The 55,706-nt window shown below is 36.2% G+C and overlaps 1 protein-coding gene and 1 non-coding gene across 2 annotated transcripts; both read right to left on the bottom strand.

Annotated features, from left to right (window-relative positions):
* Positions 1 to 3,716: 3,716 nt before the first annotated feature.
* NCK1 (NCK adaptor protein 1) lies at positions 3,717 to 52,506 on the bottom strand. The gene is given in 5 exon segments (XM_027584042.2): positions 3,717 to 4,625; positions 7,093 to 7,403; positions 7,406 to 7,804; positions 22,881 to 23,127; positions 52,446 to 52,506. Coding segments are annotated over 4 exon segments (1,131 nt in total). The 5' UTR covers positions 23,107 to 23,127; positions 52,446 to 52,506; the 3' UTR covers positions 3,717 to 4,430.
* On the bottom strand, positions 34,581 to 34,734 carry LOC113919087. Its single transcript, XR_003518820.1, has one exon. It is a non-coding gene; the product is annotated as a small nucleolar RNA SNORA62/SNORA6 family (small nucleolar RNA).
* Positions 52,507 to 55,706: the final 3,200 nt, after the last annotated feature.

Here is a 55,706-nt window from a genome sequence, read left to right as displayed (position 1 = left end):
GCATGTGTTTAGAAGATGAGAGTTGAGTCATATAAACTTGCTAAACCAAAAGAACCAGCTTATCAGAAGAGCTTCCTACCTTGCTTCACAGTAGAATCAATTAATGGTTTTCCCCAGCAATGCTGCTCTTAAAAAGTCCACTGGATGCTGTTCAGAACATAAAATGAAGATGTCATCTCTATCCAATGTCCTTTAAAGAAGTGACTACAGTTGTGAAGCCATTTGGAAACAGTTAAAAGATCTGTCTAATCTATATATACAATACAAAGGGTCCCCTTATCGTGGAGCAGAATATTAAAGTGGAAAGATTAAATCATGTTGTAATGCTACATTCCTAATTTGTTGATTTGGACATTGCATCTGAGGTGATTCTGAAAAATAAGTTTCCAGATTCTAAACCAAAAACTCCATGTTACAGGAAAGATAGGGACTAACGACGACTGCACTTAGGGATGTGAACTAGGGAGATAAGGGTTGGAAAGGAGACTTTTACCTTTTTTTTTTAACCATGTACATTAATAAACATAAAAGGACCATTCACATTAGGTTCCATCCAATAGTCACCTTGTGGGAATTCAACTCCAGCACTGTCAGCTTATTACTCAGGGGAAACCAAAACTAAATTTTATATTAAATTCCCCAATTTTTAAGTGTGAACAATTCCTTTTTTTGTACTGTGTGGGCTGAACTGTATTCCTATTTGGTTGTACCCTGAACAGGGCACCTGGCCAAGATGTGGGAAGGGGCAGTGGTGAAATCTGGACTTTTCTACAAGGAAAAAGGTTGGTCGTGCATTTGGGCAGGGGGTGAAGGGTAAGAGGTGCCTTTTCTTAATTCTCACAAGTCACACTGACAGTAGTGCCCCTGCTTCTTTGCAATCTCTGGAGTAGAAGACAGAATGGGAGCATTAAAACTGGAGATAATTTATGTACCTGTATCTGTAAGGATGGCCTTTTTCTACCAACCCAAGTTGCTCATCTGCCAGCAATAGCAATGGATTAATTAGCCTTCCTGTTTTTAGTGATGTATCTGTGACAGTCTTTTATTGTGCTAGGCACCTGTTACTGTGTACAGTAAAAGATACATTGTATGTGTTCATACACATTCAGCTGAATCCTAAGTACCTATGACCAATTAACAAGATACTGCAACAATAGCCTTTCATTACTGAACTTATATAAAGTTCTCAAATAACTTCTTCCAAGATTTTGGAGAAGGTATTTATAGAAGTGGGTTAGGCAGGGTTAAGTGTGTTATCTGTGTTTAAATTGATAGCTAAGTGTCTCCTTGTATGTAGAAGAAAATTTCTGTAAATCTGGTCTTCCCAGAACTCTTTACCTGTTTTTTTTTTTTAATGTAAGACTTAATTTATTTTAGAGAGAGAGAGAAAGAATGAGAGCACAAGGGGGAGAGAATCTCAAGCAGAATCCCCCGCTGAGCAGAGCCCAATGCAAGGCTTGAGCCCATGACCCTGAGCTCATGACCTGAGCCAAAACCAAGAGTTGGACACTCAACTGAGCCACCCAGGCTACCCCCAGAACTCTGAGGCTAAAGGAAGCAGACAGATGGCAGTGTCACCAAACAGAATGTATCAGGCTGGCAATAAGGAAACCTGGTTTCTAACACAAGCCCTGCTACTCGCTAGCTATACAGATGTTTTCTAAGGCTGTTCTAGTTCTTAAGAAAATTGCTTCAAGTAAAATTTGGGTTTTTAAAAAGTCATTGATATAAGGGTTGGTTTAAGACTTTTTAAAAATTGATAAAACGTTTAAGTACAAAATTCCGTAGGTTCCCAGTGAGGTTTTCTTTTTTTTTCTTTTTTATTTTTTTTTAAAGATTTTTATTTTTTATTTATTCATTCATTTGAGAGAGCGAGAATGAGAGAGAGAGAGAGTGCACATGAGAGGGGGGAGGGTCAGAGGGAGAAGCAGACTCCCCGCTGAGCAGGGAGCCCGATGCGGGACTCGATCCCAGAACTCCAGGATCATGACCTGAGCCGAAGGCAGTCGCTTAACCAACTGAGCCACCCAGGTGCCCCATCCCAGTGAGGTTTTCATCCCAGTATAGTAAGAGCACACAATAGGTATTATTGGCTCATCAACTCCCTGGCATTTTGCAGCCCACCTGGAGAGGGACTAAAGAAGGACTTGAGAAACTACAGGATACCTGAAAGAAGAAAAATGTGGCCACAGAAAAAGAAAAGATGAGTGATGACACCTTTTATATCTGTGTGGAATACATTTTCTCTTGCCTGATTTAACAAATGGAAAAGTTCTACAGCCTGGTTTGCCTGCCTCAGGTCCTGGATGCTGTTCAAGCTTTGTTTTGTTGAACAACCAGATGCCCAACTCTTTTGCCTTGTGGAAGATGAGTAAATGCAGTGTTTGTTAAAATGGTCATGTGGGCTATCTGGGAACTCTCTAGTTATTATAAATCTAATTATGGCACAGAAATGTACAATCTACTTCCAGTGCTACTCCATTCCTAACTGCTTTCTCAAAATCCTTAACATAAGCTTAGTGGGGTTTGCTATAAATACAGTTGTCTGTGATACAAAAGATTAATTGCTTTTTTTTTTTTAAACCTCTTTAAAAAAAAAAAGGAAGACTGGGGGAAAAAAAGGAGAAAAAGAAAGCATCATCAAATATTTGTTTAAATAAAAAGATGTTTACTACCTAGTCATATTTTAACACTTTGAAACTATTTTCTTTAACTTATATTCAAGTGATTTTACAGCAAAAAAGGTAAGCACACGACTTTTATTTCTATTACACTGTCTACTAATAATCATCTCAATAAACAAAGGGAGATTGACAAAGATAATGAAATATGAACTAAAAGGCTTTAAAAGCAGATGTAATGAAAATGAAAAATTGTACATCAAAGTCTTAATTATATTTGCTAACTCCTGTTGCTTAGTGGGAGAAGCCAGGGCTGCCACCCAGTGGCAATGTCAGTCTTAAATGATTTTAAGATTTAAAGAACTAAATATTTAAAATAATAATAATGAAAAAAAAAACCCAAACCAAAAACCTCAGGAATTAGACAACTTCAATTTTAACATCAGTAATTTTGGTATATTAAATACTAATCTATAACATATTAAAGAACAGAAAACATTCATTTGCTTAGGCAGCACTGGGGAAATTCTTGAAAATACCATCTGATTTCCTGCTAAGTTATATGGTTTTAGTAAGTATTTTAATTAAAATATTGAAGGTTACTTTGCTTAAATTTAAATTCCAGAATTAATAATGGGGGGGCTTCACAAAATAGTTATTTTCTTCTATGACTTGCAGAAGTAGATTCAATACTCCATAAAAGCCTCTCATTCATACACCCAAACGTCTGCTTAGTAAACAAAAACCTAAAAGAAACCCTCCAAAAGAAAGATTTAAAAAAAATAACTTTCTCTAACCATTTGGCATATCCCATCTTTTCCTCAGGTATAATCAATTTTAGTGTCTTAGTCAACAAAACTCAAAGCTGAAAGGAGGAAATGAAAATAGTAGAAATACTATGCCTGATAATTACTGATGTTTAGAGGTGGAAGGAAAACCAAGTATCTCACTGCCTCCTATTTCCCCAGTATCTGGCCACAGCTTTTTTCACACTGACACAGATATACCCCAATACAAGATGCTTTGGTAAAATAACACTAGGAGAAAAAGTAATATATAACACTAGAGCATCCATTTATAGTTTGAAAAGCTAAGTATCTCAGAGACTGCTTTATTCTTTTGAATAACCAGATAAGAAGCAACCCCCCCCAAAATCCTAGAAATTTAGAGATTTTTGTTTCCAACAGCTGTAAATTAAAAGTGTACAAGATACGTTTTCAAACGTATGTCCCATTTGTTTTGCTTTACAATGAAGACAATGAATAAATTTTTAAAAATGGCAGACACAACATACTTGATATTTACAATGGCTTGCAACAAATACCTGAAAATAATTTCTAATTTTCCATTTATTATTGCTATTTAGTCACAGAAAAAAACATTGTCCGAGAAATTTATTTTAGCATATGCCATATACTGATATAATAATTTTATATGAAGAGAAACCACTGCAGAAGTGACTAATATGGTGCCCATACATAAAGAAAATAAACCAATAAATTCTTCCAGGTAAAGACTTGATCTGCATTATTTTTTCAAAATATAAAACCTTAGTATTAGAAGCAAAGAGAAAAACAGCAAAGAAAACAATAAAACAGAAGACCAAGGATAAGGAACTGCTTTGTGCAGATGCTTTGCATATGTAGTATATATGTATGCGCTGAGTTATAATAAAAATACTTATGTATTATAGTCAATTCTCATGTAGGGTCAGAAAGCGATTTCCAGTCAAACATGACTGGACTGACATTTTCTCAGTCTTTAATTGACGAATTATAGCTGTGAGGCAGTCAGTTCTGGTCAGCATTATCATGACAAATGCTTGATAAGATACAGTTTTTCTCCTTGTTCACTTGTAAAAATTGGTGCCTTTTTGTAATGCTCTACAAGTTCTTCCATGGTGCTGAATTTACGCTGCCCAATGCAGTAGACAGTCTCTTTTAGTTGGACTTTAAAATGCTTGTTTTTCCCTTGTGCTTTTAGTGATACAGAGAAATCATTTGGCTAAAAGAGAAAAAAGACACATAGGGTAAACATTTTGAAAGACATCCATTTTATATTAGACTAATAACAGTAAGTGCTGAAATTTTAGCTAAGTACTAGGCACTATACTAAATTATTTACATAGATTATCTCCTTTATACCTCCAACCAACCCCTTTCAGAGATGAGAAAATCCAGGCCAAGAGAAGCTAAGTTGCTCAAAATCAACCATCTAGTTAACAAGAGAGCCAGGATTCAAACTCAAGCAGTCAGACTCCAAAGTCTCTCTCTTTTTTTTAAAAGATTTTATTTATTTATTTGACAGAGAAACACAGCGAGAGAGGGAACACAAGCAGGGTGAGTGGGAGAGGGAGAAGCAGGCTTCCCGCTGAGCAGGGAGCCCAGTGGGGCTTGATCCCAGGACCCTGGGATCATGCCTGGGCCGAAGGCAGATGCTTAACGGCTGAGCCACCCAGGCACCCCAACTCCAAAGTCTCTTAAATAATATGCTCTAACACCTACAGCAAATCCTTTAGTTTAAAGTTTAACATCTGAAGCATAACAGCTATCTTCTCTCCTGCCAGACAACTGGAGAAACACATGAGAAAACATGAGCTAATGTGAGCTAATAGTAGCTATCTTACAGACTAGCTGAGATAATGTTCTGAATTCTCAAAGATGATAGACACTAATGAGAGGTCATAAACTCAAATGCCTACAAGGGTAAAAAGACACGTAAACAAGTGACAGGGTGGATACAGAGAAGGAACAGTGCATGGCCAATCTAAAGGAGGTGGCCACTTAGCTGTGACTGTTGCCTTGTAGGAATAAGGGCAATGCTGGCAGGCCTTCCAATTTTAAAAGGAAGTCTGTCATCTGAATTTTTATAGTAAATCTCTCAGTATTTAAATACTGTTAACAAATTCGAATGTTTAAAAAAACATTGCTCAGGTCAAACACAATATGCCTGTTTGAGACCTTTACTTCTACTGCTAAAAATAATGGTGTATTTTGGATAATATCTAGGCTCAATTACCCACCACAAGAAAATACAGTGTTCTGTAATCAAGCTACTTTCTTCGGTATTTTGTTTTATTTTAACCTAATACTTTTCTGAACAGTCTAAAAGTCTGCTTTTATATAATTATTGACAAAGTTTCAAACATTGGGCTTCCTGGAAACATCCTATACCTATGGTTACTCTTACCACCTGCTCTGAGGTCACTCACTACCTAACCCCTCTTGCCCATTGCTTGTCCTGGAAAGCAGGGCTAAGTCAGGCATCTAACAGAAAACAAATCCCACCACTCTTCCCTATCATCAATCCTGCTCTTCCTTAGGGGTTATATATAGGCCCCATTTCTTGAACTTCATATCAAGCAGTTCAATTAGCCTCGGTTTCTCCTTCTCTACTTTCTTCCCTCCCTCTTATAAACATATATACACCATATGCATGTGCGTGCGTACACACACACACACACACAACCAGATAGGTTTTCTTCCAACTTTCAACCTTTTACACAATCACACATTCACTTTTGTACAACTCCATACAGAGAAACAAAACCAATACTGTTTTGAAAAGTGGAAAAGTAGTGGTATCCTTTTAAAAGGAAAAATAAAGACCATTTTAAAGGGAAATAAATATCATCAAATTCTAATATCCTAAACATTAACCAAAAGAGCCCATATAACTTTTACTCAATTTTTATGTTTTATACTTTTACTGTTTTACTAGTATTGGAAAAAATGTATCTTTTATTGCAAATGCATTTCAAATATAGTGAGTATTAAAATAGGTTTTTGAGGTAAATAATTTAAGGGTTTCCAACTTCCAAACAACAAATCTATGAAGAAAGTTAAAACTTAATTTTTTTAATTTAGGGATTTCCTTTACTAAGGATGACAGCACACCCAATATGCAATTTAAGAAATGTTTTCCCAGGTGTGCCTGGGTGGCTCAGTCAGTTAAGCATCTGACTCATGATTTCATCTCAGGTCATGATCTCGTCTCAGGTCATGATCTCAGGGTTGTGAGACTGAGCCCCACATTATGCTCTGCACTGAGCGTGAAGCCTGCTTGAGATTCTCTCTCTCTCTCCCTCTGCCCTTCCCCCCAATTCATGCTCTCTCTCTCTCAAAAAAAAAAAAAAGCATTTTCCCAGTTTAGTTCATTGTGTTTACTCTGAAGCAGCCATGGTTCAATTTTCTCCATTTTTCAGTTTAACGCAAGAGAAGATATTTCAGAAAGGCAAGACAAACAGAATTAAACAAGGCCAAATAATCCAGTGTAGTTGTCACTGCTAGGGCTATATTTTATTCAAAATAAATACAACTGTAAAGAACACTGATTTTAAGTTCAGAACATCTAAATTTATGTCCCAACTTATCACCTGGTTAATTTTAGGGAAGAAACTTAACCTTCCAATCTTCTATTTATTTTTTTAATACTCAGAGCTCTATTTCCATTTATTTGAAAACCAACTTACCGAAGATTCACTATCACGAATGAGGAAATCACCTTCATGCCCTCTTTCATTTAATGCCATTTCTGCTTGATGCCTGGTGACTTTCCCATAATACCATGGATTGCCAGCAAACTTTCCAGTGAGTGAAGGCCTAATGTAATCACACTGAGGAGGTGATGGTTCCAAACCTGAGGTTAATGGATTATTCTGCATAATGGTAACATAGTTTTTTGGCACCAGACCAACCATTCCATTGATCTTCCTGCATTTCCACCATTCAGGGTCATTTTCAGGCTTTTCAATAACATCCATTACATCTCCTTTCTCAAATTAAGTTCTTCATCATTGGACGAACTGAATGGGTAAAGAGCCTGTACCACATGCAACACTTGCCCAGTATTTAGGTTATTGACAACTGCTGCTAATTTCTCTGACAGAGAACCCACATGGTCACCCAAAGGACTGTCACCTTCCTCAGTTACATAGTTTGAAGGGAACCATCCAACTTGTCCATTGTAGCTACCCCGCCACCACCCATCACTGCATTTCTCCATGACGATCACCTTTGTCCCTTTTATCAATGATAATTCATCCTCTCTCTCTGCCATGTAGTTAAATTTCACATAAGCAGGCATGTTGAGGTCATAGAGACGTTCCCCTGGGTCAACAAAGCTATCATCAGCAGGAGATGCAGAATCTGGCACACTATGTTTTCTTTTCACTTTTCCAATACCTGTTCACATAAAAAAAGAGTAATAAGAAGAGAATATAAGATAATGAAAACCAAAAACCCAATTTACTCATTCTTTAAAAAGGATCTTCACCTCTGTAGCTCTTTCAGCCTTTAAACTTGTAGATAACAAATTTCTTTTTTTCCTTTATTTTACATCTTCATGACTTATTTTATAATTGGAAGTTGTACCTTTTGACTTCCTTCACAAATTCTTTTCATAACGAAACATGTAAATGCAGTAATTATATGACAGTTTACCTTCTCACTTTTCTCTCAAAGGTGTTGAAATAATTGTATAACATAATGACAGTTTTCCTAAATTTAACAAAATTTCTTCCAAATGTAAATATAGATTATTTCTCTCATATCTACAATCTTAAGTACATATTCTTGTCTTACTTTTATCAACCTAATTTTGCAATTAGCTGTATGGAAATAAAACAATAAATTACAACTTGATATGCAATATAAGATTGTAGTTATGTCTGGGTAATCCTTCCATTTGCTTTCTTAGTTCCCAGATCCATGTTGCTCTATTTTCCTCATTATGTTTATTTTAAAATAATACATTATTTCCTTGTTTGTCTACCCTCACCCTGTTCACATGCAAGCTACAGAAGAGCAGGGATTTTTGTTTACTTTGTTCACAGATATAACACCAAAGATCTCAGACAGTGCTTAGTATACAGTAGATGCTTAATACATATTTGTTGAAAGAAATGAGAAAAGCACCACATGGTACTACCATCATAAATGTATGCTACGTCAATTTTTGTCATGTGTTTTCACTACTGATCATTTCTTAGCACATGATTTTGTGTTCTGCTTTTACTGAGAAAACAGAGGCATTCCTAGATAAAATTTCTCGTACCTTCCCACAATCTCAAAACTCTTTCTTATTACCCTCACTCTTCTTCTTCATGCAAGTTTCCAATCTCTGATCCTCCTGGGTTTTTAAATATCACCTTTCCTGCCTCTTTTGGGACGCTTGGCCACCCTTGTTTCCCTCCTACTCAGTCCCTTCTACTGTCTAAAAACATACTCACAGATCACTTCTATTCCAAAATAAAGTTACTTCAAATCTGCTACTCCTTTTGAACTATACCATTCTTTAAAAAGTTGCCTCTTTTTCTTCCTTCAACTTCTTCACCATTCACTCACTCCTAACTCCTTATGATCTGGTCCTTTAATCTCTACCATTCTACCAAACTACTCAATTAAACCATTCTTATAAAAACTGTGTCATCTCTTTACTGCCAGATCAGTACCTTTAGAGCCCTCATTCTTTTTAAACTCTCTATGCAGCAACCAAGATCACAGATTATTCTATTGTTTTCTCCTTTAACTCCCCTGAGAGTCTCCTGTCTTACCTGTTTAGATATTCTTGTGTATCTCTGTCTGGGCTCCTCTAAACCTTGTCATAAAATTGTATTGTACTTAATGGGGCGCCTGGGTGGCTCAGTCGGTTAAGCAGCTGCTTTCGGCTCAGGTCATGATCCTGGGATCCTGGAATCGAATCCCGTGCTGGACTCCTTGCTCAGCTGGGAGCCTGCTTTCCCCTCTGCCTGCCACTCCCCCTGCTTGTGCATGTTTGTTCTCTCTCTCTGGCAAATAAAGAAATAAAACCTTTAAAAAAAGGTTAAGTGAATTAAAATACTGGATTAAAGGGGCAGAGACTGGCAGAATGGATTTAAAAACAAGATCCAACTCTATGCTATCTATAAGCACTCACTTTAGATCCAGAGATACAAACAGGTTTGAAAGTGAAAGGATGGAAAAAGATATTCCATGAAAATGGTAACCAAAAGAGAGCTGGGGTGGTTGTATTAGTATCAGACAACATAGTCTTTTTTTTTTTTTTTAAGATTTTATTTATTTATTTGACAGAGAGAGATATAGTGAGATAGGGAACACCAGGGGGAGTGGGAGAGGGAGAAGCTGACTTCCCGCGGAGCAGGGAGCCCGATGCGCGGGGTTTGATCCCAGGACCCTGGCATCATGACCTGAGCCGAAGGCAGACATTTAACGACTGAGCCATCCAGGCGCCCCCAACATAGTCTTTAAGATACAAGTTGTTACAGGAGATGGGGAAGGACGTTATAGATTGATAAAAGGGTCAATCCATCAAGAAGATAGCACAATTAGAAATATTATACAAACCTAACAAGAGAGCCCCAAGACATATAAAGCAAAACCTGACAGAATTAAAGGGAGAAACTGAAAGTTCTACAATATAGTTAGACTTTAATACTTTCCAAAAATGAGAACTAGACAAAAATTTATTAAGGAAATAGAAGACTTGAAAAATACTATAAGCCAATTAGACCTAATAGACATATAGAACACTGGTAAACAACAGTAGAACATATAGTTTTCTCCAGTGCACATGGAACACTCTCCAAGATAAACCACATGTTAGACCACAAGACAAGTCTAAATACATTTAAAGAGACTGAAATCATATGAAGTATTTTCCCTGACCATAGTGGAATGAAACTAAAAATTAACAGAAAGGAAAACGGGAGAATTCACAAATATATGTAAATTAATTAACACGTTCAAACAACTGGTAGGGCAAAGAAAAAAATTACAGGTGAGATTAAAAAATACTCTTGAGACACATGACAATGAAAACACAACATACCAAAACCTACAGGCTGCAGCAAAAGCAGTACTCAGAAGGAAGTTTATAGCTCTAAAAGCCTATAACAAAAAGGAATTTTTTTAAAAAAGGAACTTGATCTCACTCAAATCAATAACCTAACTTTACTCTTTAGGGAACTAGAGAAAGATCAAGTTAAACCCAAAGCTAGCAGAAGAAAGGAAATAATGAAGATCAGAGCAGAGATAAACACAAGGAGAACACAAAAACAACAAAGAATCAATGAAACTAAAAGTTGGTTTTTGAAAATATCAGCATAATTGACAAAAGACACAAATTACTAAAATCAGAAATAAAGTGGGATGTTATTGGGACCTAACAGAAATACAATAAGAAAAAAAGAGAACACTATGAACACTTGTACAGTAATAAATTAAATAACCTGGATGAAAAGAACAAATTGCTAAAAAGACACAAACCCAAGAATAGAAAATTTGGACAGACCTATAACAAGTAAAAGAATGAATCAGTAACCAAAAACTTCGCAATAAGGAAAAGTCCAGAACCGGGTAACTTAACTCATGAATTCTAACATATTTTCTTCTCAAATTTCTACAAAAAGAGTAGGGAGGAAACATTTTGTAACTCATTCTATGAGGTAGCATTATCCTGATATCAAAGCCAGATAAAAATATCACAGGAAAAGTATTGACCAATATCCCTTATGAATACAGATTAAAAAATTCCTCAACAAAAGAGTCAATTCTTGCTATTTATGGTAGTTACATTCAATAAATGTAACTAACCTGAAATACCAGGTTAGGTCATGCAAGCCTCCATGCACAACATTTTTGTCAAGGAAGCAATACATAATCTTGTTTCATGTGTGTCTCGCTTTAAAGATACTTTAGTATAAAATATTTATTAACAATGAACTCACGGGCAACAACACTGTAACTCATGCCTAAATGAAGCTAACCTAACATATTTTTTCCATGAGGCAAATCACACCTTTATTGCACTTAGGAATACAAGACAATACTTCAGGACTACGCTTAGGGGGGCATTTTATTTTTTTTTTTTTTTTATTTTTTTTTTTTTAAATTTTATTTATTTATTTGAGACAGAGAGAACACATGAGAGGGGGGAGGGTCAGAGGGAGAAGCAGACTCCCTGCTGAGCAGGGAGCCCGATGCGGGACTCGATCCAGGGACTCCAGGATCATGACCTGAGCCGAAGGCAGTTGCTTAACCAACTGAGCCACCCAGGCGCCCTTAGGGGGGGCATTTTAAACAGCAAAAATCATAAACCAAAAAAAGCACATCAATGAGAAAAGCATGGCACTAAACAGACTGCATAAAGGACATTTATTTACAATGAGAGAGCTGAAACAAAAAGGCAGAGCATCACCCTTGCTCAACATCAGCTGGCAACATGTGCATCAGGCAACTCAAAATTTTTGCCACTCTGTACATGTCAACAAAAGCACCACAATTATCAATTTGGGCTTACAAATAAATTTTAGCAAATAGGCAAATTCACAAATATGGAACCTGCAAAAAACAGGGATCATCTAAACATTTTTTTTTAAAGATTTTATTTATTTATTTGACAGAGAGAGAGAGAGAGAGAGAGAGAGAAAGCAAGAGCAGGAACACAAGCAGGGGGAGTGGGAGAAGGAGAAGCAGGCTTCCCGCTGAGCAGGGAGCCCGATGTGGGGCTTGATCCCAAGACCCTGGGATCATGACCTGAGCTGAAGGCAGACACTTAATGACTGAGTCACCCAGGTGCCCCAAAATAGGGATCATCTATACTAACAAACAATATAGCAGCATATTCATAGGAATGTATATCATGACAAAGGGATATTTGTCCTGGGAATGGAAAAGTAGTTCATCTGTTCAACAATATGAAAATCAGTATTATATACCACATTAATATAAGGAAGGAAAAAAACCACACGTGACCATTTCAACTGATGTACAAAAGCACCGGATAAAATCTAACATCCTTTCATGATAAAAAGTATCAGCCAACTAGGAATACAAGGGAATTTCCTCAACATCATAAAGGGCATTTATTTAAAAAACAAAACAAACCCTGAAGTTACCATCACACTCAATAGTAAAAGACTGAAAGCTAAGATCAGAAATAAGTCATGGATACCCTTTCAGCCACTTCTATTCAACAGTGCACTGGAAGTGCTAGCCAGGGCAAGTAAGCAAGAAAAAGAAATAAAAGAGATCCAAACAAGAAAGAAAGGAGTAAAATAATTTTTATTTGCAGATGACATGATCATATATACAGAAAATCCTAAAAAACCCACACCAAAAGAATGTTAGAGGAAACAAATTTATCAAGGTTGCAAGATACAAAATCAACACACAAAAAACAGTTGCATTTCTATACACTTAGCAGTGAACAATTTGAAGAGGAACTGAGAAAACAATTCCATTTATAATAGCATTAATAATAAAAAACATAGGTTAAGTTTTTTAATCAAGGAGGTACAAGACCAGTATACTGAACACTACAAAATATTGCTGAAATTAAAGTATACCTAAATAAATGAAAAGACACTCTGTGTTTATGGATTTGAGGGTTCAATATTTTTAGATGGCAATACTACCCAAAGTGATCCATAGATTCCATGTAATCCTTATCAAAGTTCCAATACTCTTTTTTTGCAGAAATGGAAATGCTGATTCTAAAATTCATATGGAATTGCAAGGCACACCAAATAACCAAAACAATCCTAAGAAATGAAAACAATGGGGCACCTGGGTGCCCTAGTTGGTTAAGCAACGACTCTCGATTTCAGCTCAGGTCACGATCTTAGGGTTGTGAGATCGAGTCTCGTGTTGGGCTCCTACTGGGCATGGAGCCTGCTTAAGATTCTCTTTCTCTCCCTCTCCCTTTGCCCCCAACCCCCGAAAATGAAAAAAATGAAAACAAACTGGAGGATTCACACTTCCCAATTTCAAAACTCACTTCTAAGCCACAAAGTAATCAAAACAGTATGGTACGAGCACAAAAGGACAGACATATAGACCAAAAGAACAGAGCTGAGAGTCCTGAGATAAACTCATACATCCATGGTCAATTGATTTCAACAAGGGTGCCAAGACCATTTAATGGAGGAAGAACAGGCTCTTCAACAAATGGTGCTAGAAGAAATGGATATCCATGTACAAAAGAATGAAGCTATACTCCTACCTCGTATGACAAAAAAAAATTAACTCAAATGGATCAATTACTCAAATATAAGAGTTAAAATTTTAAAACTATCGGAAGAAAACACAGGGGAAATCTTTATGACCTGGGAGTTAGCAATGAATTCTTGTGACCCCCAAAAGCACAAGCAATAATAATTTAAAAAAGATTACAGTCTAAGGTCTATATCCAGAACATATAAAGAACTCTTAGAACCCAGAAGCAAAAAGAACCTACTTCAAACAACGGGCAAAGGACTTGAACAAACATTTCCCCAACAAAGTTTACACCAATGCCCCCAAAACACATGAAAGATGTTCACCATCTTTGTTGAAATGCAAATCAAAACACAATGAATACCACTTTACACCTATTAGGATAGCTATAACAAAACCAAACCAAACTAAAAAAAAAAAAAGAAAAGAAAAGAAAATAACAAGTGTTGATGGGGATATGGAAAAAAATTGGAACCCTTCCTACACTGTTGATCAAAATGTAAAATGGTACAACTGCTGTGGAAAACAATTTAATGATCCCTTCAAAATGTTAAAAACGTAATTACCATATGATCCATTAATTCCACTCCTAGGTATATACTCAAAAGAACCAAAAATACATATTCAAACACTTGTACACAAATGTTCATAGCTTTCACTATACACAATAACAAAAACGTAGAAACAACCAAATGTCCATCAACAGATTAATGGATAAATAAAATGTGGTATATATCCATATAATGGAATATATTCAGCCATAAAAGGGATGAAGTACTGACACATGCTACAACACAGATGAACCTCAAAAACAGGATGCCGACTAAAAGAAACCTGACACAAGAGATCATATATTGTATAATTCCATTTACATGAAATAGCCAGAATAAGTAAATTCATATAGACAGAGGGCAGATTAGCAATTGCCAGGGGATGAAGGAAGGGTATAATGGGGAGTGACTGCTTAATTGGAATGGGGTTTTCTTGGGTGATGAAAATGGTTTGGAATTAGACAGATGTGATGGTTGTACAACACTGTTAGTATACTAAATACCACTGAAATGTACACTTTAAAATGATTTTGTTATATGAATTTTACCTTATAAAAATTTCTTCTTACAAGATTCCCACATCAAATCCGTATTTCTTTTCTGCCAGCACTTTCCATTCCCACTATTCCCATGCTATTTCAGGCCCATTTTGTTGTGTCTGAGTCTTCAACAACCCTCTAAACTAGTTTCCTTACTAATCCAATCCATCCCACTCCAACCCATCATCCATAAATACAGTTGCAATCACATGACATTACTGCTCAGAAGTCAACAGTAGCTCTTTACTATCAAATTAAGAGAAATACTCTTCCTAGAATCTATAGCCCTCTCCAGAATGTCCTCACTCTTCCTTTCTAGGCTTATGGTACTGAAAAGAGCAAAGACTTTGTAATTTTTTTTAAAAGATTTTATTTATTTGACAGAGAGAGAGAGCGCGCGCACAAGCAGGGGGAGCGGCAGGCAGAGGGAAAAGCGGGCTCCCTGCTGAGCAGGGAGCATGATGCAGGACTTGATCCCAGGACCCCAGGATCAAAACCCAAGCCAAAGGCAGACACTTAACCAAATGAGCTGCCCAGGCATCCCAAAAAAGAGCATAGACTTTGACCCTTTGGGTTCAAATCCCAGCTATACCACTTACTGTGGAAACCTGAGCAAACTATTTCACTTTTCTGAGCTTAGAAATGGAACAAACACCACTTACTGTCATCACAGTGTTGTAAGAAGTGAATAAATTTTTAAAGAGCAAAATAATGTAAAATAATAGCATAGTACATACAGTAATTATTAAATAAAATATTCTTTCCGTAATAACCTGCAATGAAACTATCCTAAATCTCAATAAAAATGGGCCACTTAAAAAAACCCAGGAATAAATTAGTATTTTAACCCTCAGGATTTTGTTTGCCTTGTTTGCTAGTTTCTTTCCAAAACCTTATTAAAACTTTTGCCTATTGGGGTACCTGGGTGGCTTGGTCAGGTAAGCATCTGCCTTAGGCTCAGGTCATGACCCCCAGGTCCTGGGATTGACCCCCCGCATCAGGCTCCCTGCTCAAAAGGGAGCCTGCTTCTCCCTCTCCCTCCCCTCTGTTGCTCCCCCTGCTTGTGTTCTCTCTGTCACATACATACATACATACATAAAATCTAAAAAAAAAAAAAAAACAAAAAAACTTCTGCCTATCAAAAATCTTACCCATTCAAGAAGCGCCATTTCAAATAACAATTTTATTTTATTCACTTCCCATTTTGTGTTTTCCAACATCCTTCATTTCCCACCATCATCCCCCATTTCCCACCATCATCCCCCAATAATGTAAGCTCTCCTTTTTAAAGCACTCTAGTACTTTGTACTTCTGAGGTACTTGTATCATAACATTTCTTGTGTTTGTCTTTTAAGCTTATCTACTATAGCCAGCAGCTTCCAGAAAGGAAGAGCATTCCATGTCTCACTGATCTTTTGCATTTCCTCTACTTTAGAACTGTGCATATACCAGATGCTCAATAAATGTTAGGTTGATTAAAAGTGAAGAGTGATATAAGCAAATACAAATTTAAACTTGAAGCTAACGGCTAGTTCCAAAATGTTTTTTTTTTTTAATTCTGAAAAAGATGCCTAAGACTAATTATATATTGTCAAAAAAAAGAATGAAGAATTTTTGGACAGACCCATCCATTAAACTTCCAAGTGGAAAAAACACCAAAACAACCTATTTTAATTGCAGAGGCCAGAAATATTTCAGGGAAAAAAACATAAGCTTAGAATATTTGTTTTCTATGCCAGCACAAAGCCCTCTGTGATCTCATGAGCATTTCTTTAACCTCATACTAATGCTAAGGCATATAAACTCCTCAGTATCCCAAAGCCCCAGACCTTTTCAAGACTCTGAGTCTTTGCCTATGACATTTTTTTTTTCACCTCAAACACATGCCACCCTCATTCTTCAAGAGTCAAACAAGGTATCTTGAGATTTCCCTCTCTCCCCAAACAGAACAGATGTATTTCTCTTTTGTGCCATTACTATTCTTTGTAAATATTTTTAATGTAATGTTTGACCCTCTGTATATCAGTATTTACTTCTTTGAGAACAAACACGTTTTTAATCACTGCTCTATCCCCAATGCCTAGCCCATATTAAGCGTTCCATTAGTGTTTATCACGTGAATGACTGACAAATACATGCATAATCAATAGCCTGCTTTTCTCTCCCCTACTTACAATTCTTTGAGAAGAACCTGTTTATTGCCCTTTTGTCTCTACTGCTAAAAAATGGTCTTTCCAATTTCCTGTTACCAATGAGAGAATACATGGAAAAGTACTTTACAAAATTATACAAATGTAAAATATCAGTATCTCTTAATTTCTCAATCAGCAACAATGAGATCATCTACAACAAGCAGGCACCCCCCACCCCAAATCAAGGTATTAACTTTTCTAAATTCTTCTCAACTTCATAGTTCACAATCCTCCTAATCTTAGTCCCTTTTGCATCAAATCTTTCTAATCCATTGCTTATCTGATTCTAATTCTTTCTCTACTCTTTAGTCCATAATGGGTACACAAGGAAAACTCTAACAAAATTTTAGTCTGCTAATTACTGGTTAATCTGTTCTTCGTTGAGTTATTTAGTCTTCATTAAACTCCAGTTTCCAGGTTTGTGAAATGGTGGTATGTAGGAAGTACCTACCTTCTAACATTTGTTTAAAGAAGTTTATACGTAAAGCCCCCAGCACAGTACATAGCACATAGCAGGCACTCCGTTAATCAATGGTAGTTATTACTCTTAGTGCTTCTGGCATTTAGTTTTTCAAAATACTTAGAATCTTTATTATTGTATTTTACAGCTAGACTTGGCCAGGGTTGGGAGGGAATGCTCAGGTCTGAGCACTGAAGATGTGCTCACTCAACAATGAGGTAGTCATTTTTATCATTAGCTTTGTTCAAAGAAAAACCAAGTGTTAGTATAGCTTCCAATCTGCCCCTCACTCCTACCCACTGATCTTACTTCTCTCCTCCTATAGCACTGTTTCTTGACCAAAACAATGTATTATTAACTCCTCCAAGTTTTTAAGAATCTGGTTAAGCATTGTGAATATTCCACTCACATGACAGTTGTCTTTTTCCTAAGGCAAATCTTTTTACACATAACTACTTTTACATAACCTGGTTTCCAAATCCTTGATATGCTGGATGCCAGTATTTGGAAGCATCCAAGTTTCTCAATACCACTGTTAAAGTATACCTATCCAAAGTGGATAAACTATGTCATGTTTCATTTGGCCAGCACACACATAAAGTAGCTATTTGCATCCTTTCACTTGAACGACATAGATTTGTCATGCACTGCACTGAAATTCTTTAGCACCCACAGTATCATAGTAGTCTTTCTTTTTTTTAAATTTTTAGGAGGGGGGGAAGGGCAGAGGGAGAGAGAATCTTAAGCAGGCTCCACACCCAGTGTGGCACCCAATGCAGGGCTCAATCCCACAACCCCAAGATCAGGACCTCACAGCAGCTCTTACTCATATAAAATCCTGCCAGGCCAGGTTCTCAGTAATCTTTTCAATTCCCTTTAAAAACTTAACGTAGAGGGGCACCTGGGTGGCTCAGTCATTAAGCATCTGCCTTCAGTTCAGGTCATGATCCCAAGGTCCTGGGATCGAACCCCACAACAGGCTCCCTGCTCCGTGGGAAAACTGCTTCTCCCTCTCCCACTCCCCCTGCTTGTGTTCCCTCTCTCGCTGTGTCTCTCTCTGTCAAATAAATAAATAAAATCTTTAAAAAAGAAAAAAACCTTAATGTAGAATTTTACATTACAATGTCTGTCCCTATTCACTTTATTTATTTCTATCTCAGTTTTTATCTTTCAAATATATATCTGAACTAAATTTATTAGTTATTCTTTTGGCCTTAGTCTTCTTTTCTTTAAGCATGTCATCTTCCCTCCATCTAAATCACTGACTAAATAAATGTTCAACAGAATGAGGCCAAAGAAAGTATTACTGATTCTAATTCTTTAAGGAACTGTAGTTCTGGTTTTTACATTCCTACTTCTTCAAAACCAGCTTCTCCCTCAGGGATTTTCCCTTGATTTCTATCACATGTAAGACTGATCAGTTGTTTTACCAGGACTATAACACTTTTAGAGTTAGAAGGGACATTCCAGGATCATCTAGTCTTGCCCAACTCTCCTTCACAAATAATAAGAAATCAGGAAAGTCTAGTTATATACCCTCTGCCACATGGTTAAATAAGTGGTACATCTGGGAGCAAAACTAGGGAATTCTAAATACAAATATATGGTGTTCTTTCCATTACAAATTTTTATTTAAATTTCTGTATTTTTATCTGTTCATTTCATCTACATGAAATAAGATAAATTATTATTTTTGATTATTCTCTGTTTTATCTAAAATACTGTACCCTCTTTGTTTACTCTAGCCACCACACAAGGAGCACATTTACTTAATCTTCTACTGCAAAGCAAAATAAATACAAATTTTGGCTTGCTGCAGGTAATGAAAAAAGGAGTATCTTGGTTGCAAATCTCAAACCCAGACCCTCAGGTCTACAAATGTATTTAAGATTATCGACTTTCTGAGACAACAGAGAGAATGATAATTTTATCATTGTATTGATGGTATATAATGAATCACTGTTATCAATGGTTCTTTTTACACCATTTCTGGTTGATTTATGGTCACTTATGACCACCAAGTGACCATCACTTATGACCAAACCAAGATATGAAATCCACTGTATATTAAATAACAACCCCCATCTACCTCCTCACCATGGAAATTCTATCCAAGTTAGTCTTAGTTTTTCATTCTATGGTTTTTGTTTGGCATGCAGTAGGCTTTCAAGAAAAATATGTTGATAAACAAGTGAATAAATTAGTAACTTTCCAAAAGGAAAACTAACCCAAAAAGTGGATCTAAAAATGTATTAACTTTCCAAAAAGTAAACAAAAGAGATATTCCAGAAGGATTCACTTGGCCACCAAAGTTAACTAAAGAAACAAATGAATCTTAATATTACAATTACAATATTCTTTCTCAACTAAGTACTTGCTCCTTTTCCATTCTGACTGAAAATGAAACCTCTCAACAGGTTACTCTTTGTTTCCTTAGATTCCTTATGCATGAGACTTCTACAACAACTCCTCTGTTCATTTTTCTAGAAACACCAAACAAATGTTCAAAGAGATCAAATCAAGTTCACTATCATAAGATTATAAAAAGGCCATTAGCAAATATACACATTAGACTCTGGTAAGTTAGTATCAGTATTACATTATGACCCAGACTCAAAACAATTCCAATAATTCACTAGTTTCTTTCAGTGCTTTCATTTTCTTTGTATGCAGCTGCTCTCAAGACTCATTTCAAAATATCAAATCTCACAATTACCAAAAGAACCATTTCCAGCAATCCTACATTGATTAAATCAAAACACTCTCTTTACTACTTTATTAAATGTTACCTTCTATATTGTTCCTCTAAAATCTAAGTAAAAAGTACTAAAACAACGTTAATTCAAATACTCAGGATGAAGGAACTTGCTCACCTAATCCTTTCTTTCCTCATATTTTTAATGTTATAATTTAATTCACTTCAAATGTCTATGCTAAGTTCAAAGTTACCAAATTAAAACTGCAAACTCATTTATATCCTTTTTCTCTTTATTTTTAAACAGTGATACTAAAACATTTTAAAACCATATTACTTATCAAGTCAAAACTAATATTATTTGAAGTATCACCAATCATTTAGCTTATGTTTCATAAACAGTATAAAGCACCAGTCTATTATATAAACGTACCAGGTTCCATACAGTTTTTCTTTAAATTCTTTAAAGTGAAAAATCTAATTCAAAAACTACAAGAAAACTATGGACTTAATAAAGACACGAACTTACTGAAAAAATCTTTAAAGACGTTTAACCAATCCATTTTGAATAAAAATCCCGAGTTCTCTTTTGTCAGTTTGTTAACACAGCTCAGGATAATTCTCAGTGAGCTTCCTGGTCTGTTCTGCAACACTGAAACTCCCCACACCCAATCCATGTGACTTGGCCTACACCCAGGCAATAGAAAGTTTTTCTGAGGCTTCTCTCTAAAACTTTCCCCCCACTGAACTATAACAGAACCTGTAAAACAAGTATATCATCATGGCCACAAATGTTACCTTATTATTCAAACTTATTTTGGAAGACGCTTTAAAGCATATATTTTCAATAGTTGAAAATATATTCATGCATTCACTCTCTCCTTTGTCTTCTCCTTTTTCTCTTATTTTTCAAACAATGTCTCCACCAGCACAATCATTGTGAAACAAATCCATTAACCACATAGGACATTTAAGTTACCAAAAAGGGGTTCAGAAATTCTGAGAAAGAGAAGGCTACCTGATACAAAGTTGGAATTACATCATTATACAGGAAAACTAAAGATCATTAACTTAAAACAATGTTTTCAAGTATCCTGCAATATAGGCAGCAATAACTATAATATAGTAATAAAGTTAACAGAGATATTCTAGGACTTAAATGGATATAAAGTCTTTCCAAAATCATCTCAATAATATCAGAAAATAGTATGGAAGGTTTCCCAGGCGTATTAACAAATAATAAAATTCTAACCAGTTGGGCTTTTTAAGTTTACATGCAGGCTATCTAAAACTGGGATATATTTCCATTTTGCTCTATGATATACGTTTTTCACGATCTTCTGTTTAAACATTTGCTCTAGTCCCAGGAAACTAGTATCCTTTTAAAAAGGAACAAAAAAGTCTACCTCGGTGTAGCCCTAATCCTTTTGTGCCTTCATCACTTCATACTCCCTTCATAGAAGTTACCTTAATTTTCCCCGTATCTGATCTACATGCTTTAAATAAGTGTCCAATATTTACAAAAAGTTCCTGGCTCTCACTATGGTCTCTTCAGCTTGTCAAGGATAATCTCTTTCTGATTTATTCTTCACTTAAAAACTAGTAATAATGGTCTTATTTGCTAATTATTAAAATCTTAATAAAAGGTAACCTCAAAAACAGCAGTTAAAAGTCATGGTGAAAATCCAGATTAATAACTCCCTTTAAAAAAACTATCTTTAGAATACTAGAAATGTCATTCACTCACAAACCATTATTAAAATACTTTATATTTACTTTGAGTCATACTATATTTTGGTTTTGGCTATTTTACAGTGTTAAAAATAAAAGATTTGTCATCTATTGCTGGTATCTGAAAGAATACTCTAGAATAACAATAATGCTGAATAAAAAATAAAGCTAATATAAAGCAGTTGGTCAATAATATTTCACATTTGTCAAACATGCCACATTACTCCCCAACTATTTCTGCAAAGAGAAATTTTACTTTCTCATCCACATATATACAAAGAACCATTAAGTACAGCATGTTTGCCTGAATACCAAAAATGAAATTCTGTCCCTCCCATTCCTTCCTGTCGGCCAAGTACAGTTTAATTAAAAGAAAAAAGAAAGAGGCCAGTCCTCATCTGTGCATATTTCCTTCCTATCAGCTCAGCCAAGCCCACTGTGAAGCGGGTTCCATTATCTCTGGCCCTAATGGAGAGCTAGTAAAAACAAACAAACTTTACAGTTAGAGGAAGAAAAAGGGGGGAAAAAGAAAAACAAAATAAGAAATCAGCTTTGTAGATGGTAATCTACAGTAATAATCCACAATTTAAAACTCTCTTATCAAATGCAAAAACAAAATGATGGTTTGTTTTTAAAAGCAAAATTCAAAATGTAAGCTATTAAAGGTTAAAATACAGCAATGTGCCATGTTAAAAAAAAAAAAAGCCTTAATGCCAAGGAGGCAATTCTGAATCTCCCTCATTTATCCCTGTCTCAATTAGACGCAGAAGTTACATAAACCCCAACAGGCACTCACAGTTCAAGGGGTCCTAGCTACAGGATCAGATTCAGTCCGCTCATGGGCACCACACTGGTCTGGCCCTTGAACACCAGCTAGATTTATAGAAACTGCCCACTAACACTTATGGACTTTACTGCTCTTCTGACTTGGCTGAATCCCTGCTATGAGCAAACCTCCCCGGCCTAGCTGAAATTCTAGTCTTGGCCTTTTCTAGTCAATTCTGCCCAATGCTGCCAAAATTCTATACAAAGAACCAAGCTCTAGCATCCATTTAAAAGAAAGTATTATTTGGTGTTTTAATACAAAAATAACTTACCTAAGGTATCCTTTAGATTTTTTACAATAGATGCTTTCCGAGCACTGTTTTTCCTCTCCACATAGTTAGAAGGCACAAAACCCGTTTTATTCATGGAGTTTCGAACTCGCCACCAGGACTTAGAGTCATCCAGAAGCCATAATCTCTCATTCTTCTTGATGTCCAGCTCTTGTTCTTGTTGGGCCACGTAATCAAATTTGGCTACTACCACCACTTCTTCTGCCATCTTTCAGCAGCTTCAGCTACACTGTAACCACATACAAAACATTTTTATAAGGTCTAGGAGTAGTCTATGTGCTTTTCAAAAAAGATACACGTGAAAACCTAAGAGAACTAAAAGGTTGAAAGGAAAAATATGAAAAAAACATAAACAAAAACAGGAATACTAATACTAACCAAGACAAAACTGGTGTAGCTATATTAATAATACACAAAAAGAGCAAACCATTAAGGCAAACCATTACCAGTAATAAAGAAGTTCACTATACAATTGAAGGTTTTATTAAATATACATAACAGCCAAACTTATATGTACCTATTAACATAGTTCCAAAATAGACTGACAGAACCACAAAAAAAAAGTGACAAATCCATTGTCACAGAGGACAATTTTTAACCTTATCTCAGTAACAAGTCAAGGATACAAAAAAATTAATAAGGCTAGATAAGAACTGACATCAAAACCAGTTGAGTCTGATCTAATAAGCATACACCAATATTACTTCTAAGCAGAAGAATACAAATGGAACATATATAAAAATTACCAATGTGAGGTGATAAAGTCTCAGTAACTTTCATGTATTTGGTATCCTACAACCATATTCTCTGACAATCATTACAAAAAGAGCTTGTTAAAAACCTCCTGTTTGGGAACTTCTAAAACTTCATGTGTCAAAGAAGAAATTATAATAGCATTGTGAAAATACTTAGAGGACTAAAGTAATAAAAAGACTTTATATAATCAAACCTGTCAGCTGCAGCAAAAGGAATATATAGAAAGAGATTCTAGTTGTAAATAGTTACATCAGAAAAGTAAGAAAACCTTGAAATAAATTAATGAACTGGATGTCTTAAGCAGTTAGAAACAGAACAATATAAAGTAGAAAAAATGAAATAATACAAATAAAAGTAGAATTTCATGAACAGAAAACAATGATATAGAAGAAAGCCTCAACAGAACAAAAAGGTAATTCTTTGTCATGACTAACAAAATGGACATAGTTCTGGCAAGACTTATAAATGAGAAAAGGAAAAAACAGACCCAAACACTAGGAATAAAAAGGGGGTCATAATTAGAGATGCTGCAGATATTCAAATCACCTGGCAATATTAAAAACAACTTTATCACTAAATCTGAAACTAAAATATACAAATTCATAGAAAAATAAAAATTAAAATAGTAACATTTAATCAGTCATTAAGAAATCTTCCCATAATGAACATCAGGACCACTTGGTTTACTCGCAAGTTCTATTAAAATTCAAAGAACAAGTAATTCCAATTTATACAAACTCTTTCAGAACAAAGAAAGGAAAATCACAAGCCTAACTCACTCTTGAATTTATGAGATGAGCTTCCTGCTTTCTTCAGAGAGATTATTTTACATAAACAGCTACACCTGGCTTAGCAAGCAAATCAAATAGTTTTGGATCTTGAATTGCATTCTTTTCTTTCTTTCTTTCAAGATTTTATTTATTTGTCAGAGAGAAAGAGAGCACACACTCACAAGCAGGGAGAGCGGCAGGCAGAGGGAGAAGAAGGCTCCCAGCTGAACAGAGAGCCTGAGCCGGATCCCAGGATCCTGGGATCATGACCTGAGCTGAAGGCAGACGCTTAACCGACTGAGCCACCCATGTGTCCCAGCATTCTCTTTTCTCAACAACGAAGCAAGTTGTTCAATATTCTCAAAGAAATGCATTTTAATCTAGAATTCAACATCCACTGGCATTAAAGTGTAGATACTTTGTGTTTATAAGGTAGATGTTTTTTGGGTGGCATTGCAAGGCCTCAAAACCTACCACACATTCTTCTGAAAGAATGGCTCAAGTATGTATAGCAGTGAAATTAACTAATGCTAAAATAAGAGGATGATGTGGTATTCAAAAAACAATGAACAGAGAAACCAGAAAAATCAATTTGTATTCTTGTACTTTTTTCTGTTTGAAATTACTTGCAAATAAAAAGTTATAACCAAGTCTAAATAATTACTAGCACATGACACAAAAAATGAATGATGACTTTCTGAGGCAATAGAAAGCAGAGAGGGTTTTTTTTCAGGCATACTTTAACACTGACTCTGATTCCTTCCCTGTGGGAACGTGCACACACACATCCTTATAATTAATCTATAAATTTAATCCTAGGCCCCAAAGGAATTTATTTTGAAACTTGACAAACTGACTTTAAAATTTATCTAAAAGAGTAATCACATAAAACCGGCAAATGACATTCTATAGAAAATTAGAGTTGATCTGACACTGAAGGTTGTATACCCAGAATTTTCTAGTTTCCTATCAATAACCCAATTATCCTTCCAGTTGTCACCTTACTATTATTGTATTAGCCATGCAACTTGTGGGGACTGACCCTAGTTTCTAAGCTGTATTTGGGTTAGTCAAAGCTGTCTCCTCCAATCAAAAGGATAATAAGGGAATGCTACAAACAATCCACACACACAAATTCAACAACTTTGAGGAAATGGACCAATTCTTCAAAAAACACAAAGTAACAAAACACACTCGATATGAAATAGGTAATCTGAATAGCCCTGTCACTATTAAGGAAATTAAATTCATAACTTGAAAGCTCCACCCCCAAAAAGAAATCTCCAGGTCTAGATGGCTTCTCAAGAATTCTACAAATTATTTAAAGAATTTACACCAATTCTACACAATCCCTTCTAGAAAATAGCAGAGGGGAAATACTGCCCAATTTATCTTTGAAATTGATATTAACTTATGTCAAAACAACAGTATAAAAAGAGGAAACTACCAATCAATATCCCTCATTAAAACAGATGCAAAAATCCTTAACAAAATACTAGCAAACAGAATTCAGCAGTATATAAAAAGAGTTAATACTCCATGACTAAGCAGGGTTTTTTCCAGGGATGCAAAGCTGGTTCAATATATAAAATTAGGGGTGCCTGGGTGGCTCAGTCGTTAAGCGTCTGCCTTCGGCTCAGGTCATGATCCCAGGGTCCTGGGATCGAGCCCCGCATCGGGCTCCCTGTTCGGCGGGAGGCCAGCTTCTCCCTTTCCCACTCCCCCTGCTTGTGTTCCTGCTCTCGCTATCTCTCTCTCTGTCAAATAAACAAATAAAATCTTTAAAAAACAAACAAAAATATATAAAATTAATCGATATAATTTACCACATTAACAAGCTAAGAAAAATCATATGAGCATATTACTCAGTGCAGAAAAAGCATCTGACAAAATTTAACCCCCATGATAAAAGTTCTCAGAAAAACAGAAATAGAAGGGAACTTCCTCAACCTGATAAATAGGATCTACAAAAAACCTACAGCTAACAACATACTTAACGGTAAAAGACAGATGCCTTCCTCCTACAATCAAGAACAAGGCAGATAACCACTCACACTATTCTCACTCAACAAAGTGCTGCAAGTTTTAGCCAATTCAGCAAGGCAAGAAAAGGATATAAATGGCATACTGATCAGAAAAGAAGAAATAAAACTCTCCTTATTTGCAGATGACATGACTGATTACAGAGAAGATTCTAAAAGCTACAAAAAAACCCTCAAAAAACAACCCCCCCAAAACCCTCCTAGTACTAACTAGTGAATTCAGCAAGGTCACAAGACACAAGATGAACATGCAAAAATAAATTGTATTTCTATATACTATCAATGAACACATGGACACCAAAATTAAAAATGCAATACCATTTATAATTACTAAAATAAAAAAGGAAAAAAAATGAAAGAGGTGCAGGGGCGCCTGGGTGGCTCAGTCAGTTAAGCATCTGCCTTCGGCTCAGGTCATGATCCCAGGATACTGGGATCAAGTCCCGCATCAGGCTCTCTGTTCACCTTCTTCTCCCTCTGCCTGCCGCACCCCCTGCTTGTGCGTGTGTGCTCTCTCTCTCTCTCTCTGACAAATAAAGCCTTTTAAAAAAAAGGAAAGAAAGAAAGGATAATGCTATTCAATATCCAAAACTAAAAGCTGAATTTATTTGCTCCCTGCTCTGTGGGGAGCCTGCTTCTCCCTCTGTTTGTGCTGTCAGATAAATGAATAAAATCCTTAGGAAAAAAAAATGAAAGAGTTGCAAACCTAACAAAACATGAAGGAGATTGTTGAAAACTACACAATGCAGATGAAAGAAATTAAAGAAGATCTAAATAAAAGTGTTTTTGAAATGGAAGACTCATAAGGATGCTATTTTTTCCCAAATTGATACATAGGTTTACATAATTCTTATCAAAGTCCCAGCAAAAGTTTTTTGTATATATAGACACTACTATTCTATAATTTAGATGGAAAGGCAAAATAACTAGAATAGCTAAAACGTTTTAAAGTCAAAATAAAATGGGGGGAAACTTATTATATAGCTAGAGTAGTCAAGATTGCATGGTATCAGCAAAGAAACAGACATGTATACCAATGGAAAAGAGAACCCAAGGGGCGCCTGGGTGGCTCAGTCAGTTAAGCGTCTACCTTCAGCTTAGGTCATGATCCCAGCGTCCTGGGATCAAGTTCTGCATCAGGCTCCTTGCTCAGCAGGGTGCTTGCTTCTCCCTCTCCCTGCCACTCTCCCTGCTTGTGCACCCTCTCTCTTGCTCTCTCTCCGATTAAGGTACAAAAAGTAATTCAGTGGGGTGGGCTGAAGCTTTCTCAACAAATGTTGCTAAAGTAAAACGACATCAATAACCCCCGCCCCTGCAAAAAAAGTACAAGACCTAATCTCACACCTTATACAAACACAAACTCAACATGAATGACAACCTTAATTGTAAAATATGAAAATTTAAGAAAAATATATAGGAGAAAATCTTCAGGATACAGAGCTAGTAAAAGAGTTCTTAGACTTGAGAGCAAGAGCAAGATCCATAAAGGAAAAACTCAATGGTAGAAAAACAAATTCCATTAGAAAACGAGCAAGACATGCAGACATTCACTGAAGAAGATAAAATAGAGATGGCAAACAAACACATAAAAAGATGTTCAGCAGCAGCAGCTATTAAGAAAATGCAAATTAAACCATGTTGAAATGTCACTACACACCTATCAGAATGGCTAAAATAAAAGAGTAATAATACCAAATGCTGACAAAGATATGCTGAAACTGGATCACTCACACTGCTGATGAGAGTATGTTAAATGACACAGATGCTCTAAAAAAAGTTTGGCAGCTTCTTATAAAATTAAACATGCAACTACCCATACCAACCAACTGTACTCCTGGCATTTATCCCAGAGAAATGAAGACTTTTACTCACACAAAAACTTTTACATAAATGTTTATAGCAGCTTTATTTGTAATAACCAAAAATGGTAAACCACTCAGAAGTCCTTCAACAAGAGAATGGTTAAACATACTGTGGTATATTTCATACCAAGGAATATCACTCAGCAATAAAAAGGGAAAAAATAATAGATACATGCAATAACCTGAATGTATCTCCAAGGAATTATGCTGACAAAAAAAAAAACCCCGAAATAATAAAAAAACAAAAACAAAACACCAATCCCAAAGTTTATACACTGTGTATCTCCATTTATATGACATTCTTGAAATGACAAAATTATTTTGATTGCCTGGGGTTATGGAGGGAGTTGGAGTTGGAGGGAAGTGGGGGTGGTTATAAAAGGGCAACATCAGGGATTCTTGTGGTGATGAAAATGTTCTGTCTCTTGACTGTATAAATATTAATATCCTAGTTGTTATAGTGTACTATACTTTTGCCAGATGTCACCACTGGGAGAAACTAAGTAAGGGAGACACTGGATCTTTTAGTTAAGTTGTAAGATTTCTTATGACTGCATGTAGATCTATAATTATCTCACAATTAAAAGTTTAAAATAAAATACACTGATTAAAGATAAAAAAGCAAAACAAAAAATAAAATATAGAAATAGTATGTTCACATTCCTGAAGTAAGGAAGTCTTTTAATATCATTTCAATGTTAGAAACTATAAAATGAAAAATGTTTAACTTTTATACAGCAAAGGACATTAGTACCTACTGCTGCTGTAACAAATTATCACAAACTTAGTGATTTAAAACAACACAAATTATCTTACAGCTCTGGAGGTTATAGAGGTATAAAATGGGTTTTATGGGCTAAAATCAAAGTGTCAGCAGTGTTGTGTTCCTTCTGTTGACTATAGGGGAAAATCTAATCCTTGCCATTTCCAGGTTCTAGAAGCTGCCTACATTCCCTGTCTCATGATTACATCACCCTGATCTTTAGTGTGATCCTCACATCTATTTTGCTCACTTTAACTCTTCTGCCTCCCCCTCATAAGGACTTTTATAATTTACAGTGGGTCCACAACGATAACAAAAAATAATCTCCCCATTTCAAAATCCTTAACATATGCAAAGTCTCTTTAACTATGTAAGGTAACATATTCACAGGTTCTGGACAATAGGATGTGTACATCTTTGGGGGAGCCTTTATCATACCTATCACCAAGATCAACAAACAATGAGACTAAGTTTAAAAATTGGCAAAGAACAAAGAGCAATTATGTAAGAGAAAGGACAAAGATCCTGAATGTTCTTATATAATTAAAGAAATGAAAATAAAAATCAAGGTTTTATTCTTTGTCAGAGTAAAAGAAAAAAACCCAAAGCTTATATTGTAAAAATGTACACAATAAGCTTTCCACTACATACGTTATTGGCGTTATTAAACTAAAAATTGATATAAAGTTTAACTTTTTTAATTATGTAAATTTTCAACACATATAAAGTAAGGAATAGTATAATGAACCCCATATCTATCACCCAACTTCAATTATCAATAATCTGACTTTGCAATTCACTGGAATCCTATGATTTCACCTATAAATACAGATAACAACACATACACCACAAAAATTGACAAATCAAGGGGTCTTTTACCTTTTTTGCCATGGGCCCCCTCCCCATAGCAAAAAGGTTAAATCTGGTAAAACCTATAAATCCTACTCAGAATGAGGTTTAAAATGCACTTAAATACATGACATTGCAAATAAAATAAACTATACTGAAATTCAGTTAACATATTTTTAAAAAACTTGTACTGTTAAAAATATAAGTACCTCTTTGTTAAGAGCACCTGCAACAATTCTTTCATTTCATCTGAGTATATTTAAATAAAAAGTCTTTTTATAGTTGGTCTGAACTAAGATCTAAACTAAGTCTGTATATTAATGTTTTATATCTCCTTAATCTATATAACACAGTTCTCTTTCCTCACTATTTTTATGCCATGTTGAAGAATCCGGCTTCATTTGTCCTGTAGCACTTCCCACACTGTGCATTTGATTTAGGTGCATCCTCATGGTATTCCTTTATCTCCCCTATTTCCTGTAAATTGGTAATTTTATCTAGAGGCTTTACTGCCCCACCCCCACCCCAGATTCTTCTGTTGCTGTTGGTGCAAGAAACTTCATAGATGGGGTGCCTGGGTGGCTCAGTCAGTTGAGCATCTGGCTTTAGTTCAAGTCATGATCCCAGGGTCCCGGGATAGAGCCCAGTACCCTGCTCCCTGCTCTATAGGGAGCCTATTTCTCCCTCTCAAACTCACTCTCTGTCAAATAAATAAATAAAATCTTTTTTTTTTTTTTTTAAGATTTTATTTATTTATTCATGAGAGACAGAGAGAGAGAGAGAGGCAGAGGGAGAAGCAGGCTCCCAAGGAGCAGGGAGCCCGATGTGGGACTCGATCCCAGGACTCTGGGATCGTGACCTGAGCCGAAGGCAGACGCTTAACCATCTGAGCCACCCAGGCGCCCAATAAATAAAATCTTAAAAAAAAAAAATACTTCATAGATATTCTTGAGAACTACTTACTACCGTAATACAGGAAGCACCCTATGTCTGGCTGATATTTAAAATGAATGATGGATACAGCAGTATCAAACTGATTCACCCACCAAGTTCCCCATCAAACCTTCACCTAATGGTTTTATCAGCCACTGATGATCACTGCCCAGATCTACCATTTCCAAAATGATTTGCTAGCTATACCTGCTTTTAGAAATTGCGAATGTTTTACTAAGAACATTTTTGATTACACTAATAACACAGACCCTACAAGAAAGGCAGAATATATGTCTCTGTGTTTAGAACACCAACTAACTAGATAAACAGCAAGATTCATTTGTTTCCACTTTTTGGAGCTCACTTTGTTTTTCCTTTTAAAAATTTAATTGTTTTTAAAGTTTATTAATTTATTTAAGTAATCTCTATACCTAATGTTGATTTCACAAACCCAAGATCAAGAGTTGCATGCTTTTCTGAATGAGCCAGTCAGGTGTCCCTAAAATTTAATTTTATTTCATTATTATATAAAGCATTTAGATGGTTCTTAAAGTATATCAATCAAATAAGGTACATTCAGAGAGTTCTGCTTCCATACTCACCTTCTCTCTCTTTTCTCTCCCTCTCCCTACAGGATAACCATTTTTTATTGGTTTCGGTTTATCTTTCTATTGTTGCTTTTCAAATATGTAAAAGAAAACACATGTAAATTGGAAATTCTAATTTTCACACCCCCTCACAACAAAACATGTACACACACAAAGGGAGGGGCACACTATGTACTGTCTGAACCTTGCTTTAGGCTTAACAATATATCCTGAACATCATTCCACAGCAGTATGATTTCTTTTCTACTACTGCACAGTACTTTTATCATTATGGAAGTATCTCAGTTCCCTCAACTAGACCTTACTGATGGACAATGAGTTGTTTCCAGCCTTCTGATAAAAAACAGTGCTGCAATGAATAGTCTAATATACATGTCATTTTGTTTTTCCGTTAGTGTACCTTTGGGTTAGAGTCACAGAAGTTAAGAATGCTGAATTAAAGCTTAAGGTTTACATAATTTTGTGAGATAGTGCCAAATACCCTATCCATAGGTTCCTTATCCTTTTATATTTTCCACAATATATAGCAGTGATTATTTTCTCACAGCATTACCAACAAACTATAGATTTTGGATTTCTGCCAGATAAGGAAGAAATGATATTTCTAAGCAGTTTTTAATTGTATTTCTCCATTACAGTGAAATTAAGCACCTTTTCCCAAATTTAAGGGACACTTAGTTTTTCTGTGTGGACTACCTGTTTACATCTTTTGCCCATTTTCCCAAAGTATGGCTTTTCTTTTCCAATTTTTAGAAGCTCTTTATATAGTAGGAATACTTGCCCTTTGTCTTTGATATAAATTTTTTCAGTCATATGTCTTTTTACCTTGGTTATTATATTTTACGTACAAAATTTTTGAAGAACTTGACAATAATTGTCAAAATCTTACATGCACATTTCTTTGAATCAGCAATCTACATACTACAGGAAAAAATAATGCAAGTATCTAAAGTCATGTGTGTAAGAATGTTCGCTGGGGCAATGCTAATTAACTGTGAAAAATAAGGAATAAAATGTACACCAAGAGTGTCTAAATTGTTAAGTACTGGCATGGTAAAATGATCAATAAATACTAAGCAAAAATGCAAATTCTAAAGCAACAGGATTATAATTATATTTAAAAAAAAAAACTCCCATTACATATATTTGTGTATGCATTAAAAAGTTCTGCGAGGATATACATCAAATTGTAAAAGTGGTAGCCTCAGTGAGTCGTAAGACTGGTAAAACTTAGTCCATACTCCACAGATTTGTGTGGTTTGAATATTTTACAAAAATATTACTCTACTTTTAAAAAAAAAGTACTGTAAAAAGAGAAAACCAACTGAAAACTATAATAGGAACTGGAAGCCAAAACACAAAGTAGGTGTGAGGAAACATGGAGAAAGTATGAGGAAAAAGAAATGAGAGGGAACGGAGGGAAAAAGAAATGAGAGAGAAATAAGGGTATAAAGTAAATCTGGGGGCGCCTGGGTGGCTCAGTTGGTTGAGCGACTGCCTTCGGCTCAGGTCATGATCTTGGAGTCCCGGGATCGAGTCCCACATCGGGCTCCCTGCTCAGCAGGGAGTCTGCTTCTCCCTCTGACCCTCTTCCCTCTCGTGCTATCTCTCATTCTCTCTCTCTCTCTAATAAATAAATTTAAAAAAAAAAATTTTTTTAAATAAATAAATAAAGTAAATCTGTTTTATCATAGAATCACAACTAAAACCTATCAATTAGAACACAAAGCAAAAAAAAAAAAAAACCCACAAGAAACAAAAACATACAAAAACAAAACAAAAAACACTAATAAATTAACTTTCCTTTGATGACTATTTCTTCAGTTAAGTAGCAGATAAAAGAGCTAACTTGAATTCAGAGTCCAGATAATAGGGAAAACTATCTTTAAATGAAGAAATAGGGATATGACGTGCTTACACTACAAGAGAGACAGCAACTGAGGCCAAATTATTTTAACAGCCATTTCCCTACTGATCTCTTTTAGTCAAGCTTAGTTCGAATTATATAAATTGAATATGGTATAACTCCACTATTCTTTGATCCAGCCAAGAGGCCTGGTTGTAAAGGTGGTCACTTAACATTCTATATTCTCCTACAGAAGTTTCAGCTCCATGTTTTCAACTACACTCATGAAATTTATACTTGGATGCTCCTGGCCCCTACTCTTGCTTTCAGGAACTGGATTCCTGGCCTTTTGTCTGTGTCCTTGTACCTGGCACCTGAACCCAGGAGCCTTACCAACCAGTGCCCAATTCCTGCCTGATATCAAGTATCAGCTTTCTTTGATAGAATGTGAACTGCCTATTTTGATCTCCACTGATTGCCTGCCCTGCTCTGATAATACAAATATCATGGACCTTGGAATCGACATCAGTCCCTTTACAGTACTCACATCCTGCTTGCCTTTTCTGCCTGGGCTTATTTCCTGATCTCAGTTTGTTTTTCAAATTCACCTCCAATCTCATTCCCAAACTAGACGTATACACACTTGCTGATCATATTCCTGGCCTTTCCTGATCTGGGTATTACAAGAATAGGACCAAACTGAAAGTAAAGAACTCAATTATTTCAGTGTCACTAAGGATAATACAGATTTTACTATTCTAGAGATCTGCATAAATTATCACTATTATTGGAAAGGGATCAGCAGATTAAATTGCAGAATACCTACTGGCTTACAATCAGAGGTCTTTATACCCTTTCACAAAGGCTGGGAGTTGTTAAAAATATGTAACTCTACACCAATGAATGTTTACTGAATGTACACAATTCAGGTATTAACCTAGCATTTCCCTCACAATAATCCTTTGAAGTATTATCCTCACTTTACAAATTATGATATAAAGCAGTTAAATGACTTTTAACCCTTAGAAAATAAGTGGTGGAAACTGGGAGACAAATGCATGTTCTTTTCACCCCCCCAAAATTCATATGCTTTTTTTTTTATTTTAATTCCAGCACAGAGAACACAGTGCTACATTAGTTTCAGGTGTACAATACAGTGATTCAACAGTTCTATTAATTACTCAGTGCTCATCATGATAACTGTACAAGTCGATGTACTTTTGATTACCATGCTGCCTTTTTTTTTTTTAAATACTTGTAGCAAGAATTACTATCAAACTCCACTCATTGGGCCAGAGACCCTTGTGGTGTTAGTGAAAGATGTGCCTCTCATATAGCACAATACCTACACTTGTGAGTTCACTGGCCAGCCAGTGGCCTCAACTCCAAGCTCTAACAATGTGTAGTACCATGCTGCCTCTTAAAGACCAGAAAATAAGGGTACAGGTTATAAATGCATGGAAACCAACTGCCTACTAAATCAGAAATTCTCAAACTATTTAGTCTCAAAACCCCTTTACATACTTACAAATTGAAGACCCAAAAAGGTTTTGTTTATGTTGGTTATATCGATCAATATTTACCACACTGGGAATTAAAAGTGAAAAAATGTTTGGATTTTTTTAATTCAATTAAATATAATCATATTTAAATCAATACAGAACATTTTTATGAAAATTATATTTTCCCAAACATTAGTGAAAAGAGTGCTCCTATTTTACATTTTTGCAAATCTTTTTAATGTCTGATTTAATAGTCTCTTATCTGTTTTTTTCTGCATTTAATGTACTACAACATACTATTCTGGTTGAAAAGAAAACTTGGTGTCACCCAAATGTGTAGTTGGAAAAAGAAGAATAGTTTTAAGAGTCTTTTCAGATAATTGTGGATATTCTACACTAAAACTTGACAAGTGGTAGTTTCTTAAATACTAGTTTGTAATGTGGAATCTAAAACTTTACCAAGTGAACTTTCCCACACAGTTATATTAAAATTCATTGGCCCAAGTATTTTTAATTCCAGAGGAAATGGGTATAAGCCCACTGCAGCCTCTCTCCCCAACTGATTACAACTAAAATCTCCAGAAAAAATACAAAGAATCAGCTCCTGAGGACTCTGAAAAGTAAATAATAACAGGAAAATTGGGAAGGGAAATCAATCTGAAAAAAGACCAATACATCAACAATAAATTTCCTTTTGGTTCCCCCCTTCTGCTTTATTTTCTGGCTTTGACCCAAAGGTAGGCATAACAGGAAATTTAATAGCAGGTACAGTCACGAAAAAGCTCAAGAGAAGCTCATTAGGCCAAAAGACAGGGGGAAAAGGCTCTTGAAAGTCAGAAGACTGTGGGTTAAATCCCTGAGGTTTTATTTCTTCTTTTTCCCCCTCTCCCAGTGCTGTCCTCAGGCTCGCCTCAGTTATGGATCTGCACCACTGCCACAACTGGTGGAGAGAGCACATACAATAAGACCCCAAGAGAAAACCTATCTCTCTGGATAAAGGAAGATTAAAAGTAACCAGCTGGTAGGGGGAAATACCCACTATCTCACCAATTCACCCTGAAGTTGAGCACAGCCATACCCAGAACTGAGTAACAACATGAAAGACTAAAACTCATAATAAGAAAACCCAACCTTTCTGGTAAAAGGAACCAGGAAGAGGATTGCTGAGGATAGGTAAATATGGGGAAAACTGCCATGAGAAAAGAGCTGGTGACGGTAATCTATGACAAAGACTCTCTTCTCGAATAGTCAGGCTCCTCTAAGCCCTCTTCTTGGCTAGGCCTCAATCTTGGCCTGTAAAAACTGCAGGCTCTTAACATAAAGACTTTGTCCACACTCCCACACTAAGAGACTTGAACAAGCACTAGCATCGTTGCTAATGAGTTAAGGCCACATGCCTTGGATGACAACTCCAGCCCCATAAGTCCCTGCATGAGGAAGCTCGATATTGCAAGAATTTACTGTTTGCTCCAGCCCAAACTTGGTGATAGGAAGAGAGGTACCTATAACCCCCTTAGAGCAGTTACTTTAGAAAGCTTGAAATTTTAAATATTTCCACTGCCCCTTTGAAATATAAATCTTCTACCACCCAAAGGTGTCTTCTCAGAACTGAGAGCCATCTCTTTAAAATGTAAACATTCAATGGGGCACCTGGGTGGCTCAGCGGGTTAGGTGTCTGACTCTTGGTTTTGGCTCAGGTCATGATCTCAGGGTTGTGCGATCAAGCCCCACACTGGGCTCCACACTGGGTGTGCAGCCCTCTTGGGATTCTCTCTCTCCCTCTCCACACATACTCCCTCAAATAAATAAATAAATAAACAAGTAAATAAATAAAATGTAATAAATAATTAGATAAATAAATAAAATGTAAACATTCAATGAGATATAACTCATTCTTGCTCCCAGTCCCTGTAGAGGGTAGGGGCCCAACTTTGGTGGACACCTTGCTCTAATTTGTACCACATCTCTTGTCATAAAGATAAATTTGTTTCTGCTCTGGGTAAGTGTCAATTACAAATCCAGATGGCCTAGTCAGGTAGACTAATTAAAAAAGCATTGAAAACTTAAGTACAAAATAACTACCACACAAGTTCCAGACCATCCCTGACTATTATAGATAACACACAGACTCAAACATTACAGCAAAGGTTTAAAAATGAAACTGATGCTGGCACTACGGCCCACAAAAAGCAAAAAGATTGGTTTGAATCTAAACAGATTGATGCCTGCTAAAACAACAGCAAAATAAAGATTCTCCAAAGGATTTTAACAGGATCCAAAGTCTCACAAAATAATATTTAAAATGTCCAGTATACAATCTAAAATTATCCAAAATACAAAGAAGCAGGAAAATCTGGCCAACAAGAGTTGGAAGAAAAAGACCACCAAGAGATGCCAACCAAGAAATGACCTAGATGTTGGAATTATCAAAAGACTTAAAAGCAGCTGTTATAAAACAAACAAAACTGTTTGTTTTGCTGCTGTTATAACTATATTCCATAAGGTAAAGTGAACACTCTTGAAACAGAAAGATAAATCTCATCTGAGAAGGAGAAGCTATTAAACAAAATCAAATGGAAATCTAGAACTAAAAATCACAACATTTGAAATAAAAACTTCACCGGAGAGGCTGAATAGCAGGGTCAAGACGATAGATGTATTAATTTCCTACAGCTGCTGTAACAAACAAATTACCACAAACCGCGTGGTTTAAAATAACAAATTAATTGTCATAGATCTAAAGATATCAATCAAGGACTCAATCAAGGAATCTGAAATCAAGGTGTTAACAGGGCTGTACTACCTCTGAAAGCTCTAGGGAAGAATGTGCACTTTACCTCTTCCAGCTTCTAGTGGCTGTGAGCATTCCTTGTAGCTACATCACTCTAACTCTGCCTCTGTGGCCACACTGCCTCTTCCTCCTCTTCTATTAAATCTCCCCCTGCCTCATTAGGCCACATGTCACTAGATTTGGTGCTCATCAGATAATCCAGGATATTCTCTACCTTTCAAAATCCTTAACGTCATTAATCACACCTTTTGCCATGTGAAGTAATATTCATAAATTCCAGGGATTAAGAAATGAATATATCTTTTTGGAGGTTGCCATTCAGCATACTACAACAGAAGAAAGACGATATGAACCTGAAGACAGATCAAAACCAATTACCCAAGCTGAAGAACAGAGTAGGGAAAATATTTGGAAAAGGAACAGGGCTTCAAGGACCAATGGGACGATATCAAAAGAGCTACTTTGAAGTCCCTAAAGAAAAGATAATAGTACAGAAAAAAATACTTGAAGAAACAGTGGTGGAAATTTTCTGAAAGTCTGCAAAGGACTTAAATTTACAAATTTTAAGAAACTAAGCAAACTCCAAACAGGATAAACTCAGACCATGTCCAGGCACATCATAATCTAACTGCTAAAAACCAAAGGTAAAAGGAAAAATCTTGAAAGCAGCCACAGAAGAACAACATAGTATATACCTGGCAGTGGTTCTTAACTGGGGATTATGTCACATCCAAGGAGATATTTAACAACGTCTGGAGTCAATTTTCATTGTCACAACTATAGAGAAGGGGACAGGATGGTGCTACTAGGGGAGGCCAGGAATATTGCTAAACATCCTATAATAAAAAGGACAGCCCTCCACAATAAGGAATTACCCAGTCCAATGTGCTAAGGTTAAGAAAACCTAAAATAGGAGCAATTTGAATGACTAAGGATTTCTCATCAGAAACCATGACCTGTATCTTAAAAATGCTGAAAGCAAGCAACCAACAACCCAGAATTCTATATGCAGTGAAAATATCCTTCAGGAATGAAATGACATAAAGACATTCTCAGATGAAAAAAACTAAGCCATTCTGTTGCCCAGTGGACTGCCTCTAATAGAAATGTAAAGGAAGGTCTTAAGGCTAAAAGAAAAGTGATTATCAGAGGGAAACATGAAACTTCAGCAATGAAGGAAAAGCAAAAAAATGGTAAATATCTGGGTAACTATAATAAGATTCTTTTTCATCTCTTAAATTCTTTAAAACACACATAGCTCTTAAAAGGGAATATTATAATACTAACATGGGGGTTTCACAAATGTAGAATTCATATGACAATTATCATATAAAATGGGGAGGGCAACGGGACCTATATGGTTGTAAGGTTTTATGTTCTATCTTAAGTGGTAAAATATAAATTCTAGATATACCATGAAAAGTATATTATGATCTTTAGGGCAATCACTAAAAAAAAAAAAAAGGGTAGGACAAAGAGATATAACCAAAAACCAGTAGATACAATAAAATGGATACTAAAAAAAAGCGCTCAAATAATCCAAAAGAAGATAAGAAAAAAACAGAGGAACAAAAAAACCCCACAAGAAATAGATAACACATAATTAAGCTCAAATATATCAATAATTACATTAAATAAATGGTCTTACATTAATTAAAAGACAGAGAAGTGATCAGACAAATTAACAAAGACTCAACTGTCATCAGAAACCTATTTTGAATATAATGATACACAGCATAAAAGTAAAAGGATCATACAAACAGAAATCAAAAGAAAGCTGCGGTTGCCATATAAATATATGACAAAGTAGGTTCTGAACAAGGAAAATTACCAGATAGAGAGACATGAGATGAGAAAAAAGTCAATTCATCAAGATGACATAACAATTCCGAATGTATATATACTGAACAGAGTTGCAAAATATATAAAGCAAAAATGATCAATATGGAAAGAAGTAAATAAATCCACTATTCTTGAAAACTGCAACTACTTTCAGTAACCCATAGAACAAGCAGAAAAGCAGCAAAAAAAAAACAGATATAAACATCATCAACCAACTGAAATCTAACTGACCTTTATACAACACTAAACTCTACAGCAGCATAAACATCTTTTCAAGTGCACATGGAATATTCACCAAGACAGATCATATTCTGGACCATAAAATAAACTAATAAATGTGAAAGAATTCATATTGCACAGCATACGTTCTCTTGACTGTGACAGAATTAAACTAGGAAATCAGTATCAGAAAGATAACTAGAAAATCTTTATTTGGAAATCAGACAACACACTTCTAAACAACTCATGTATCAAAAAGGAAAACTCAAGGGAAATTAGAAAATATTTTGAACTAAGCAAAAATGAAAACACAACATATAAAAATTTGTTAGACGCAACTAAAGTAGTACTTGTAAGGAAATTTATGGTATTAATTGCCATTAATAAAATGTTAGAAATCAAGTCCCAAATCAATAACGTAAGCTTCTGGGGCATCTGTAGGTCAAGCATCCAACTCTTGATTTCAGCTCAGGTCTTGATCTCAGGGTCATGAGTTCAAGCCCCACACCGGGCTCCAAAATAAGTAAATAATAACAATAACAATAATAATAATAATGTAAGCTTCTGTCATAAGAAACTAGAAGAAGAGCACATTAAACCCAGAGGAAACAGAAGGAAGGACATAATAAAGATCAGAAATCAGTGAGACTGAAACAAAAATTAGAGAAAACCACTGAAACCAAAGATGTTCTCTGAAAAGACCAAGAAAATTGGTAACTCTCTAGCAAGAATAACTAAAGACAAATTTATCAATGTCTGAAGTGAAAGAAACATAAAACACAAAAACATAATAAGAGAATACTATTGGTATGGTATGAATGTGTCTCCCCAAAATTAATGTTGAAATCTTAATCCCCATAAGGCGATAGTTATTAGGAAGTACGGCCTTTGGGAATGCATTAGTCCCTAAGGCTGGAGCTCTGATGAATGGGATTGGTACTTTTGTAAAAGAAATCCCAGAGAGATCCCTAGCCCCTTCTACCACGTGAGGATATAAGAAGCCTGCAACATGGAGGAGGGAGGGACTCAGCTGACCATGCTGGCACCCTGATCTCAGACTTCCAGCTTCCAGACCTGTTTTCTGTTCCAGAAATAAGTTTCTGCTATTTATAAGCCACCCAGCCTACGGTATTTTGTTTTACTAGCCCAAACATAGTAAGGCAGAAAATTTGTACCAAGAATTGAGGGTGTGATTGTTAAGAGATACGTAAAAATGTGGGAGTAGCTTTCAACTAGATAATGGGCAGAACCTGGAAGTACAGGCTAGAAAAATTCTATATTGCCATGAACAGACTGTTAGGGGCAAATTCGCCTGAAGGCTCAGAAGTGGAGGGCTATAGGGAAAGCCTCAATCCTCTTTTTTTTTAAGACTGTATTTATTTGAGAGAGAGAGAGGGAGTGCACACACACACAAGTCAGGGGAGGGGCAAAGGGAAAGGGAGAAGCAGACTCCCCACTGAGCGTGGAGCCTGATGTAGGGTTCAATCCCGGGACCCTAAGATCATGACCAGAGCTGCAGTCAGATGCTTAACTGAGCCACACCCAGGTGCCCCAAGCCTCAGTCCTCTTAAGAGAATACCTTAAGTGCTCATGAACAGAATGTTGGCTGAAATACAGACAGTGTTAAAAAAGAGACAATAGGCCCAAATTGGAGTTGCTCATGCTAAGCCCCACAACAACAAACTAAGACTCAGTACTTAACATAATTGCAGTTTCAGTCTCTCCCAGATATGTAACCTTTAACCAGTCAATCTGGAATTACCTGGTCAGCACCAGTGAGGTAATCCACCCAAAAGACCCTTCCATCCTCCAAAAGGAAGGTGACCTTATCTGAAACAATCCACTCTTTGCTAGAAACTTCCTTTTCCTGCTTCTCTCTGCCTATAAAAACCTTTAATTTTGTATAGCTCTCTGGAACTCCTTTCTATCTGCTAGATGAGATGCTTGTCCAATTCATGAATCATCAAATAAAGCCAATAAGATCTTTAAATTTACTCAGTTGAATTTTGTTTTTTAACAACAGTAAAGGCCAATCTGATGATGTCTCAGACAGAAATGAGGTACGTTATTGGAAATGGAAGGAAAAGTGATCCTTGTTATAAGATGGCAAGGCACTTGGCTGAACTTCAGTCATGTCCTAGTGTTTTGTGGAAGGGTAGAACTTGTAAGGATGAAATGACTGAGGCCATTTCTAAGCACAGTGTTGAAACTGTGGCTTCGCTTCTCTTGAATGCTTATAGTAAACATGGAAAAAAAATACCTTAAAGATGGAATTGTTAATCAAAAAGGAAATTAATTTAAAGGGTAGAAAATTCTCAGCCTGCTATAATGCAAAAAAAATGAGAAACACATTCAGAACCAAACACTAAGAGTGTTCTAAGAGGCAAGATCCTTTGATAGAGATTAGTATGGGTATGAACATCAGATTCAATCAGCCGCCCCAGCAGGAAGCAGGCAATCTGAACTGGAAAGAGACAAGAAGGAATTAAGAAAGATTGTCAAGTCTTCTTGATTGTATAGGATGTAACCATAGAGCTATTCCACTGCAAACATGAGCTATTCTTCAAGACAAGGGAAGAAGGACACAAAAGGTGGCTCAGAGATCATTAAGGTTGCTTCCCCCATTTCAAAAGAGGAGGCTATCACCTGGGTTTCAACAGGCTGGATGACTCCCCACCCAAAGCTGTGGAGGCCAGGCCAGTAGAGCCACTGGTATATTATTCTACCCTAGGGAGCACTGCCTCAGGCTGTGCTCCGAAAAGCCATGGAACAAAAATATTTAAGTATTTAACCTTTTTAAACTGTCAAATACTTGAAGAGATACTTCACCAAAGAAGACAGAGGTTTCTCCCACTATCTGAAAGTAGAGCATTCCTATGAAACCTTTCAGAAGCCAAAATGACATGAAGTGAAGCATACCCCCTGCTTTCTTAAAGTTCAAGTCACACCACTTTGCTTTTACTATTAAGACCTACATTAGTACCTGTTTTCACCAAACAAAGAAATCTGAAGAGGATTTTCACTTTTACAAAAAAAAAAAAAAAAAGCCATTACCATACTAACGTAGGTCTTAAGTGGCATAATGTGAACTTTTAAAGAGGGGATACTGTACAAGGATGACATACAAGCACATGTGAAGATCTTCCAACATCATTAGTCATTACAGAAATGCAAATTAAAACCACAAAGTGATATCACAACACAGCAAATTAAATAGCTTCAAAAGATAAGAGAGGTAGTTAAGAAAGAGGGGAAGGGTCGGAGGGGAAAGAGGTAAAGGAGAGAGAGACAGGTAACACAAACAGTACCAGGTGCCAGTGAGGATGCAAAACAATGGGGGAACTCATACATTGCTTGTGGGGATGCAAAACAGTACAGCTACTGTTTTATATAGTTACTAAGGGTAACAGTTTAGCAGCTTCTTATAAAGTTAAACATACATTACCATATATGATCTCATCGAACCAGACTCAAAAGGCTATGTATGACATTCTGGACTACAAAGCATCAGGGGTGAAGAACTGTTCTGAATTTAATTGTGGTAGGGATTACATAACTGTGTCAAATCTCAATCACACTCCAAAAAGTGTCAATCTTACTGAATGCAAACTAAAATATATAGCAAAAATATTCACTGCTCAGTCTTGTACTTTAAATGGACCTGTTCATACTCACTTATGATTTTGTATCATCATGCAATATACATTCACTAAGTTTTGCAGATCTTCAAATGTTGACATCTTATTATATCATTGCATTCATATAGCCTCTGGAAACTCCAGAGTGAAAATGGAAATTAATATCTCAGTATAATGAAAACAGTCTGGCCTTGTAGACTCCTTAAAAGGGACTTTAAGAACCTCTAGAGAATTGCTAATCTAAATACAGAAATCATAACATCAGGCTAAACACCTAAAAACATATTCTTCCCCAACCTACTTTTACAAATTCATTGGGTATATCTATATATTAAATGACACTAAGTTTGTCAAATCATTTTACCAAATTATATTGTGTATGACACGTAAACTATAAGGAAAGGTATAGTTTGCTATGTATATAGGCCATGATAAATATGACCATTTTTGGCAAGCCAGTTGTTACATTGTAAAAGTAAGGAACCAGCCAGTGACAGAAAAAAATTCTAAAGAGAAATCTCTCATGCTAACACAAAGGCAATTTTAGATTCTTTTATAGTTTAACACATAACTTGACAATTTCCTGTTTCTGATAAAAATCAGCAGAGTGACAATACCCAAGTGACTAACTCCGGAAGTTTGGTTGGGTTACAGATCTTTCGGTAAACAATGAAGGGGGAAAAAAAATCCCCAAATAACTAACTTCAATGTGCTGTAAGTAATGCAAAAAAGACAAGGCAATTCATAAGATGATTTTATTCTATTCAATGTTTTAAACACTACTATCTTATCAAGTAATTTTAATTGTTAAACATTCTTAGAATGAAACAACATGGGTAAGAATCCATCATGGGGAAAATAAAAAATTATAGGCTAGTCTGAAATAAAGGCTCCTTTAAAAATCAAGCTTTTTTTTTTTAAGAATAGGTCAAATAAAATGCCATCTTATTCTATTTATTTTTGGAAATATCACTTTGAAAATCCAATATAAGCAAACACAAAATACAACACAGGCAAAAGTCCCATGCATATCAAAATTTATTCATTTATTCATCTGACAAAATGTTTACTGAGTAGTTATAGACTAGGAGGACACAGAGCTAAGGCCTAAAAGTAAAAAAAGGCATATCAAGCAAAACGTGCTCTCAAAAAATATCAACCGTAGGGGTGCCTGGGTGGCTAGTTGGTTAAGCGGCTGGCTCTTGATTTCAGCTCAGGTCATAATCTCAGGATCCTGGGATCGAGCCCTTTGTAGGACTCCCCGCTGAGTGGGGAGTCTGCTTCAGGATTCTCTCTCCCTCTGACCCTCCCCCCTAAAATAAGTTAAGTCTTTAAAAAATATCAACTGTAATTCTATTTTTCAACAACTTGTTAATGCCTTACATACATAAAGCATTACTCCCAATATGATTATTTTGTCAGGTATCATAAAATTTTACTTATTACTCTGAATTACAATAAGCTGTACCAAGATCACCTTAAGAACATAACACCATTCTATAATCTGAAGAATATTACATTTTATATAATCTAAAGAAGCCATTATGTTACCACTGAAGTGAAAGGAATGTAATAATCTTGCTAAAATTGCTAAATGATGAGCAATTATTGTATAATCCACCAACTATGAAAAAATAACATAATGAAGAATTTAATGTCATAATTAATAAAACAAATGTAAATCATTAACTGATTTAACCCTTACTGTACTACATGGCATTTAAACATAAATGGGTGGATGACTGACTGTACTCACTTTTTTTTTCTTAAAGATTTTATTTATTTATTTGAGAGTGAAAGTGAGAGAATGAGCAGGGAGAGCAGCAGACGGAAAGGGAGAAGCAGACACCCTGCTGAGCAGGGAGCCTGATGCGGGACTCAATCCCAGGGCCCTGGGATCATGACCTGAGCCAAAGGCAGACACTTAACCGACTGGGCCACCCATGCGCCCCTGTACTCAGGTTTTTAATGTACATTTTTACAACTGTGGTACATGTGATGGGCCTAATTTTTTCCCATCCAAAATTCAGATGCTGACATCCTATACTCTAGTACCTCAGAACTCTATTTGGAGACAGGGTCTTTAAAGAGCTAATTAAGTAAAATGAGGTCATTAGGGTAGGCCCTAATCCAGTATGACTGGTGTCATTTTAAGAAAAGCTGATTAGAATACAGACACACTCTGTGGGAAGACCATATGAAGACACTGGGAGAAGACAACCATCTACAAGTTAGAAAGAAAGGCCCTCAGAAGAAACCAACCCGGATGACAACTTGATCTTAGACTCTAGCAACCACAATTTTGAGACAATAAATTTCTGTTGTTTAAGCCACCCAGTCCATGATACTTTGTTATGGCAGCCCTAGCTAACTACTAATACACTACAAATAAAATTTACCATCTGAACCATTTTTAAGTGTCCAGTTCAGGGGCATTAAGTACATTCACAATGTTGTACAACCACCACCACTATCCATCTCATGAACAACTTTCATCTTGCAAAACTGAAACTCAATACACTTTAAATGATAACTTCCCAATACAGCCAAACTACCAATTAAAATTAAGTGTAAGAGAAGAATAATCGTTTTTGGGCAGGCATCCTCAAAATATTTAATTCCAATTCACTTTGACTTAAGAAACAACCAGAGGATATGTTCCAGCAAACCAAAGGAGTAAAACAAGAAAAAAGAAGACAAAGGATCTAAGAAGCTGGAAAACCAATGAAGAAAAGCAAAAGGAATTTTCAGAATGCTAGCAAAAGTAAATTAAGATCTGAAGCAGATTAGAATAAATAGTCCAACTTGGAGTAAGATTCCGGAAAAAAAAAGAAAAAACTGATAAGATTATCTGACAGGACTATGTGAAAAATTACATACAAATACAAATTTTATAGAACTGCTGGAGAGGGTGGGAAGACTTAGATATAAATTCAAAAATAATGAAGAAAATTTTAAATGTGAACCATATAAATTTCTTATAAATTTCAGAAAAACTAAATTACACAAGAAAGACAATTAAATAATAGGAGGTGGGTCAGCTATAAATAATATGTTTATATAGTCATAATGATAAAAATGCTGAATATGAATATATAATTTTATTAAGACAATGGGGCTAAGAAAGATTAAGAAAATAAATGGGGGCACCTGGCTGGCTCAGTAGGTAAAGCATGTGACTCTCAATCTCAGGGTTGTGAGTTCAAGCCCACGTTGGGTGTAGAGATTATTTAATAAATACATACATGCATACAAACCCTCATTTATCTTAACAGAAAATCAGTAGATGTCTAAAATTAATGAATCAGGAGATAATACTAACAATTATATGCTTTTTATTTATCAAAGTAATACATGAATGTAGTTTATTTAAAATGTCAAATAGTGCTATAAGGCCTATAACAAAAGTAACAGTCCTTTGTTCTCCTCCTGCTTTTTCTTCCTGCTTGTCTCAAGAAGTAATCACTTTAAACTTTTAAGGAACAGCTCAAAAAAGTTTAAAGTGATTACTTCTTGAGGCAAGGGGGTCGAAAAAGGAGAGCAAAGGACTGCTGTTTTTGTTATTAGGCCTTTTAGCACTATTTGAAACTTTAATCTACATTCATATATTAATTTGATAATTTAAAAAGTTAGTTTAGAAAACCTCACTGATCCCTTAAAAATTAAAATTAAATCAAAATGTTAAATAGCTAGCTGACTTTTTAAGCTGTACCAGCATCCATTTTCTCTTCTTTTCATAATAGTGTCTCAACTTCCTTCTCAGAAACTATCCTCTCCATCCCCACCCCCAATTCTATTTTGACATTCTTTAAGTGGAGTTCCAAGACCTCAGGGGTACTACATGCAATTCATACATGGCCAATCAGAATATTCAATTCCCTTAATTCCTGAGACTAGTCACAAGTGGGCTTAAAACTCAAGTTGTCCATTCAGAAAGACTCCTGGGATGTATACAGGGATTACTGGGAAGGTACTTTCTCTTTTCCCAACAGACTTAAACCTGAAAGCAGGGGGTGCCTGGGTGGCTCAGCCGTTAAGCATCTGCCTTCGGCTCAGCTCATGATCCTGGGGTCTTGGGATCAAGCCCCGCATCTGGCTCCCTGCTCAGTGGGAAGCCTGCTTTTCCCTCTCCCACTCCCCCTGCTTGTGTTCCCTCTCTCACTGTGTCTCTCTCTGTCAAATAAATAAATAAATAAAATCTAAAAAAAAAAAAACCACAAACCTGAAAGCAGAGTAAATGTCACCATATAGAACCTGACAATGAAGGTGAGAGGGGCACAGAGATCAGATTCCATTTTTTAAGCCTCTGAATCTAATTATTCCTCAACCTAGAACCTATCTCTAGATATTTCATTTCATAAGCCAAAATTACTTTTCTGTTAAAACAAACAAATAGGGCCAATACATAACAGGTACCTGAAAAGACTATCAAATTTATTTTTTTGAAGTTTAAGTAATCTCTACACCCAGCATGGGGCTCCAACTCACAATCCTGAGATCAAGAGTTGCATGCTTGTCCAACTGAATCAGCCAGGTGCCCCTAGAGTATCAAATTTAAAAGAAAAAAGAAAACTCTATAAGGAAGATTTCAGACAGGGGCACCTGGGTGGCTCAGTCGGTTAAGCATCTGCCATCGGCTCAGGTCATGATCCCAGGGTCCTGGGATCAAGCCCTGCATCGGGCTCCCTGCTCAGCGGGAAGCCTGCTTCTCCCTCTCCCTCTGCTGTTCCCCCTGCTTGTGCACGTTCTCTCTCTCTCAAATAAATAAAATCTCAAAAGAAAAAAAAGACTTCAGACCTAAGAAAAATGCAAAAACAAGGATAAAAAAATGATGGAGATTAAGGAAACCCAAATACTAGCAAGTACAGATATTCCCAAATTTAACAACTGTGTGTGTGTGTGTGTGTGTGTGTGTGTGTGTAAACACTCTGGAACAAGTTTAATGCAAGCTGACACTGAACACTATGTGGAGCTTATAAACAACCAAGTAACTGATTTTACCAAGCATTCAACTTGTTTATTATTTATCTTTGGGCCCTACTGTGTGCGAGGCACAGTATGAGTTATCCAACTTACAAAGCTAAATCTTACCCCTAACCCTCATAAACAAACATGTCCTTTACTTAAGGGGAATGGAGCTCAACTAAGTGACTGCACCCTCAAAAACAAAATGGAAGTCAGAAACTAGAGAAAAAGGCCATGACAGTAAAAGCAGAAGATTTGGGTTAATCTCTTAGGTCTTTGTTACTATTACCTCTAAACTGTTTCCATATTTGGCTGTGTGAGCTGTAAAAGAGAAGGAATGAGAGGTATGTCTAGATTCTCTAACTAGCCAGCCAAGTTGAAAGAACCCCCAAGGGGTTGTGGATGAAAACAGCTTTAAAAGCACAGAGGAAACTACAGCCTCTGAGATCTGATTGAAGGAAAAAAAGGAGTACAGGAACCAATCCAGGCCTGAAGACAAAACACCCCACACTGTTCTCACAAAACGTGAGGTAATGCTCCACAGGTACTTGCAAACTGTTAGATTACCACATACCGAGGGCTAGGTCTTAAGGAATAATTCTCTTCTACATCACTCCATCTAGCTTCCTCAGGCTATCCTTAATCTGCAGGGCTGGGAGGTGTCTCCTAGGACTATTTGACATTTTAAACCATGTTCAAATATTACTCTAATAAGGATCTTGCAAGTGCAGGATCTGCATCTAAGAGTGACTGCCTCCTTCAATTTTGTACCCTAGGCAACTTGCTTGCCTCACTCTAGTCCCAGCCCTGCTTCACTGCTCCTTATAAATAAAATATGCTTAACAAACTGGGGTTGCCATTAAACTGCCTTGCCATTAACTATGAGTCAGGGAATGTCATTATTAATTGAAACTCCATTTTCTTATTTGTAAAATAAGAGAACTGAATCAGATTATATCAAAAAAGTCTCTTGAGTTATATCAAAACTACAATCAATATCAAAACCATCTCCTTAAATTATCTGGACTTTGTACTGTGTTTTCTAATTTTTTCATCATCTTAATCCTTTGGTATTCCAGTCCTTACTCTTTAATAGACTATATTTACTGTATTTCTTAAAAGTGTTGCTCCAAGTTGTACATATCTCCAAAAGAAAATACACAGCACAGGGGACAGTGGAACTATCATTTCCCCGTGCCGTACAGTATAAATAGGGTTCAGATTATATCATCATATTTAGCAACCATATTCTCCTAACATACATACACTAAACTTGTGGTAACCTGAACTCTCAGACATATTCAATATGCAATTAATCATAATATTTGAGTATTTTTCACATTAACTGCTGTGCTTAAGTCTATTTCCTCCTCATGCCCTCCATGTTATTGTACTTCCTGTTGCCTTTTGGCTTATGCATGCAATAGGACCTATGAGTTACAGGGAACCAGTACACTATTACTTATAAATCCTGGGTGTTAAAATGCTTTCTAAAGTACTGTACTTATCTACCCTATAGGCAGTTCACACTTAACTACATTTCCCTTTGGAGCTTCTGCTTCTGTGTTTTATAATTTGGTAAACAGTACCACCATTATAATCCAGCTATCTGGACTAATGAACCCCAACTCAGTCAATCCCCACATTTCAAGTCATGTCTTTTTACCTCCTTCATAGGACTCAAATGAATCCATGTATCTCCACACTCACTACCACTACCTTAGTAGTAATGAAAGCAATTGCCTCCTTAAGGGGTCTCTCCATTTCCATTCTCACACTCTTCCAGTTGGAAACATTTAGTTTTCTTCTTAGGGGAAAAAAAAAGATCAAAAACAAGAAATCCTCCTTTAAGTGTCTGTATCTAAACGTGAAGGTCTCAAATGTATTTGCTTTGAGGTATAATCTGGAAAACAAGGGGAAAAAGATTAAGAACTCTTTGAAACTATAATGAAACTTTCTTTTCTAAAGTTACGAGAAGATTCTGGGAAGATGGTGGAGTAGGAAGCACCAAGAATCTGTCTCCACCTAGACAACAATGTACTAGCAGAATCTGTCTGATTTAACGATTTTAGAACTCTGGAGCCTACTCCAAGGCTTGAAACTTCCAGAGGAAGTTTTGGGCTGTAAATTTTGGTTAATTTCAGCTCTTAGCTCAGCAATGGCTACACATCTTCCACTCCCCAGGCACATATCAGGTAGCTGTGCATTAGTTCGAAGAGCAGGTTTGTAGGAGCTAAGGTGAGCAGTAAGGATTCTGTCATCCAAATATCAGGGATCTATGTTCTGACAGCTGCATGATGCATCTGATCACTGAGGTGCTGACAAAGAGGCAGTCACTGATGTGTCTGTGAGCACACACATACACACATACACACACCCCAATTATGTAAGCCCCTCTCCCTCAGGCTGAGGGAAATCTAAAGGGCTGGTGCCTTTTTTAACTTTCTCCTCTCAGGAGCTAGACAATAAAGAACTAGTAATAGGGGAATTAAGAAAATCACCACACATATCCAGAAAAAGGCGCAAGTTCAGTGAAGATCGATTCCTGGCACAGAGGACGCCTACGACAATAAAAACAAAACCCCAGCAAAACCTGGGAAAGAGAGACAATCTGATTTTCAGATTTACCACATAATATTAGATTCAAGCATCGAGTTTTCAACACACACACACACACACACACACACACACACACACGGGACTCAAAGAAACAGGAACATATGGCCCATTCAAAGGGAAAAACCAACAGTAACTATCCTGGAGAAAGACCAGCTAACAAACCCACTAAACAAATACTTTAAACAAACATCTTAAAGATACTCTTTGGTTAAAGAAAGATGTGGAGAAAATAAAGAAAATGATCTACAGAAATAGAAAACTTAAGAAATTCTCCACCTGAAAGGTACAATTACAAAAATGAAGAATTCGGGCGCCTGGGTGGCTCAGTTGGTTAAGCGACTGCCTTCGGCTCAGGTCACGATCCTGGAGTCCCAGGATCGAGTCCCGCATCGGGCTCCCTGCTCAGCGGGGAGTCTGCTTCTCCCTCTGACCTTCTTCCCTCTCATGCTCTCTCTCTACCATTCTCTCTCTCTCTCAATAAATAAATAAAAATCTTTAAAATAAAAAAAAATAAAAAAAATAAAAAACAAAAATGAAGAATTCACCAAAGGGATTTAAAGGCAGATTTGAATAGGTGAAAGAAGGAATCAGAGCATGGAGACAGGGAGAAAATGACTTAAGAAAAGTAAACAGAGAATAAAGGATCTGTGGGATACCAGGAAAAGAACCAACAGATTGTTGTGGGAGTATGAGACAAAAAAGAGGGCGACTAAAGGGCCAGAAAGATTATCTGAAGAAACAATGGCTGAAAATGCCCCAAATTTGATGAAGTACATGCATTTAAACATCCAAGAAGCTAGGGGCGCCTGGCTGGCAAGGTTAGTGGAGCATGAGACTCTAGATCTCTGGGCTGTGAGCTTGAGCCCCACCTTCAGTGTGGAGATTACTGAAAAAAATAAAATTTTTAAAAAAACAAATAAAACATCCCAGAAGCTCAACAAACTCAAAGTAGGATAAACTCAGAGATCTATACTGAGATACACTATGAATGAAAATACTGAAAGACAGAGAATCTTTTTTTTTAAAGATTTTATTTATTTGAGAGAGAGAATGAGATAGAGGATGAGGGGGGGAGGGTCAGAGGGAGAAGCAGACTCCCTGCTCAGCAGGGAGCCCGATGCGGGACTCGATCCCGGGACTCTAGGATCATGACCTGAGCCGAAGGCAGTCACTTAACTAAATGAGCCACCCAGGCGCCCGACAAAAGAGAATCTTGAAAGCAACAAGAGTGAAGTAAATCATTACACAAAAGGGATCCTCAATAAGATCACCAAGAAATTTCTCATCAGAAACTTTGTAGGATAGAAGACAGTCCGGGTGACCCTTGAACAACTCAGGGATTGGGGCCCTGACCCCTGCACAGTCAAAAACTTCTGATTCCCCCAAAATTTAACAACTAATAATCTATTGCTGACCAGTTGCCTTACTGATAACATAAACAGTTAACACATATTTTGTATATTATATGTATTCTTAAAATAAAGCGAACTAGATGAAAGAAAATGTTATTAAAAAAATCATAAGGGGGGAGCGCCTGGGTACCTCAGTCTGTTAAACGTCCGACTCTTGATTTTGTCTTAGGTCATGATCTCAGGGTTGTGAGGTTGAACTCTGTGTCAGGCTCCATGGCCAGCTTATGATTCTCTCTCTCCCTCTGCTCTTCCCCCACTTTCTTTCTTTAAAAAAAAAAAAAATTCGTTAAGAGAAAATATACTTACAGTACTGTACTATAAAATATCTGCATATAAGTTGACCCACATGGTTCAAAACCATGCTGTTCGAGAGTCAACTGTAGGTTGACATATTCAAAATACTGAAAGAAAAACTGTCAACTAAAATCCAATGTTCAACAAAACTGTCCTTCAAAAGTGAGGGAAGAAATTAGGATATTCCCAGATAAACAAAAGCAAAGGAAGTCTGTTACTACTAGATCCACCCTACAAAAAATGTAAAGGAAGTACTTCTGAGTTGAAATGAAACGATACTAGACAATAATTCGAAGTCATATTAAGAAATACAGATCTCAATAAAGGTAAATATATGAGCAATTATAGAAGATGGAATTACTGAAAATTCAGTTTGTAACTCTATTTTTTGTTTTCTATATGACTTAAGACACTAATAAACAACTTTTAAAAACACTTATTAGTCTAAAGTTACTATTATTGTAACTTTGGTTTATAACTCTACATTTTGCTTTCTACACAATGCATTAAAAAAAACAATTATTGGGTGGCCTGGGTGGCTCAGTCAGTTGAGCATCTGACTCGATTTTGGCTCAGGTCATTATCTCAGGGCTGAGATCAAGCCCCGCATCAGGCTTCGCACTCGGCACAGAGTCTACTTGTCCCTCTCCCTCTGCTCACCCCCCACCCCTGCTTGCACATGCACACTCTCTCTCTCTCTCTCTCTCTCAAATAAATAATTAAATAAATAAAATCTTTTAAAAAACCACACAATTATTAGTCTATGTGTTTGGACACATAAATGTTTAAAGATGTATTTCTGTGACATACTGAAAGAGGGTGAAAATGGAGCTGTATAGGAACAAAGTTTTTCTGTTATCTAAATTAAGCTAGTGTAAATTCAGCAAAAGTAGCAAGATATAAAATCACACAAAAATTAGTTGCATTTCTAACACTAACAATGTTGGTAAACACTGTCAATGAATAATCTGAAAAGGAAATTAATTAGACTACTTGACCATTTACAAGAGCATCAGAAAGGATAAAATACTTAGAAATAACCTTAATTAAGGAAAGGAAAGATCTGTACAATGAAAACTACAAAGCACTGCTGAAACAAATTAAAGAAGACATAAGTATACAATACCAAGAGTGAACCATAATGTAAACTATGGACTTTGGGTATTATGATGTGTTAACATAGGTTCATCAATTGTAACAAACCTACCACTCTGGTGGGGAATGTTGATAGTGGAAGAAGCTATGCATGTATGAGGTAGGGAGTATCTGGGAAATCTCTATCTTCCCCTCAATGTTGCTGTGAAACTAAAACTGATCTAAAAACAAACAAACCTCAATTTAAAAGAAAAAAGGAAAGAAAAGACATAACTAAATGGAAAAATATCCCATGTTCATAGACTGGAAGACTTAAAATTGTTAGGATGTTAAGACGTCAATACTATCCAAAGCAATCTACAGATTCAATACAATCCCTAAATTTACAAGAAAAAAATTAATCTTCAACCACATGAGTCTCTAATTTAGTTATATTAAAAACTGACAGATCAAGAAGTCAAAACATCAATAAGAATAGAGAATACTTGACCAGCAAAATTAGTAAGTTTAATCTGACAGTTACATAGAGAACCTCCCAACAAACAAAAAAATAAGGATAATTATTCTCAAGTACACTTGGAACATTTTCAAAAATTGATAATGACAAAGAAAGACACAAAATAATTTCAAACAACTTATACCTAAGACTGCACTCTCTGCCCATAATATAGTGTTGAAATCCCCAATAAAACATTTTTAAATGTTTAGAAACTTAAAAACAGACTCCTACACAAACAAAAAGAAAATCACAATAGAAATTATAAAGAAAGGAGTGACAATAAAAGTACACTATCTAAATGTGGAGTTCAGCTCAAATTATAGCCTCGTTGCATTTGTAACTAAACATTAAGAATGAATACGCTTAACACATTTTTTAAAGATTTATTTATTTAAGATGGAGACAGCACGCACATATGAAAGCAAGGGGGGCAGCAGAGGAAGAAGGAGACAGAGAATCTCAAGCAGACTCCCCACGAAGCCCAACATAAGGCTTGACCTCACGGCCCCGAGATCATGACCTGAGCTGAAATCAAGAGTTGGACCCTTAACTGACTGAGCCACCCAAGCACCCCTTAATTAACACTTTTAATCAAGAAACTAGAAAAAAGCAACCAAGTTAACCAAAAGAAAGCGTAAGTGTATTAGTCATGTTTTTAAAATTTTTCATATTTATGATGGTCTGACATGGCAGGGCCCTTTGAACCCAAGGAGGAACTGTCTTTCCCAGGGTTACCTAATTCCTAGAGAGAGAAAAACAACTTGCCTGAGAACACATCTCTGATGCACAATCAACGTATCCAAAGCCTATACCCCCTAACCAACATCTCCTTTCAAAAAATTCTCACATACCAAACCGGTATGCCCACTAACTCATCCTGCGGCCAGGTACTAGAAAACTAAAGACCACCCGTATCACCCAGAACTATAAATTATTCAAACTATCCAAACCTCAACTTGCTCAGGCTTGCCTATCCTTCCTCAATTCCTTCCCACTTAACCATAATCAAAGCTCTGGACATGCTTTTCCCTTGCTCCTTCTGCTTCCTCACCAACCCTGGTGCTTCCCCAAGGCAACTGTGAGTAAAACCTTTTTCCTTCTGACAGTCATTCCCATTCTGTGTGTCTTACTCTCTCTGATTAAAACAAATCCTGGGTGTATTTCAAGACAAGAAGGGAAATAAAGAACAGAAATTAATAAAATGGGAAAATCAGAAAAAAAAAAAACCCAGAAAAGGGAAGAAGAGTTTCTCAAACCTAGAAATCAAAATTAACTATAAAGGAAAAAAACTAATATGGAAAAGGTTAACAAATGAGTACATTAAATCTTCTTCTTCCCTTGAAATAAGTTATGAGATGTAATCTATACTTACTGATTTTAAGTGTAGAGTTTAATGAGTCTTGGCAAATGTATAAAATTGTATAACCTATACTACAATCAAGCTCTAAAACACTTTTTATCACCCCAAAAAGTTCCCTTATGCCCCTTTACAGCCAATTCCCT

Source organism: Zalophus californianus, chromosome 1, assembly GCF_009762305.2.
Source record: "Zalophus californianus isolate mZalCal1 chromosome 1, mZalCal1.pri.v2, whole genome shotgun sequence".
Classification (NCBI taxonomy): Eukaryota; Metazoa; Chordata; class Mammalia; order Carnivora; family Otariidae; genus Zalophus; species Zalophus californianus.
This window is presented reverse-complemented; position numbering and strand designations above follow the sequence as displayed.